We start from the raw sequence: 72,089 nt of genomic DNA, 5'->3' as shown, positions 1-72,089 counted from the left end.
ACTATTGGCTTTTGGACCAGAACTGACACCATCAACTCTTCCGGTTCTCAGGCCTTCAGATTCCGACTAGAACTACACCATTGGCTTTCCTGGGTCTCCAGTTTGCCAAATGCAGATCTTGAAACTTCACATTCAAAATCATATGAACCATCTCCTTATAATCTCTCTCTCTCTCTCTCTCTCTCTCCATACACACACGCATATGCTCACATCCAGTTGGCTCTGTTTCTCTGGAGACCCCTAACTAATACACTTGCTTTCAAGTCATTTAAAGAAAACATGGATTTTTTTAAATGTTTGGATCCTGCTATTACAGTCAGTAAGAGTGTAGGGTAGTTCGTGCAGCTTCAGTCTACCTACCATTATGCACGGTTTCAACTAATTAGTTGTCAAGTCACTCTGACAGTGAAGAACAAAAGAAGTTTAGATATTTGATCACTGACCTTAAAAAGTGTTATATCCAATGATATAAAATAGTAAATGTATTCAATAAAAGTAATATCTACTCTACTGGTATTGCATTTTACATTTCACATTTACCATCACCTTTGATTTTATCCTCACAGCAATTCTGAAAGACAGAGCAAATATCCTAAACTCAACACACAGATTCATAATCTAATCCCCACAGATTGTAACTGGCTTCTAACATTTTGACTTTTTCATTACAACCACGATATCACTCTGAATCATTCTGTGCCACAATCCAGCAAGACGGTACCTCTAACCAGTTATTTCTCTAACCACAAAAGCTATTGATGATCGTCAATCCAAAAGGTGTTACCCAATGGCTATTTTCTAGCTGACTTGGCACAATAGACTAGAGTAGAATGTAAATAATTTGAGGCTGAAAGTTGGGATTTTTGTTTCAAACAAATGACTTTCTCCTTTTGGATGGACATTGAATGTACCCCACCACTGTACAAATAGGGGATTGGATCTCAACAGTCTGCATGAAACACTTGTTATATTTCCCCAACTAAAATGAAATTTTCCCATTCCAAAGCTGGTGGAATGGGAAAGGCGGGAGGTGTGCATTTCAGTCATGCCACAAAGTAGCTTCATGCCCTCAAGTCATATCACTAAATGTCATTTCATATCAGTAAGATATGTCAAGAGGCACATCTTAGTAATCTTTGCCCTCCAAAGCTCTTCCACAGAGCAGGTGCTCTGTAAACATTGTTACATAAGTTAATGAATGCATAAATAATTATCTGGTTATCATTTGTTGTGTACCTACTAGATGTCTGGACCTGTACTAAACATTCATTACTTCTAATTCTTCAAACCATCCTTTTGAGCAGAGAATATTTTTCATTATACAGAAGAGGAAACTGAGGGTCACATCAGTTAAGTAATGTGTTCAACGTCTCACAGCTGAAAGTGATGGTGCTAAGACCAATCCTTCAACCTTTCAGTTCTAAAGCCCACACTGTCTCAGCACCACCCTGAAAGTTGCCCACTATTGATTTAAAAAAATGCAAAGTTCACAGCCCATAGGAAGTAGATTAGGAGCCTCATGCTACATAATCTGCAGAAATAACCAAATAAGCTGAAGGGTTAGGACTAGAGGTATCCTATCATCTCAGTACCCTGAATAGCTGTTCCCTTCACTTCATCTACCTAAGGATGGTGTAAGAGCTGCACATACAGCTGGAATACCAAGAAGAAGATTACATATCCTCCCAGGATACAGAGATATCACACACGTTCCAAGCAGCAGGAGCAGGATAGGGCTGTTTTCTTTCCCATTTGTGTGCCCTAGGTCTTCACTTGTTCTGAACGCTCCCAGCAATGATGCCTATGGCTTTGGGTAGTTGCTCTTAGAATCCTGCTTTATAATATAAAAAAGAAAGCCTTTGTAAGCTAATATTCAGTTTTTATGATTTTATTTGCAACCTGTAAATAAATCTAGCTTTATTTTGGGATATACATATATATGTGTGTGTGTGTGTGTGTGTGTGTGTGTGTGTGTGTATCCTCAATGTTCATTTACTAAGGAATCTTTCAGTTTCTAATCCTTCCCTTCCAAATCACATTTGGCTACTAAGGTTATGGTAATCAGCAAATGTCAGTATATTTCACTGTTTTTGAAATCACATTCATATCTTGAGAAAAAAAATTGGCCAAAAGAAGACCTATCTCCCCTGGAGAAGAGAATTTGCAATGTAGCTTTTTAAGGTTATCTTAGATGACTAAGAGAAGCTGTTAACCAACACATATAGTAAGTTGGCCATTGACCAAACACTTATCACCAGTATTTTTAGAACAATATTTTGTATATTTTCTAATCAACTCTTACAAAATGAGTACACTCTAAGACAGCATATCCTAACATATGTTCCATGGAGTATTAAGATGTGTTACGTATAAAAAGGATTTTGTGGTCAAATCAGTGTGAGAGATTCTGTGCAAACGCGGTTGTTTAGAAAGGTAGACTCCTCAGAGCTTCTAACATGCTAATGGGCACTGTCACTCTCCATAAATGGAATACAGTACATAGGTTTTGCCCAAAATAGTTCAATCATAGAACAAATTTGTTTATAATTGAGGGAGTGAAGAGCTAGAGTTTGTAAGATACCTTTAGGAAAGGTGCTTCCAGGTTTCTTGATTTTTAATGAATTTTTTTTCAGCCCACAACATCACTGGTGTTCTGTTGGTGCTCTGGTAAAGCACCAGAATAAATTTGATAAATATTATTGACTGAACACATTCACCTCATAATCCCGCAAGTTGCAAAATTGACACTGAATTTCGGTTGGCAAGTGGCAATGTGAATTATCTTGGTATTTTTTTAAGTTTGGTATAAGCTTGCAACATGCTTTTGGCTGGGGGTCCACTCATTATTCAAGCTTTCTGCGGGTCATTCAGGAACATGGCACTGGGGACCATCTTAGAGCCAGCCTGCCACACTGACCCTCTAGAACACAAGCAACAGATGATGTAAAATATCAATGTATTTGTAATTTTACATTTACAAATTTACAAATTCAAATGTAAAATTACAAATACATTGATATTTTACATTGAGAGGGGATTGCAGGACGAGAGCGAGGAAGTAAATGTTTACTAATCTACAAACTTTTGTAACTCAGGTGGTTTTCTGTTCTTTGCTTTTAATAAAATGAAAGGAGGAGTTCATAGAACTGACTACTACTAGATCCTTAAAAATAATTTTGGTTGATAGATCATAATATAACTTTTAGTTTGTAATTCAAGTTTTCAAAGAATCAGGTAACAATGATCTTTTGAAAACTCTTTTTTAAAAATATATTTATATGAATGAAGCTTATCAGTGCTTTTCTATATAAAAACAAAAGATAAAGCCAGGCTCAGTGACTCTCATCTGTAATCCCTGTGGTCTGGGAGGCCAAGGAGGGAGGATCACATAAGGCCAAGAATTTGAGGCCAGCCTGGGCAACACAGCAAGACTCTGTCTCTTAAAAAAAAATTTAAAAATTAAAAAATTAGCCAGACATAGTGACATGCGCCTGTAGTCCTAGCTACTCAGGAGGCTGAAGGGGAGGATTCCTTGAGTCCAGGAGTTAGGGGTTGCAGTGAGCCTATGTGACAAAATAAAATGCTATCTCAAAAAAAAAAAAAGAAAAGAAATTAAACTCATTCTTAATCCTGTCTTGTTCTTAGTGTAACTAGCATTTATTGACAAAAATGTGTAGTAATAGGAAAAAGCCATTTTCATCTTTTTAAAAAATATATGAATGAGGCTTATCAGTCCTGATTTTTAAAATTTTAGAACTTATGTTTAATAATTAGGTTTTAAATATAGTATATTTATGTTGTTTTATCAAGTGAAAGTACTAATAATTATAATGATGACTCAGCCACAAGAAATTTTGAAATTTTATTTTGTATAATATGTGTTCTGCACAGAAGTGTTGTAGAATGCTGAATAAAAGACTGTAAAGCAGTAAGTTTATTGCATTAGAAAAAAAATGTGAAAGGAGTGAAATGAAAACATTAGTCCAAAGGAAAAGGGAACTGATATAAAATTTCTAACTGTTAAAGAATAGCTTATCTATGTATTTTTCATGAATTATAAAGTTGTTATGGTATTTAGATTTCATTTAACGCAATAGAAGAGTGATACAAATGTTTTACTTTAAAATGTCAGTATTTACAATATGTTGTATCATAGTCTTTGCAACTATTTAAGCTTATTTAAAATGTCAGAGTAAATATACTTTAGGTTTATGAGCAAAAAGGATGAAGAAATTGCTCCATGAGGAAGGAAATGGCATGAACTGAGTTGTAGAGATGACCAACAGCATGATGTATTTGGATAATCACAGGTAGTTTTAGTATCACTGGGATATAAGGGAACATTGGGTAGCACTGACAGTAGAGTTTGGAGAAATAAGGTGTACAGCCATGAAGGGCCTTGTGTGCTAAATCTAAAAGATTTGAACTTTATCAAAATGGGTTGGGGACTAAATGAAGGATTTCAATCTGAGGAGAGGTGTGATTGCATCTGCAATTTGGAAAAAGCACTTGGATAACCTTTTATAGCAAGAATTGAGGAGGAAGTACAGCAGCTAGGAATACCAATTAAAAGTCCACTGCAGAAATTCAGGTACAGTTATGAGGCTCTAGTGCAGAGACAGGTGAGGGAGAAGATGAAACTGATGAGGAAGTGGAACTCAAGAGACTTTAGCAATTGAATAGGTGTATGAATTGAGAGGAGACTGCAGATTTCTGGCTTGCAAATGCAAGAGGAACAAGGTTGAAGAAAAAGGGATGACATCTGTTTAGAAAGGAGGTTGACTGGCGATATCTGTGGAATGGCTGGATTTACGATTCTCTGAAGCCCAGGAAATGGGCTTCTCTGACCAGGAGATATAAATGTGAGAGCTGGAGTCTGATTGTTCATCTGTATTATTTTGTATGATTATACATAGGAGAAACTTGCATGTACTTTTTATTTTTTTGCAAGATTGCTCAGGTTTTAGCATTAATGTTATAATCTCCAGATATAATATTTGAGAGACTTCTTTATCTTTTAAACCCTAGAACAGTTTACACAGCATTGAAATTTACTGCTCCTTAAAAGTTTGGTAGAATTATACAGTCAAACTATCATGCCTAACTGAGTTCTTAAAGAAGTAGCTCTTTGGTGACTTCATTTATTCTATTAAAACAATGTGTTTATGTTCTTAATTCTTCTGGAGTCAGCTTTGGTAAATTATATTTTTCTAAAAATATTTTCATTTTACTCAGATTTTCAAAGATTTTCTTCAGATTTGAGAAAAGTGGTCTGTTATGATTTTAATTTTTTTGCTTTTGTCATTATTTTTCTCATATCAGTTTTTATTTCATTAATCTGTGTTTCTTCTTTTTTATTATATCAACTAGTAGTTTTCTTTTACCTAAGTACAAAAGAAAGAAAGAAACAGAGAAAGAAAGAACAAAAGAAAGAAAGGAGAGAGAGAGGGAGAAAGGAAGGAGGGAAGGAAGGAAAGAAGGAAGGAAGGAAGGAAGGAAGGAGGAAGGAAGGAAGGAAGGAAGGAAGGAAGGAAGGAAGGAAGGAAGGAAGGAAGGAAGGAAGGAAGGAAGGAAGGAAGGAAGTTGCTGAGTGAGCACCAATCACTAAACAGACTTTTCTGACTAGTAGGTTGGATGCTGAGACAGTGGATCTTGACTAAGGGAGCCAACATGTGCCCTCCTCTCACAGCTGTAGCAAACTTTCTCCTTCCTCAGTAGAAACAGCCTCTCTCAGAGGCTGCTCCAGAGAACAGTGTGGTACTTTGCAAGATGGAATCAAAGATCTGGGTTTGAAAAAAATAAGATATAAACTTTCAGATTTATTAAGCTTTCTCTTTTCTACTTCATTATTTTCATGTTCATTTTCATATTCCTTTTTCTTTTCTTCTACATTTCTTTGGATTATTTTGCTGTTTTTTTTTTAACATTTTCAGTGGGGTGCTTATTTCATGTACTTTCACTGTTTATTTTTTCATTGATATGAGAACCAGTATGGTTTGAATGATTTCTCCTCTCCAGATCTCATATTAAAATGTGATCCGTGGAAGGATCTCGTATTAAAAAGTGATCCCTGAAGGCCACAGGGGTGAACCCCTCATAAATGGCTTGGTGTCTTCCTGCGGTAATGAGTGATTTCTCACTCTATGAGTTAGCACTAGATCTGGCTTGAAAGAGCCTGGCATCTCTCTCTTGCTCCCTCTCTCACCATATGACACCTGGCTCCCCTTTGCCTTCTGCCATGATTGGAAGATTCCTGAGGTCTTCCCAGAAGCAGATGCCAGCCCTATGCTTCCTGTACAGCCTGCACAACCATGAGCCAAATAAACCTCTTTTCTTTATAAATTATCCAGTCTCAGGTATTCCTTTACAGCAACACAAACAGACTAACACAAGAACTTAAGGCTTTTAACTTTCATCTCAGCACAGCTTAGCTATATTCCTTATGATTTGTAGTGTTTTCATTTTCTATGTTTCATCAGAATATTATAATTTTGGTTTGTATTTCCTCTGTAACAAAAAAGGAAATTTGCTTGAGAGAGAAGTGATGGTGGTAGTGATGCTTCTAATACCCAAGGGAAAAGATCCTTTTGAGTTTCATTGTTATTATTAATTTCTTCTTTGTATCCATCTTTTTTTTCATTGCAGAATTTATTAAGGTTTTATTTGAGGGCTAATATATAGTCATTTTCTCAAATCTACCTTTGTCACTTATATTCACAGGAATAATAGATTCATACACGTCCATCACATCTATCTTACTACTTTTGTTATTAAGACTTCTACATCTTTGCTTTTTTGCCTACGACTACTATATTTCGATCTTTCTTTTCTTTCATATCCTGTAATTTCTGTTTAATGAATGTTGGTTATTTGTGCCCAGATATTCATTACCTGTGTATCAATTGCATACTAGCATTATATAAAGAGCATTAGTCTCATTTCATAGTTTTTGGCATTAACTAATATTCTCGTTTGATATTAAGGTTGTGAACTTCCTTGCCTTTCGTGTGTGTGTGAAGGGAGTGATATTTCAGATACACTTTGCCCATTCTTTTATTTTTAGTCTTTCTGAATCACTCTGCTCTAGATGTTTCTCTTGTGTACAGTTTGCTTTGTGATCCAATTTGAAAATCTTTTTCATTTAATAGGTTAATTGAACCCATTTACACTTAGTAATATAACAAATGTAATTGGCCTTGTTCTGTTTTTATTAAATGTGTAAATTCTCTCCTTTTTAAGTTTTGTAGCTGTTTACTTTTTGCATATTTTCTTCTTTAGAAGCCTTGTGGGAAGGGTAAGGTTAAAGTGGGTCTATCATCCCTCCCTCTTTGGGGTTGCCTGAGGTAGTTTTGAACCTGGCCAGAACTCTTAGAAATATTGACTGGTCAAATTTACCAATTAAAAGATAAATGAGGGTGTTGCAGGGTTGCTTTGTACTGAGATATTGCTTTCTATTTTTTGTTTGTTTTTGACAGCTCACATTTTGTCTCCTGCCTTGGGTCCTTTCATTTCTACTTGGTAACCTTCCTTCATAGAGGCAACTGATTTCTTAAGGGTTTCTTTTATTTTAACTCATGGCAAAGTATTGGGATACAAAGATTTCCTGGTATTCTTCATCTGATAGGTTTTGTTGACTTTTTAAATTACACCTTTCCACTGATGCTTGGTCAGCTACCTTTCATTTTTCTCAGCATTGAATTAGTTGGGTTTTCCCAACTGTCTGTGTGCAGGTGATGGATGTCTTTGTTATTTTTTTTTTTTTGTATGTTCATTTTGGTGTTTTCTGAGGTTTGTCATTGCTTACTGCTCACCGTGCATTTTCATTGCCATCTCTCTCCCACCCCCTCATAGTTTCAACTCAATCTCCATTGTCTTACCAGACCCTTCAGCTCCTGAAGGCACCTTAAGACCTGCTGGCCCTGCAGGGGGACACCAGAGTGTTTCTTTTTCTACAGAAAGTATATTTCTGAAATCCACTGCCAACAGTTCATCTTTCTATTCACTTCCCCCAAGCAGCTCCTGAGCTTATTTTAATTGTTTCTGGCAGCCCTAATTTTTGGAAACTTAGATCTTATCTGTCTCCAGTTTTGCTAAAATGGTGTTTAATTTTAGCGTTTAAAAACTCATTTGTTGCTTTTTTATGACATACAAAAGAAGGAGAAGGTTACTGATTCACACAAACATGTTTGCATTGGAATTCTAGGTACATTTCTTTTCTAGAAGTCCTTGAGTAGAAACCCAATTATGAGACTCTCATAAAAGAGCTGGACTTATCTTTGGGAATGGAGCAAAAATTATACATATCTGACCATTTCCCTTCACCTGAAAATGAGTAGGCATTGTTCTAAATATAAACCAGGAGTTGTTCTTTAAACTAGGCTAAATGACTGTCTGGAGGAAAAGTGTCCAGCAAACCTACACTTCTACCCAGACTGTCACCTGAGCCAAGGCACACATTTTTATTATCTTTGAGCTATTACATAATTTGAGTGTATTTGTTACTTCAGTCTAGCATAGCCAAAATAATGCATGCCATTGACACAAAGAACAATAAACCTATATTTTATATAGTTGGATTTCTGCAAGTCTTTTAACAGGTAGGAAATAGTATAGATAGACATTGACCCAGCAAATAGCAATTTGGGCCCTGTCTGGCTTTAGAAATGAGTTAGCCCTGGCTTTCAACATTGGAGTAGGTCTCAGCGGGAACAAGGAGTCCATTTATTTTCCAAAGGATTAAGCCCTGAACATTTGGGTGGTATTGCCGATGGGATCAGGAAACTTCCAGGTCAGGAAGTGTCTGGCTGAATGATAACATCAGCTCAAAAAATACAAAACTGTAGCTGGAAATTGAGAAACCCACATTGCCTGTGAGTCATTGAGTTGAAACAAGGAAGAAGAGCTGTGGCCAACGTCTGGAGTCAGACAAGGTGGCAAAATCAAGAACCCCAGGGGATGGCAGGTCAATACACAAGTCAAGAAAGCTAGTGACTCAGGCTGCTGGTTCAAATCCCTGCCACATTTCGTACTAATTTTGAAATCTCAAGCCACTTATTAAAGGCTTGGGCTGATTTGTTTCTTCTATAAAATTTGAATAATAAAGCTATATATCTCAAACTGTTGTAAAAATTAAACATCTAAAGGGCTTCAGTGTCTGGCACATAGTCAACATTCAGTAAATGGTGACCGCATTTTATTAAGCTGAATGAGAAGGATGATGTAGTAAACCTGGGGGGAATCATGATCCAGCACAAGCCGAAACCTGACCAGAAAAGGTTGAGAACCAGAGTTTTGCTCAATACAGAGATTCCATCTGAAGCTGTGGCCTATGACATTTGGTCTTGTTCTGCCTGGATTTGAAGGGTCTAAGTGTGGAGTAGCTGCATTATGCCACTTTCCCTACAAGTCTTTGTAACTCACCAAGCGGCCAGCACTGGCCAGACAGCATGTGGAAGCATACTGGCCACTCATATGGGGGACAGGGCGACAACAGCAGGAACAACTCATCCATTAGGGAGGGCACCTTAAGACCTGCCAGCGCTGCAGGGGGACACCAGGCAGTTTCAATTCATTGAGATTTGCTAGGAAATGAGGGATGAGAAGTAGAGTTTGCATAGGTGTCAGAATCTCAAGTGCTCTGAACATCAGCTGTGTCACTTTTAGGTCGGTCTCTAAACCTTATTTTTTTGTCATCTGTAAGCTACTATTGCATTATGGCTAAATAAGATAACACGGTATCTTATAAAATACCTAACAGGGCATAGCAAAGTAAATCTTTAACACATGTCAATGGAAGTGGGAAAATGGTATTTAAGGATCTGTGGTGACGGGTCAGTGACTGGATGAAAACAATTCAGTTTTTTCTAAAACAACAGTTGGAAGCATTGTTGGTTGTGCCTGAACACTTAACAATGTCCATTGCATGGTGAGTTTGTTCTGGTGCAGTCAAGTACTTTAGGAGCCTGTGAACAAGTATACACTCCATTCAGTTGGGCCACTCTTGGAGCCGTTGTGCTTTAGGGACTGCTCCCCTGACTTCTTGTCTCCCATTCCCTCAGCATTATCCCCTTGTCCCCAGAGACACCTTATGTCCCCGGGAATCTTACGCGTGCCATAAGGTTCAGATAGTGATAGCAAGAGCCAGGAAGAAGCAGAGCAGCATCAAAAAGCTACGTGGTAGAAATCCTTGACATCTAAGTAAGGAAGCAAAGCCAGGGAGACAGAAGAGTGAGTAGCAGGAATGAGTGAATTGTATATGGAACATGATTTTGACTGTGAACTCACCTGCCTATGACTATAGAAATTGACTTCAAGTCCCCAGTCTGTGAAGAGAGGAATTTGTACTCCCGAAAATACCCCTAAGTTGTTTTCAGGCATTCACAATGAGGCCAACAAACCAGCCCACCCCAGTAATTATCACTGAAGTCCCCCTTTTCTTCTCCTCAAGCTGACATTCACTGTTGCAAAGGCAAGACAAGTCTCTTGTCTCATTCAGGCCCCTGTCACTCCTGCTTACTGAAGATCTAAAGATAGAAACTTCTGAATATTTTACATACATCCAAGATTTTTTACATATGTCCAGGCAATAGGTTTTCAATGGTGTCCACAGCAGAATGTCCCACAAGTTACCTGCAGTTATTTAAAGAGCCTGTAAAAGATGGATGCTCCTATGTTGATAGCCTCCCTCTTCACCCTTTCTCCAAGGGTCTCACCTTTTCTTCATACATGTTAGGAGCAAGGAGAGCAGTTTGTTTGGAGAAGGAGGCTGTCTTGATTGCTGCAAACCCATTTTAGCTCGTAAGCCCCAGAGTGTGTTGTCCCAGTGACATGGGAGAGAAGAGGAAGTGACTAAGCTAGGTGACACTGACCATGGCAGGGTTCTGATCTCTCACACGCCCATTCAGGATTTATGCATGTATACAACACCAAAGCCCTGCTTCCTGCATTCTTCACTTGATCCCACCCAGTTCCCACCTCCATCACGCTGTCCTCTGGACCATCCCACAGTGCTGCTCACTTCTTGCTAACACCAGGCTCCCCTGCCACCTCCTTTGGGGAAAGTGATTTGACCTCCTAGTTGCACATGTTCAGTGCTTTGCTATCCTGTGTTGATGATAGACCTGTTGTTAGTTGATTTCCTTCACATTTTGTGTAAACCATAGTATGTATGTAAAATACGGACTTTGCCAATAAACATGTTATTACAGGCACCAATTGGTGTTAAATTGGCCATTTTTTTCACTTATTTTATTATATATTTACTTCTTATAGACATCAACTGGTTGTTTTAGTGCAAGTATGTTTTTCCCTAGGTATTCATGGTCAAACTTACCCCTCAGTGTTTTACTTTGTTTCTTCACATATTTTCTATAGTTTATTTTTAAATCTCTTTAGGAGAAGAAGCTCAGTTACAATCTACATTTTTGTGGAGTATTGCCCCTTTGCTTTATATTTCTCCTGTTACTTTTTTAACTGGCTTTGATATTTATCCTTCACCAACATAATGTTTTTCTCTTTGATATTGACCACTTGATGTTTTGTGTTTATCACTGTCCACTTACTTAACATTTTCTGACATCTGTAAGATTTTCTTCCCTTAGAGTGAGTCACAGTGAGCCATAGAGAGCCCTACTGTGGGTAGAGAAGCTTATTCTGCTTTGCCACCTGAGGCACACAGACACGTGATAATAAAAATAGCATAGAATGAGGCTGCAGAGCCCTGCACAGAGGAAAGCCCTGTTGGATAAGTGGCCATAACCAACATGACATAACTTGCAATAGTGCCCACACACTACTAGTTGATAAAACTCAGCATGGTTTTCATGGGAAGAGGCAGGCCTACTCTGTGCAGCTGCTGCTGAAAAACTAAGGAAAAAGTTCAGTTTACAAACAACCCTTAAGGTCATCCCTAGCATCACTAGAAACCCTGATTCTCTCCAAAAGGCTTGCATTATTTTCTAGCAAATGAACCACATTTCACGGAGATCTTTGACACTGTGATAATGTCCTGCGACACTCCCTTCTGACTGTTTTGTCTCCTTATAGAAAAAAACAACACCCTGCATTTTCAAACTGTTGGTTATAAACTCTTAAATGTTGACCTCACATAATTGGGGTTCATCAATACACAGCTTTTCAGTAAACAATGTCAGAAATTCAGGTGTGTTTTTCAGGCAATTTTATTTCATCTTCTTTTTTGCATCCTATGGACTTATGACTCTCTGATGCCCTGATGAAACCTTGCTTTCTCTCAACATCTAGAATTCACAGACTAATTCTGATTTTTTTTTCCCTAGCTCAAAGTATGGAATCAACTATTCTTCCAACGGGCAGTGGTTTCTCTTTTCAGATAATTGTTTTAGAAGCCACAGGCACTAGGTCTACAAATAAGCTTGTTCCACATTCCAACTAGAATTTGTCAGGATGACAGCAAAAATATCCGAGAGCATAAATCACTGTAGGGACAGAACAGATAAAGTCTCCTTTTAAAAAATGTCCGTGGGTTCTTATTGACATTTCTAATTTACCTCTATTTTAATATGTTCTTTTGCCTTACTCTAATAAAAAGTTTAGAAATCCATTTTTCAACTTTTGAGAAACTAATTTTTCTTGTTTTCATTAATGTTAACAATCACAGAAAGACGTATATTGTCATACCAAATCACAAGTCTAAATTTCAATGCCACCACCCCAAAATTCAGGCAGCTCATATCTTCTCTTCTTTCTTGACCATCCTGAAACCGGCTCTACAGTGTGCAGATCCCATCAATTCTTTGGTCAGCATCACGTTAGCACCAATGTCTGAAAGGAAGGAAGCCCCAGCCTCCATCTAGGTGAACACCAAAGAAACTAAGAGCTCAGAACTCTCAGTATGATACATAGATACCCTGTTTGCTTAATAAAAGATAATAACAGGCCAGGTGCGGTGGCTCATGCCTGTAATCCCAGCACTTTGGGAGGCCCAGGTGGGTGGATCACCTGAGGTCAGGAGTTCAAGACCAGCCTGACCAACATGGTGAAACCCCATCTCCACTAAAAATACAAAAAATTGTCTGGGCACAGTGGTGGGCGCCTGTAATCCCGGCTACTCGGGAGGCTGAGGCAGGAGAGTCACTTGATCCCGGAAGGTGAAGGTTACAGTGAGCCAAGGTTGCAGTGAGCTGAGATCGCACGCCATTGCACTCCAGCCTGGGCAACAAGAGTGAAACTTCGTCTCAAAAAAAAAAAAAAAAAAAAAGGAAAAGAAAAAAAAGAAAAAGATAATAAAAGGTGAATCTAGACAAATACTACTTTTCAATGTTTCAAAAATATTATCTGTCAGTTTTCTCCATTTGAGCTCCCCAATTTGAATTTAGTTTGTATTCCCTTTATATTTTTTCTGTTACTAGTGCCTTTGTATATTTATGGAGCGCAAATTTTAGTAGTAAACTGTAGCTTCACAGAGGGCCATGGATATATACAGTGGTGCACTGGCGCCAGCCTGTGCCAGTTGACGAGAGTCAATTGTGTGCTTCTCTTCCCAATTCTGCATCAAATTTATCCATTAAAAGATAAATGGTAAACTCCAGAGAATCATGTTCATAGCTTGAAATCTGCACTGTGGCCCGGGCGTGGTGGCTCATGCCTGTAATCTCCAGCACTTTGGGAGGCTGAGGTGGGTGGATCACCTGAGGTCCAGAGTTCGAGACCAGCCTGGCCAACATGGTGAAACCCTATCTCTACTAAAAATACACAATTAGCCAGGCATGGTGGTGGGCGCCTGCAATCCCAGCTACTTGGGAGGCTGAGGCAGGAGAATTGCTTGAACCCGGGAGGTAGAGATTACAGTAAGCTAAGGTCGCACCATTGCACTCCAGTCTGGGTAACAAGAGTGAAACTCCATCTCAAAAAAAAAAAAAAAAAAGAAAAGAAAAAGAAAAGAAAAGAAATCTGCATTGTGGAAATATTTACACCATGGAAATTAGCATTCTCTATAAATTAGGCCTTTTTACCCAGAGACCCAGTTGTTGGGTATTTACGAGGATAACTCTTTTTTCCCAAAATTTTTCCCAAAACCAATCAAAACATCAGAACATAAAAATCAGTTAACATCCAGAATTATCAGTCATATGCCATATATTATGGTTGAGAATTCCCACTCAAGAAGTTTACACAGAGTAGCTTTTGGAGCTTTATGTAACTTTTGCAATATTTACTGGTAGAGCTCCTCAGAACCAATCCTTAAAAGACAAAAAATATAACTGGATTATAGCACCTTTTAGTTATAATATCCAAGGCACATTACATTTAGCTATCCACCCATTTCAAGTAATTGTCAGATAGTTTTGATTCATCCCCAGAAGGTTTTATTTCCACAACAGACAAACAGAGAATTCAGTATTTCCTTGTTATTAACATTTCTGAGCTAATATCTAACTTTTCGCATGAATTAATATGCACTATACTCTCACCTCCACAATCATTCCACAGCAAATGTGTGTCTTCTGGATGATGTGGAAGAGAGAGCCCAGCAAGCGCTATGGGCCTGGCTTTGCCAAAATCTAAAACAAGCCAAAGGGATATTAAATTTCTTATTTGGTGTGGGTTGGGCTGGGCCAGTAATTTGTTCTCACTTACAGTGGTCTGTCATATGTTTCACCACCACCACCACCCTGCACCTCACCATGTTATTCTCAGGAATGTAATGGCCTCAGATACCCCATCATTGGAAACGCTTCATAGTAGAGGTTACCATTTTGTTGTTTATTTAGCACCTGAATTTAGGCAAGAGAAACATTTCTACCTGAAGATTCCATGCAGTCAAATTTCCCTGCCTTTTTATTGGAATTTCCACAGAGACCCATGGTCTCCCCAAGTGAGAAAGCCAGGGCACTCAGCCCTCACTCTCCAGCTGCCTTGGGACAGTACTTGCCTGATTCCTCTTTCTGGGGGCATGGCACTCTGAGCTGTATCTCATCTGGATCTATCACTCTTCCTCCCTATTCTGTGGCATTCTCTCTCATCCTAGCCCCATACCCTGAACAAGACTTCGTCTGACATTGCCCCCATATTTTTACTTGCCTCTTAAACTTGGCTAGGAATGGTTGTGCCCACTCAAGGACACAGAACCATGGCCTTGTTGGATCTTTGGGCATCTGACTGTGCTTGGCCACACCAGCTCCTAGCACAAGACTGTTCCTGATGCTCTTTCTTTCCTCTAATCTGACTTTCCCTCTACCCTAGTACTGTCCATTTTACATCCCTCCACATTCTGCAACATTCTATTTTCTTCTTCATTTTGCTACCTATTACTAAAGGAAGGTTTGGGTAGAAGGATGTATTTCAACTCTTCCCATTTTTCCCCATGTCAGAAATCATCAGAAGCCACAAGAACAAGCCCAGATCCAAAATTGAACCCAAACAAGTATTTTTGTTTTCTAAGACATATAACCTTGAAAATACCCCCAGGCTTTTCAACTATCTTTCACCCATCTCTTCAAACAAATATGTCCACCTAATATTGTTAACCATTTGTATATGGCTTTTAATTTCTGTTACGTCTTCAAATCAGGAACTATTTTAAAATTTTTTTTCCAAAAGGATAGTTTTATTTTTGGAATACCCTTTTACTTTTTTGTCATTTTTATTTTATTGCATTATAAGGAAAGTGTGAGACCTTATGGCTTCTGCTTAATGGGCAATATGCAATATAATATTGTGTGTTGTTAAAATTTATGCATAGTACATTATATTACATTTGCCATCTGCTATTTGCTTTTTATGTTCCTCATTTTGTCTTCTAAATTTATCTATCTAAGGTGCATATATCTGATTTGTTTTAACTTCTACTTAAGATTTTTATTTATGAATATACCACAGGTGATTCACTCATTCTATTGGTGGACATTTTGGTAATTTCTTTTTATCTCTCTCCTCTTTTCAATGCCAAACAATGATTCATTGAACAGATTTACGTGTACCTATTTCTTCTATGAATTCAAGTTTTCTCTAGGATGGGTGCCTAAAATCATAATTGCTTGATCACAAGTTATACAATTTTCTGCTTTGCTAGTATCCCCAGATTGCAAGCCAAAGGTGTCATAATAGTTTATAAATTCTCATCAGTAGCTTACGAGAATTTTCCCCACATCTTTGCCAATACTTGATTTTTTTTTTTATTTTTGCCACTTTGATGGTTGTGCAACATCTTTTTTTTTTTTTTTTCCGCATGTCCCTGGAGAAAGACATGTATCTTCAGATTGAAGAAACTTGAGTCCTGAACAGAATAAATAAAAATAAATCCGTACTTAGTGACTTTATAGTGAAACTTCAGAACACCAAAGACAAAGAGGAAAACCTGAAAAGCGACAACGAGAAAACACAATTTACTTACCATGGAAGGATAAGCAGACTGACAGCAGATCTCTCCGTGGCAATTACAGAGGTCAGAAGACAATGGGATGACATCTTCAAAGTGCTAATGGACAGGAAAACCTGTCAAACTACAATTCTATATGCAGCTGTTCAACCCACAGTTATTCTCCCAGTGGTTGTATCTATGCATCCCCGATTGGCCTCCCTCCTTTCTTCACAAATAGATACTGCTCCTTGACCAAGAGGGTGAGACGTTTCTGAAGGGTGGCAATCCCAGCCCCTCCCCCACTTTATGATATTCCCTCAGAAAACATATTTTCATCTAGGTATGCTAAACCTTTAGATTATAATTTTTTCTTAGCCATCAGGACTCGGCAGGGATAAATTAAAACTTTTATTTCCCTTGGTTTGTACAATTGCACTGTGGGGAAGGCAAGTCAGTCATTAATTAAGAAACTGAGGCACAGATGGGTTAAATGACTTTCCCAAGCTCATACAGCTAGTGAGAAATAAAACCATGTATCAGCCCAGTTTTTGGTACATAACTCCATGTCCTTTCCAAGATTGCAGTGTTCTTGCCCATTTTCCTGACACTTCCTTTGAGCCAGTGTTCTCAAAATGCCAACAACTGGAAGGTGTATTAATTTACTAAATTTGCTCTTATGGGAAGGTATTGAAATTTGGCAAAATCGTCAAGATTTAGGCCATAGGTTAAGAAGAAATATCAAGAAACTGAGTGTATGTTTACAAATCAGATGATTTCTTTTAAAAATCAAGATATATATCAGATTAAACTGAGAGGCGAATATACTCCAGTGAAATCTTACTTTATAAATATTAACTGTAGATAAGCCTATATAGAAATACCCATGGAAATACTGCTCAGGGCAGAGGAAAAATGATTTGTAACGTCCAAGGATTTTTGATTAGTTGATTATTGTTTTGTGAAAGCCAATTTTTTGTTAGCTTAAGTAGGACCAAGCACCTTGATCATGAGAGTTACTCTGTGGAATGGTGGCAAGGGTTCTTGTGGAAGATCTGACGTTGTGTCATCTACTTCTAGATATTCTGAATAATGAAGGCAAAGGACTGCAGTGCATCCAAAATTCACTGGTCACAGAGGAAGGACTCTGCCCATTTCTTTTGCTCTAAATGGATGGCATTAGTTTGCTCTTGGTCCTAGGCTAGCACAGGGTCTCTGGCTGCAGCCCTTCAAGTGCTTTATTCCCCACTAGGAAGAAAGTCATATATTTGTCTAAATCACAGATATAATTATTGAATAACTGGTTGAGCTGGAGGGCAAAACCAACCTGAAAGTTTTAGGAAAGAGGTCAGCAACTTACTGCAAATCTTACAGTATAGGGACCCTTTTGTGTAAAAGTTGACACTATGTGCATCTTAAGAAAGAGAATGAGATATTTACTTTGATAATAATTACGTTTCTCGCTATTATAATTATCTTTTCAAAATGAATTACAAAAATAGGACATTTCTAGGCAAAGTCTGTGTATTGTAGCAGAGTAGAAAGTAAACTAAGTCCATACTCTGCCAAATCAATAGCATGGTGGCTTAAAAAAGTAGATCAGAGGGGGATTGAAGGCCATGCTTTCAAAACTGTTTCCATACATTCCAGAAAACAATGGTTGTCCATATCAAATAATTGGGGGGATAAATGAGGGACAACATCAAGGTATAAAGCCATGGTTCTTGCTCTTATGAGTTTTACATTCTAGTGGTGGAGACAAGTAATAATCAAGTACACATATGAATATAAGAGCAAATGCAAATAGTGAATAGTGCTATGAACATGTGAATAAGCAACTTTTTTTGTTTTGCTGTATGAGCGCTACCTACATGCAAGCTTTATACTAACTGCTTAATGTGTTTTTTTAAAAAAAAAGTTGTCTTCACTTGTAAAATGAAGCTTAGAGACCTTCAGTCCCTTGTCCAAGGTCACACAAGTAATAACCTTCAAACAGGAATTCCACTACAGGGATATTTGTTTCCAGGTTCCTCTCTCTGAACTACCTTACATACATATAGAGAAGCAATATCTGCTGTGGTCAACTCCAATTTCTGGTGAGAATGTGAGAGCTAACCTGGTTCCATACCTTTAGTCCAGACCCACTCTCCTCCCATACCCACTCACCACCAGAAGACCATCAACCAATTAAAATGAGCACTTGTCAACACAGGTTATGTGCAATGTACCTGTGATTCTTGGCATCAAGCCCCATGTGGGTGGCAAAGATGGTAGCATAAGAGGAGAAGATGGTATTATACACTTAGGTGTGCTCACCTGTCCTCTGAGGTAGCTGCATAGTTTTGGCATCAAAAGTTATGGTTTGGACCCTCTGTTTTTTAGTTGGAATTTTCATTTTTGAGTCTTTACATACTCAGTAAAACCATAAATGACTTCGTCTTTAATACCGTTTCATTATTTACTCAGTCAGCAAATATTGACTCTGTTGGCCAGCAATACTTGTGATGAATGGACTTGCCCATGAACTTAGGAGCAGACACTTTCATTTTTATCTTTTAAATATATTACAAATATAAAAGTGTTTAATGCTGCAGGGTTCCATGAAAGGTGGACTCCGAAAGAAAAAGCATTAAGAGCGAAGAGCAAAAGTTGGTTAGTCCCTTAAAAAATTTTAAACAGGGGGCTCAGATTTTAAGACAAAATAAATCTTATACTCACATATACACACAAGCCTGATTTTTCCCCAGTATAAATAATGTCCTGGCACAACCAAGCTGGCTGTTGCATTCCCTGTATGAGACAGTCACTATATAACATTGTTCTAAATTAGTTATCTCCTAATGGTGGCTTAAATGTTTAAAACATACAGCTGCCTGGCCAGGCATTGTGGCTCACACCTGTAATCCCAGCACTTTGGGAGGCTGAGGTGGGAGGATTAACTTGAGGCCAGGAGTTCAAGGTGAGGCTGGCTAACATGGTGAATCCCTGTCTCTACTAAAAATACAAAAAATTAGCTGGGTGTGATGGCGCATGCCCATAATCCCAGCTACTTGGGAGCTGAGGTACGAGAATTGCTTGAGCCTGGGAGGCAGAGGTTGCAGTGAGCCGAGATTGTGCCACTGCACTCCAGCCTGAGCAACAGAGCAAGACTCTGTCTAAATAATAATAATAATAATATAGAGCTGCCTTAAGAAGCAGCTTTATAAAGCCATGTTGGGTAAGATATGTACCCTAAAGTTTTTTCATTTTCACAGATACTTGAGTTTTACAAGTCAGAAGGGAGAAGAAATTAGAGTGAATTGCCAGTCAAACCTCTTGGATGGGCAAGGACCAGCCTGAGGTTTACTGTATCAGGAGCCATGACTTCCTGTCAGTGTGATTTTCAGCAAGGAGACATAGGGAATTGAAGGGAGGAAAACTACCTCTCCTGAAACACAACAAGCAGCAGAAAGAAGAAAGCTACAAAAAGTAAAAAGGGAAGACCAATCTCTTTTCCTTTCTTCCTCTCTCCTCTCTTTCTCTTCTCTCTCTCTCTCTCTCTCTCTCACACACACACACACACACACATACACACACTTTCATGAACACATTTGGTACTTTGGTACCAGATGCTCCCTCCTCCTTCTCTGGACTGCAGAAATTCTCTTAGTAGGACCCCAAGAGCTCACCAAAAAGAAACTTAGACCAGAAGAGGAAAAGTGTCACATGAGAAGCTGTGTTCAAACATTGACTGAGGACTTTTGAAGACTTAAAACAAGTAATGAAGACTTAAAACAAGACTTAGAAGCAAGTAATAGTAAGTTAAAATTGTAGGTGAACACAAGTTAAGGAAAGCAGATTCAGCAGTGATAGGACTAATCCAGCGTAATCTAATGTAACTGTGTCACCAGGCCATGTGGGAATTAGAGAGACTTGGAGACAGAATGCACCTGGCTGTGGGTCAGCACCATTATCAGGGCTCATTGCTGGTGGCTTGATGGTGGGAAACTGCATAAATCAGAGCAGGACTGGTTTGGGAAAAATCAGAGTCAGCAGCCAGGGGCAAGAACTGGAAAGAGAAAGCAGTGAAGTATAAAGTCCAGAGCAATAAAAATATAGAAAGGTTGTTAAGTAGCTCCGCTACAAATCTATCAACCAAGATCTTCTATAAATTTAAGCTGGAAAAAAAAAAAAAAACAGATATTGTGATCAGAGATGTAGGCATTGAGGTGAAGAAAGAAATGGAAGATAGGAGTTAGAAGAAAAGAGGTGACAGTACAGATTGTTTGGAGGGGCATGGGGAGGCTTCAGTAAATAGAAGGCTGTGTTCTCTTTCTGCCCCTAACTGCTCCTGCCCCACCCCCTACCTACTGAGGCAGTGAGCAAATCAGATAAGATCTCAAGTCTCCGAAAGAAGCTGTGGTTTAGGAAAATAATGCAGTTGCAGTTATGAATAAATATACTAGACAGCTGAAAGCAGTTGATCTTTGAGCCAGAGGAGAAAACGCACAAAAAAGGAAATGAACTAGATGATCTGAAAATTAAGAGTTAACTGGCAGATTACCATGGTAAGAAGATGAAAAGTTAGGGTCATCAGACAATGCAAAAATCCACATTAACAAGAATTGGAAAAAAAAAAAAAGATACCATTTATATTCTAAGCCAAATAATGAAGTGTCAGCAAGGCATCAGCTGGAAGAAAAAAAATTTAAACTTGGAAAATGATTTTTTAACTGCTGCCAGCCAAAGCTCTAGTTGAAAATACATGCAAAATCTTGCAGCTGGCAGTAGAGATCCTTAATGATCTCCCTGAGCAGAAAACTAAGGCTTTGCTAAAGGATCTGACTCAGAAAGCTCATAAGCCCTAAGAGAAAGAACAGAAGCTGTCAGCTACAGGAGAAAGGATGTTCACAAAGAATTCAAGAAATGCAGAGTGAATTATAATAAAAACAGATTATATAAAAATCTGTTGAATCTCCATGAGAACAAAAACAGGCAGGATACCAGGCTTTTTCTTCTTCCTGCATCGAGATTTCTTTCTGGAAAGAATAGAGTTGCTGCCTTCTTAAGACAAAAATTACAGGTAGCAAACCCAAAGGTTGATGTGCTTAGGAGATTAGAGAAATAAAATCAAATCCAGGAAGATCCATGAAATAACTTCCATCAATAAGAGGTCCTAGAAGCCAGCCTAGGGCTTCTAGCCTGGGGCATCCCATAGCATGCCTTTGTGAGCGCTGAGGTGCTCTAATCCCCACTATGCCATCCACCTGTTCTTGTTAGGAAAAAGGTCTGCCTAGCAGTGAATTGTTTGTGAATGGACTTCTACCTTGGAAGAGAAGGATATATAAGGTGTAAAGAAAAACTTTACCCTCTGATCTGCATGTAAACATGATTCAATTAATAAATACTCAGAATGTCTATTGAGTCCCACTTCCTCTGAATGACAGACTATCCAACTCTCCTTGATGGTGGATGCAATAGGATTATCTCCATTGCATCATTAATCAAGTAGAACTGCCTGGAGGTAGCATGGGCCACCACCTGGGCCAGGGAATTATTTTCATTGTATTTCAGAGACAGAGACACTCTAATATTGACCCTGGTATGGTTTCATTAATAGAGAATGACCCAAGAGCTCTTTCTTTCTGCATGAAGGGTAGATTTGGTTAATGTTAATGTAAATAACTTCCCACCTTTATCAGAAATACACACCATTAACTCACTGCAGAAAGGACTTCCACCACCATCAGTTACCGTCTCAAACAGGGACCCAGACGTTCTTCCTCACCCTGTCTTCCTAGTGATTTTAAACCTCCTAACTAAAAGACCAACATCCCTGCTGAAGGAACTTTAGAAACTTACACCCTCTTGCTCCAAAAGAAAACTTTCTTTCTAGACCCCAGTAACTTGGCATTATTTACCTTTCCCTCTACAAAATCCTTGCATCTTTTAGGTTCTAGAGAGGGGCCCACCAGTCTCTCCAGACACCAGTACTGGGTCCCACAGATCCCCAGCCTCAGGTAATGAATTGACTCTTAAGAGAGTGCATATGCTTCACAACCCAATATGAATGCTGGAAATTAGACTTAATACTTTTTTAGAACTTAGTTTTATTAAGAGATCTTTTTGAGCCAAATGATCAAAATCTCATAGATAACTGATTTGCTATGACATCAGGCCACTACTTAAGCTGTAGCTTCCTGTTTTCTCTACTCTCCTCAAACCTATTTTACATTTACCAATGTCGTTTATATGTCAATGTAGCTTATGCAACAGAAATGGATTTTAGTGCCATGTAAAATATGATACTTTTACATAAATTTGTTTAAAACTGAAAATATAGGAATAATTATCAGGACTGTTTCCTAATATGTGTTCTTTTGCTTATCTGCACTTTGGTTAACCCAGTCAGTTGATCAAAGTCAAAGCACTGAACTTGATGATAGGTAAATTGTTGCCTAAGAGGAAATGAGTAGTCACTGAAATACCAGTCAATTAAACCCAAACCTGTCAAAGAGTACACTCTTTAATTCAGTAAACCATTTAGAAAAATCACTAACATGAGGATTCAACCAATATTTGTTGCATTCGTGAAAATGTAGTCAGACTCTTTTGTTCCAGTAAAATCCTTCATCTATATCAAGTTAGGAGTCAGCATAGACACTAAACACTACTTTTGTTGATGTGAAGGTGTGGCCTGGAGTCCTACTGGCTCCACCTTCCTCTTATCTCATATAGTGGGATCTCCAAGTACGCTAGGGTACTCTAAACCAATCTCTGTTTAGAAAATTCTAGGTTGCCGCATCATGGTAGTAAGGTAAAGGTCATGGTTTCAGTGGCCATGGGGGCCATGAAAATCTCTCTCATTTCCCACTTACAAACACAAAGCATCCTGTGATGTAAGGTGAATGCGTAGTTGATGTTCAATAAGAAGTTATTTTATCACTCGCCTTACCCAACTGTTCCTGCAAGTGTATACCTCCACTACAATAGAAAGAGTGAGTATGCAAATTCTCTCCAAGTAACAACTGCACACCCTACTCTTGGGTCAACAGTATCATCTTTTTCCACTAAGGACACTTCATCTTACTCAGGTAGAGATACTAAATACCTGGTAATGGTGTTATTAACTGGACAGAGACGTATGTGATGGAGGCAGGCAGGAAGCCCTCCCAGGGCCCTTCCAGCCCTGAGTTTCCACATTCTCTGGTGTAAGAACAGCAGCCTAGATGGACAGGGAACAAATTACTGTCTCAGAGTACAAGTCCATCTCCCTGTAATCTGGTGGAATTTTTGCAGCTTCCCTTCGTCAAAGTTTCCCCGTGAATCTTTATTCGCTGGGAAGATTAGACTCTGCATTTTTTTTTCTCCAACTCTTATTTCTTCCACCTGAAACCATATGAGCCTCAAGTTTAGATCTGGAATTTAGATCTAAATATGAAGTTGTAGGCAAAAATGTAGTGGCAAGACGTTATCTTGAATTTTAAATAAATAAATAAAAATATAAATTCATCTAGAGAAAGAATTATATAGATCATTTCAAAGATGTGAGTTGAAATGATTTCTTTATAACTCTCTCTCCCATCTTCATGCCTCTGACCCCAACACCATCACCCACATTGTGAACAGGCCATCTTTGCAGAGGAAACCAAAACCACAGGCAGAAACCGCCTCAAGGTCCTGCTACTAAGTCTGCAGATCCACCATAATCTACACTCTCCTTTTCTCCTTCCCTCTTTTCCAGTGCTCCATGCCTGATCCTCTCACCTGAGCCTGATTTGGCCCCCTCAACTCCTCAGCTGCTGGCTCCATCAGTGATCCACTCCTCCTCCTTCACACACCCACTCTGCCGCCACCCTCCCAGCAGCACTTTCACATGCTCAGGTGCCTCCTCAGTAAGTGCAACACTCCAGCCCCTGCCCTATTCCTCTGCCTTCCTTCATGGTCAAGCCTAGTGGAGAGGGTTGCATCTACAATTGCAAATTCCTGTTCCTCGCCTCCCATTTACTTCACACAGAGAGTGCCTTACACTGTCACCAACAGTTCCTTGTTGCTAAATACAATAGACACCTTTGAGTTCTTAAAAATATCTGAACTTTTGAAAAAATATTCCTATAAAAAACAACAAACAAACATTCATTCTGTCAACAAGTGTTTATTGAGTTCTTACTAGTGCCAGGAACAAGTGGGGAGGGGGGAACTGGAGCAAGTAAACAGATGTTGGCAATCATGGAGTTTACATTAGGAGGGGAAAAGAGCCAAGCATTAAACAAGTAAATAAATGAACAGAATAGTTCCAGAGGGTGATAAGTGCTACGAAGACAACAAAACTTAGAGTAATCAAATAGAGTAACTATGGAAACAGCACCGAGTTTTCAAGGGAAGCACCTCTGAGATGATATTTGAGCAGAAGGCACCTGGCCAAGATCTTGGACCAGAGTATCACATGTGGAGTGAACAGCAAGAACAGAGTTCCAAGGTAGGCACAAGCACTGAGAATATATCACAACATACCATTTATATGCACAAAAAGGAAGAACAGAAAGAAGGCAAGGAAGTGTAGTCTTGTTGGGTAGGGAAAGAGCTTCTGAATCAAAAGCAGAGTGAACCAAGCCTGGAAGAACAATGAGCCTTGTGGGCTACGGCATGGCCTCTTCTCCCTTCCACTGGCCTCCTAGGTAGAAAAGCACTGGAGAGATTGGGGAGGAGAGTGCAGAAGGATTCACTGCCTGCATCTTTTAACTCTCCAATCCCGACTTTGGGAGCCAATAAACAATGTAGCTAAGTTTGGGCCCAAAACAAGCCAGGAAGACTCCCAGAGTAATCCCAGCTGGAATTTAAATAGAGATGGATTCACTCCAACCCCTCTTCTCCCACCACCCCAACTCTGGGTTGAATAAGGAAAGCAGTTCAAAAGGGCTCCTGCAAGGCCACTGCTGAGAATACAGTGCAGCCCTAAGTCAAGGCCAGGCCACTGAAGGCGGCGTGTTGGCATATAATCATCTCATGATCAGCTTCAGTGGTCAGGTTCCTCAGGGACTTGGAGAAGTCCCCAGAATTTGTGTGTGAGAGAGAAAGTGAGAGCCCAAAGACATTCTCTGAAAGCTAAGTTTCCCAACACACACACACACACACACACACACACACACACACACCCCAGTCCACAGGAGCACAAGGTGATCTAAGGATCCTCCACTTGACCCAGGGGAAAACTCCCTCCCTGCAGCATGTGTTTGTGTGTAGGGGATGTGGTAGATCTGGGTGGAGTGAGGATCGGGGTTAGTTCCTAGGACCCTGACCAAGAGTGCACACTAAAGATCAAAGTCCTCTGCAAGAGTTTTGGGCTACAGATAGTGGGAGAAAAACAGAGAGAAGAGATGGGAAGTCAATACCCAACCCTGTCCCATTATAATTGGGTTCAAACCCCCTCACATCAGGAAATGGCCTCCTGCACAGGGAGAGAAATCTTGGACTGCTTAACCTCCTATAACTCACCCCTTTCCACACTTAACTCTCTTCTCCCCCAGGGCAAAGTTCCTCTCCTATTTTTCCTGATCTCACTCCACCATCAAATGAAAATGTGGAGAGGCCAGCCAGGGAAAGCACTAGGGGGACCAGGCCTCAGATTTTCCCAGGAATTAGCGGGTTAGATGTGGAAATAGGAACTCTGAGCATCCCTTCTGGTGGTGAAGTGCCATAAGGCCATGAGCCTGTGTCCCGAGGTAGGGTAGGGTCGGGGGAAACAGCCATGTATTTAGGATCACTTGGGAGAGGGGCTGGAGGTAGGGCATTGTGGTTGAAGCCAGATAACATTCCCAAGGTCACACAATTTGAAAACAGTCAATTCTAGAGTTCGGATCATTCAGATGGGCTGAGCAAGACTCAAAGGCAGTGCCTTAGAGGACTTGCTCTCACCCCAGCTGGGCCAGAAGGAGATGTTCAAAAAGCCTCATGTAAGGTTGGAGACAGGGGCCTGAGGAGTGGGAGAGGGCTGCTTTTCATGCTTTTTCTCTCTGCTTCAACACAATTCGCTGGCTACAACTGACACATGGATTTAGACAACTCCTACACTCTCTAGGGATTTCTTTGCATCTCTGGATCATATGGCAGTCTAATATCTTACTCAGAAAATAACTTGGATCTTCCCCAGAGCCAATTATGACTCTGACTGTGGGCTGGCACAGGGAACTAATTAAGGAAACCAAATGGCACAGAGAAAGAGAGAAACCCAGATAGAGATTAATTACAAAGGAGAAAGTCAAAAAGTAAAAGTTGAGCTCAGCAACAGGATGCCAGGGATAGAAGGGAATATTTGGAGGACAACATGTGGGTTGGCATTTGAGTGACCCTGACCCTGAGCCATGAAAGACCCTGGAGACCTGTGCATATCCTGGAGAAGAAAGGACTGCAGGTGAAACAAAAAGAACTGTGCATTGAGCTCTGGAGCCTGCGGGTGCTGCTGGAACCCCCTGACTGGAGTACAACACACAGAGATAGCCCTGCTCACCTCCAGGCAGGCTGCCCTGAGGCCCCCAGGCCATGGGGACCATGAGCATCAGCAGTTGCTGCATCAGCAGGTGTTTGTCCCTGCATAATATTTGAAGCCAGATAACTTCATCCAAGGGTAAATGAGTTGTGAAGCAATGAGTCCAGGAGCCAAGGCCGTTCATTCACTTTAAACTCTTCCTTGATCACTTCTTTTTTGGGGTTGGCCTGATCTTCCTTTTCAATCTGGTTTACAAAGAGAAAAAGAAAAACACATGACACAGGTAGGTGATGTATACTCTTTCTCTCTCTCTCTGTGTTCAGTTAATATAATTGTGGATTTTGAGACTACCTTTGAGGGATTCTGCAAAATCCCTCTCTTTAATTTCTTAATTCTGGTAGTCTCTGGTCAAAAATTATATGATAATATTTTTTTCTTGGCCTGAGTCTAGGAAAGATATTCTTTAAAAGTTCTATTTTAAGTATGACAATTGTTACTTTTCTGGTTAATCATTGTAGATAATTTTGAAACATAGAAAAACACAAAGGAAATTAAAGTACACCCACTCCTGGAAAAAAAGTTTTACTACTTATAGACATGAAGATGTGAATGTACATACATATACACATAGAGTATATGCACTTACAAAATTGTGAACATACTGACATGTTTCCACTTTGATGGGGGAACAAATCTTGTTCAAGAAGGAGATAAACAACATCCAATAAAGACATTAGACATTATAAATGTGTGGCCCAGACAAGCATTGCCTGCAAGCTTACCCAACTGAAATGTTGTGTGATATCAGCTTTAATTTATTTAGACAGCAGAACTCTATGTGACTGCCTTTGAAATGAAGCTATGTCGAATAGTTTCAGCGCATCATCAAAGTTCTTAGTTTAAAAAACAAATACACAAAAACCAAAATGCATGCATTAGGAAGTTCACATAATTTTATTCTAGGGACAAAACTTATGAGGATCACAGCTTTTGTGTAATTTGGAAGGTTTTTAATATTAGAAATAAAATTTATATTCGGATATTAGCAATAGCATTTTGAAAATCCCAAATGATATATCAAGCTAGCAAAGCTGATACCTTTCAAACTGGATTGAGGATACCAGAAAAAAATAAACGCAGAAATATGTTATTAAAACTTGTAGAGTGAATTGTAGCCTGGAAGGTTGGAACACATCCCTTGAAATTTGAGGAAGGAATCTCTACACTTTCTGGATTGCCTGTATGACCTCCAGACATGTGGTCGCATGAGTGTTTTCGAACTCCCCACAGATACTGCTGAATATAAAACCCAGGTGCTGAGACCAGCACGGAAGCCCACAGATCCCAGGCATCACCCTCAGCAAGTATCTCTGCAATCAGCCACTGTGGCATCCTAGGTAATATGAGCATCTAATTATCTAATTGGCACTTTATTAGCAATAGCAGCCACATTGATGGTAATGGGGATGACCAGTTTATACAGCAACAGCCCCTGAACTCCAAATCAACCAGGAAAGGCAACTGAGTTGGAGATAATATGCTAGTAGTTAGGGTTAAATGACACAATGTATCCATTAAATAATTGTTCCAATAATATCCACTTACCTAATACTAAATATGATGAACTAATGAAGTAGATAATATCCTCATTTTACAGATGGGGAAAATGTGACTTAGAATAAGTAATTCAGACACAGGAAATCCACAGGCATCAGAGCTCAGACTCAAACTTTTTCAATTTTTTTTTTCCATTTTAATTTCCAGTTGTTGGAATGATGCCAGAGCCCTTCTCACTGTGCCAGACTGACTACAAGTGTATTCATAGGGCTCATTCAGTCAATAACATCAGCCAGGCCCTGAGTGAGGCCCTGGGGGAATGAGTGTAAGATTCTCTGATCCTGACTTATGCACACTCCATCCAGCAAGGAAGATGGACAAGTAAGTGAACTGATCAGCAAAGATGTCCAAATTATAGCGGTGGAAGTATCAAGGGAGCTTCCAGAAAGGGAGACCATCTGCTCAGCAAGAGGTGTGAAGGCTCTTAAGTCACAGGGCTATGCCAGTACCCCTTACCACTGACAATAATGATGACTCTTTAGACTCTGCTTCCACAAAATACCCCCACATTATTCACCCTGACAAACCCAAAACAGGAAAGTAACAGGTTACTAGTACACAAAAGTCATGTCCTATATAAAATGCTCTAGTCATCATGTTGTAGCACAGCTTTGAAAGGTTGAAATTATAAAGACTGCCCACATAGCTGAATAGAGGAAACAGATAATTCACAGCCATGTAGGGTTTGAGAAGAAAGTGTCATCAGTCTTTGGCCCACACATGGACAACTACCACATGACTGTTCTTCAAGATGTTAACTCCCTCCAAGACTGAGATTGTCCCCAAATGTGAACTGAAATTGAATCCACCTTGTAAATCCAATCCCTAGAGCTTTGGTAACCATCTCTCATAACCATTAAGATGATATCAGGCAATTTTGAACAATTACCACCATAGTAATTCTAATAGTATTTAGGACCTCTGTGATTCTTTACATCCAAAGAATGCTCATGCCAATTCTCTGTTTTGATAATACAGTACATCAGTCAAGAGGCCATGAGGAAAGTTGAGCCATATTTTGAAATGAGGATATAAAGAAAGCACAGGAATAAACTAACAACCCAGCTCAAGCACCTTGTGTTATTAGGCTTGGGCCTTCAGACTGTAATCCCTTGTAATAAGCCAGAGAGCCAATTTGGCAAGAATTTAATCTTGTTAAAAAAAAAAAAGGCATACAAATTGAAAAGAAAAATATCAAACCGTCTCTATTCAAAGACAGCATAATTTGCAATATAGAAAACCCTAGAGTCTACCACAAAAAATCTAGAATAGGTAAGTTTAGCAAAATCACAGGATACATGATCAATATACAAAATTCAGTTACATTTTTATATACTAGCAATGAACAATTAGAAATCAAAATTGAAAAAGAATGCTATTTGTGATATCACCAAAAAGCATAAAATCTCAGGTATAAACCAAACAAAATATGCGCAAGATATGTACATATTGTACTAGAAACTACAAAACAAAAAAAGACCTAAATAAATAGAGAGCTATACCATGTTCATGAATTCTCAGACTCAGTATTGTTACAGTTCTCCCCAATTTGATCTATAAGCTCAACACAATTCCTTTCAAAATTCTACCATAATATATTGTAGAACCTGACACACTGAAAATTTATATGAAAAAGTAAAAAAACTAGAATAATTTTTTACCAGAACAATTGTTTTAAATGAAGAATAATGTTGGAGAATTCACACTAACTGATTTCAATACTTACTACTAAGCTACAGTAATCAAGTATGATTTTGGTGAAAGATGTATAAATTAATAGAAAAAAGTAGAAAGTCTAGAAATAAACCTATAAATATATGATCAACCGATTTTTGGCCAAATTGCAAAGGTAATTCAGTGGAGAAACTTTTCAACAAATGATACTGAACTGAAATAATTACAAAAAAAAAACTGAGCCATATGCAAACCATATACAAAAAAAATTGAACCTCAATTCATACTTCATACCATTACAAAAAAAATTAACTTAAAATGGATAATACTGTAAAAGTAAAACCTAGAATTTAAAATTTCTACAAAAAATATAGGAGAAGATCTTTGTGACCTTGGATTAGAAAAAGATTTCTTAAATATAACACAAAAAGTGTGACCCTGCTGGGGACCCCTGGGGAACAGTGTAGACATGTACATCAGTATCTCATCTGTATCTCATCAGAGAGGCGAAGAAACTGGGGTATCAAAAATTAAAAATTATTATTTTATAATTTATAAAAATTATAAACATTTATAAAATTTATAAAATTTATAAAAATTACTATTAAGACCAGCATGATAGTAAAATTCGATAAATCTGACTTTGTCAAAACTTTGGCTCTTCACAAAACACTATTAAGAAAATAAAAAGGCAAGTCACAGACTTGGAGAAAATGCTTTCAAAAAATATTGTTTATAAATGTCTTGTATCTAAAATATTTTTAAACCCCTCATCTTGTATCTAGAATATTTTTAAACCCCTCAAAATACAATAATAAAACAATTCAATTTTTATATGTAGAAGATTTAAGCAGAGATTTCACCAAATAAGTGTCTTTGGTGGATTATCTTTGTACTCATTAAAAGATGCTCAACTTCACTAGCCATTAGGAAAATGCAAAATTAAAACTACAATGAATACCATTACATACCAATCAGAATGAATAAAATTTTTAAAGCTGATAGTACCAAGTGTTAACAATAAGCCCTGGTTACTGGCAGGAATGCAAAATGTTACAACTTCTTTGGAAAATAATTTAGCTGTTTCTTATAAGTTTAAACAAATATCTACCATATTACCCAGCATTACCAGTCCCAGTTATTTACCCAATAGAAAGGAAAACTTACGTTCACATAATGTTCACAGCTTTATTCATAATCACCAAAACTGGAAACAAACGTCTTTCAACTGGTGAGTAGCAAACCGTGGTATGTGAATCCATATATATGTGTGTGTATATATATACACACACACACACATACATACACACACACACATGCACGTATGTATATACATATATGCACATACATATAAACATACACATAGAGAGAGACTATATGGATGCATATGTATACTATATACATATATACTGTATGTGGATGCATATATATATATATAGTTGTGTTCATCCAAGGTTGGGTTTTTCCCAGGGGTGTAAGACAGATATTCAGAAGGCAAGGGATTCTAGGATATTTGTGAAAGAGATTAAAATGCTGGGGCCGGGCACGGTGGCTCACACCTGTAATCCCAGCACTTTGAAAGGCCAAAGTGGGCAGATCATGAGATCAGGAGCTCAAGACCAGCCTGACCAACATGGTGAAATCCCTCTCTACTAAAAATACAAAAATTAGCCAGGTGTGGTGGCGCACGCCTGTAATCCCAGCTACTTAGGAGGCTGAGGCAGGAGAATCACTTGAACCCAGAAGGCGGAGGTTGCAGTGAGCCGGTATCACGTCATTGTACTCCAGCCTTGGAGACAGAGCGAGATTCTGTCTCAAAAAAAAAAAAAAAAGTTGGGCCATAGTTGCATATGGATGCATATATGTATATATATATACACACACACACACACACACACATATATACTCTATATATACTACTCCACTATAAAAAGAAAGAACTATTGACTCACGCAACAACATGGTTCAAAAGCACTATGTTAAGTAAAAGAAGCCACACTCAAAAGGCTATAATAATATATAATTCCACTTACATAGAATCCTACAAAAGACAAAACTATAGGAACAGAAGATAGGTCAGTGGTTACTACAGGTTGGGGAGTTGACTGCAAAGGTGAAATATAAGGAAATTTTGAAGGATAATGAAAATATTCTATATCTTACTTGTGGCAGTAGTCATAGGACTCTGTGCATAGAAATGTATGCCAAAAGAGTTTAATTTTACCACATGTAAATTATACATCAGTAAGCCTGATACATGTGGAGTATTGTGTGAGCATATAAACTACACGTGCATACATGACACTTTTGAAGTATATGCTTCCTTTTTTGTCTGAATGCATGCAATTGAACTGTAACTGCCCAAAAGGAAACTGCTTAGTGATAGGATAAACACAATTCTGCTTATGCCCAGCTACTATTGTCCTGCTGAGTGCTTTTCTCCAGTGATGCTTAGCTGCCCAAAATCAAGCATGGTGAAGCCAGTTAGTTGGGTTCATCAAAGGCTGGGGTTTTCCCAGGGGTGTAAGACAAATATTCAGAAGGCAGGGGATTCTAGGGTATTTGTGAAATATATTAAAATGTTGGGATATCATTTCTAATTTGGAAAGTGAAGAGTCTGATAGATGGAGATAAAAATGGAGGAGTCAGAGCACTGGAGGCACATGGTAAAGTTTAAGAACAGTTGTTGTGAGGGCATTTGGCAAACAAGTTGGAAGAGAAGCAGAGTGTGGATGTGGAGTTGTGTGATTCCACTGATGATTTCAGAGGTGGCAATCTGTTTCCTTCATTGGAGAAAGAGCTCCTTAAGAACAAATGATTTATATACAGCTCTGTTGAGCTGAGCTCAGCCAGCCCTAACCACTGCCTAGAAGCCTGGTCTCTAACATTCCAGGTGTACCCTAACCTTCTCAAACTTCTAGCTCACTCATTCTCTGGCATGACCCACCTCTGTCTTAATGCCTATTAATGGGTCTCTCTCTACTTTGCACAATCTAACAGCTTTTCTTGTTCCCATCAAAGGCCAATCCCTCCATACGTGCTGTGGAGGAGCCTTATTTTATCAACTATCTCCATTCCCACTACTTTGTTTCTAGCTTGATCTCAATCCTGCACTCCTTCCCATCAGAAAGTCAAATTGGCAGGCATTTATATGCAAGGGAAAATTGGAAGTTACAATGTGCTTAGGTTTCCAACTTGGGGGGTTAGTTGGACAGCTGTGTTATTTGCTGAGATAGCAAACAAAAAGAAGAACAAGCTTTGTAGGAAAGAAATCAAGCGTAGACAGATTAGATTTTCCAACATCAAATTGATCTGCTGAGTGAATAGGCTCATATATTAATGTCAAGGATGAATTAAGGTTTAGAAGTTATCAGCATGAGAGTCATAATTAAAACCACAAGAGAAGGCAAAATCATATAAGCAGAGAGCTCAGTTTGGAACCCTAGGGCACCTCAAGGTTAAGCAATTGGCAGAAGAGTAAGCACTCACGAGAAGATGGGGAAGGAAAGTTCCTGCAGAGAAAAGGAGGAAGAGAGTCACAGAAACCAAGAGAACAGAGAGTTTAAAGACTGAATGAGAGAACAGCCCAACAAATCCAACAGAAAGCACCATTGATATACAGACTGGGTTCAGCATTCATTAGGAAAAGCAGCATGAAGGCCACAGGTAACCATTAGAGCAAACACTACTGGTGCCTTGGCCATAACCCCTTGCCCTTACCACTCTTGTGCTCAGCCCCACTTCCAGGTGCCAGCACTTGCCTTTCTTTTCCTGAGGGTTTGTATCTTGCTGCTGCAGCCCACTTTGCCATCTCCTTAACAAGCTAGATGTGTCAAAGAATGAATGCCCCCACCCTTGAAGCAGCATTGGCTAACTAACGACTGACAAGAACTGGTGTATAAATATCCCAGTTCCTCCAGCCCTCTGGTGAGATAACTGACACACATGTCTACACTGTTCCCCAGGGGTCCTCGGCAGGACTAAGTTCCAGGAACCCGTGGTGAGAATTGGTTAGATAATGTTTTTTCTTTAAATTGTCTCTTTCCCTCCCTTGTCTTGCTTCCCACATTTCTCCAGTGTCCCCTTCACCTCCCAAATAAACTTCTTGCCCTTGCATTGTTACTTCTGGAGGAATCTGCACAAGAGGAATTCCAGGGGCCGGGGGTGCTAAGGGAAGAAATTAGAACACAATGAATTGAAGAGCAAATGGGATTTGAGGAAGTAAAGATGATGAGTTTACACTATTCTTTTTAAAATTTGTCTAAGGTAGAGAGAAAAGAGGATAGGGCCAGACATGAACACGTAGTCAATATGAGAGAGCAAAACATGTCAAAATGCTAATGAGAAAGAGACAAGATACAAAGGCTGAAGTGGTTAGGAGGGTTGCTAAGTTGTACAGCAAGACCCCAAAGGAGATAAGAGGTTGGAAGATCACAGGGAGGGGTGGGGGACTGGCCTCATCAGCGAATAAATGCTTCATCCTCTGAGGCTGAGGGGAAGGATTTAAAGACAGATGTATATTCCGATGAATGTGCAGGGGCTGGTGGAGCCAAGACAGTCTGGGGAGTAGCTGGGGTTCATCCATTTTTGGTGGCACCAACCCACCAGGCTATAAAGCTTTTCCCAAACTGTGCTCAGCAGCTCTATGCACACATGACCATCCTCAGCAGCTGGAAAACCAATGCAGGCAGGTGGTGAGCTTAATCTAGAATCAGGTATTTATAAAATGAGTGTTGAAGGAGAATGAGAGACAATTGGGTTAAGGCTATCAGAGAAAGCATAGTTAACCATGTGGTCTGGACCAGGTAAGGACCTGTGACCAGACAGAGGCTGTCACACTCCAAAACAACACGCAGCTCCCAGGACTGGAAGCCTCTCTGGCTAATCTAGGCCTCTGCAAAAGCATCTGCTCTGCATAAGCATTGTACTGTAGGGACCACCAGGATGTATAAAGGCCTGCTCCCAGATAGGAAAGACGGTGTGCCACAGGTAGGGTAAAATTCAAGAGTTAAGTCACCCAAACTAATAAAAGCAGTAATGCAACCTGAGACACAGGCAGAACAAGAGCCTGAACAGAAAGCAAAGAGCTCAGACCTTTTCTCTAGCTCTGCTCTTTCCTGGAAAATCACAGTCTGCCAGGCTGCTTGTGTGCAGGGCTCAATTTAATAATATAAAACATGTTGTGCAGAAAAAAATGAGTCAAAGGCACACACAGCACTTCTGAATATATGTGACTGATTGACTCCAAATTAACCACCCACAGCCACGGTGGTTTTCAAAGAACCACAGATCCCCAGCTCCCAAAAGCAGAATACTAAAACCAAAAGAGGCCCAGGACGTACCTGTTAAACCCAAAGGCAAGGACAACCTTGTGAATTCCTAAAATCTCAGAATTGAGAGGACAGAATAAACTAAGAGGGAGACGCCACTGTTACCTCCTAAATATTAAGAATGCCACCATGTTTAATCAGGATGCTACAACCATACAATCGGTTTCTAATATTACATCATTCTCTGGTTTTTGAGAAGACCTATCCAAAGGAGTTATTAAGAACCCAATTAGGCCTTTGCCAAAATTATTTAACCTCTACAAGCAATACTTCAGAAATAGCACTGTTTCAGAAAGCAAGTTGGCTTCAGAAAATCTTTTTTATCCTTTCTTCATGTGCAAGTTAGTAGCTCTGCTTAAGAGCAAATATTTCCTATCAACCTGCCTCCCACTCCTTCGATTCAAAATAGTCAATCAGTATCAATAAAAGGAATAGACAATATGACGAAGAAGTGGCTCCAATATATTACCTGAAGACCTTTGGGAATCTAAGAAGGAAAAATGAATATCTCAAGTAGGACTCCGATAGTGCATAAGTGAAGTCATGGGACATTATGAATGAAGCCTTTCAGATCCTCTGTTCCCAGGTAAGGGACAATGGCTAAGAAGGTAATAACAGCCTGTGGAGGCACCTTCTCTGATACCCACTGAGATTAGTTAACTGAGGGAGTCAAAGCACGCCAGCACTAGGATACCTCCTGAATTTAGGTGAATACACTGAGCAAGGTTAGGTCCAGACAAATCTGTGAGTATGGTGAAGTTTGCTTTCATTGTCTTCTAACTCCTTTCCGTGTCCTGATTGAACTCCAGCCACCCAAAGCCACCACCATAGGTGACATGCCTTTTATACAACTAATTTCCTCTGTTTTATACATTTTCTAACTACTTCCATATATCAATACTTACCTCTCCTAGGACCCTTCTACTCATGCTCCTTAAGAGGGTCTCAGTTAATGACTAGGTAACCTGTCATACAACTTGCTGTTAAAGTTTTAGTGAGTAGTTACTTCCTTCACAAATTACACTTGCCTAATCTTGTGCCTTTTTAATGCTTTCACTTTTGGTACCATAAATTTGTCACTTTCCACATTTCTTTACCTCACATCACAAATAATCTGGATTATTCATTTATGGGTTGTTTAGGTCAGCATTGATCATTGTGTAGTCTGTGTACTGTCTACATAACTGTACCTTGAGGGGAGGGGGTGGTGAATTCTTACTAAAAAGGCAGATGCCCAGGCCTTAGTGGTGACCCAAAAACCATATTATCTAGGGGCATCTTTAACATTCTCCCCCATTGACTTTTCTTCCTCCTAAATCAGTAAACATTATGTGATACCTACACACAGTAGATGCTACAGAAGTGCTGGGTATCAGAATACAATTAACACCAACTTATAAACAGGTTCACTTCCAAATAATAAAAGCTCTAAAAAGTTGGCATGCTGATATACCTTCAGAACAGTAAATAAATAAATAAATAAAAATAAATTTTAAAATTGGTCAGGCATGTGTGTGTTGGGGCAAGAATTTAGGGGAAATCTCTGTACCTTCCCCTTAATTTTGCTGTGAACCTAAAACTGCTAAAAAAAAAAAAAAAAAAAAAAAAAAAAAAAGAAAAGGAAAAAAAAGAAACAAAACAAAAAGAAAAGAAAGAAAGAAAGAAAAAAAAAACCTAGCCTACTAAGATAGGGTAGGTGAACATGTTCATCCCTGGCCCTCTTTTTGTCTCTATATGACTCACCTTGCTTTTGCCGTCTACTCATCCTATCCAAATGTCCCTTGTAAAGCCCCAAACTCCTGTGGCAGAGCTAGTAACTCCCTGCTTATGGTTTTCATGGTCCCACGTACATGCATATTACGAAAACATTATGGCACTGATCCCTACACGATGACACCTATTCTCTTATATGGTCCTGGTGAATCTCAAATAACACAGCTTCCTCGCTGCCATATTCCCTTCCCCTAGCACATCAAATGGAACTTTACAGGTATACAATAGGATTTGTTGAGTAAGTGAATGAGTGAATGAATGAACGGTATTGCCACTGAGATTGACATGAGATGAAGTGTGTTGGGAGGATGGATGGGTCCAATGGATTACCCTCTCCTTTTACATATAAGGATTAGAGTCACCATTCCTTATCTCCCTGAGGCACAGGCATTCAGGAACTCATTTATTCAATCTGTTACCATGGTCTATAATCTCAATTGATAGATTAACAACTTCCAGTCCTATTAAACAAAGGAAGCAATGGCCACAGCCACCCAAAGTATGCACCAATAGCATCTAGGAGGAAACCAGAAGCCACACTAGGTATTTCAACCAGAGGGGATTTAATGGAGGGAGCTGATTACACAGGTTGGGTAATAAGGCTGAAAAGGGCTGTGGAGACAGCCCGGTGTTAGTAAACACAGGAAGCAGCTACTAACCTTAGGGCTGGGGAACAAAAGGGAAGAGATGGTGTTACCAGAACCTAGAAGCTTTGACGGGGGACCCCCCACGACTGGCGCCTGGCCCTCTGAGGGGGCTGCTGCGCTGCTGTTGCTTGGACTTCTGAGGGGGACGCTGCTTGGCTGGCGGTGGTCGGACCTCTGGGCGGGGGCGTGGCTGACGCTCAGACCTCGGAGGGGACCGTGGCTGACGCTCAGACCTCGGAGGGGACCGTGGCTGACGCTCAGACCTCGGAGGGGACCGTGGCTTGGCTGGCGCTCTGACCACCGCGGGGGGCGCAGCTGGCTGTTTCTTGGGCTTCTGAGGGGACGTGGCACGGCGGCTGGTTCTGAGAGGGCCAAAAGAAGCTGGAGGCGGGAGCCAGGGCTCTCCTCGGCTGCTTAAGCGACGCTGGCAGGAGCTGGAAACAGGTAGGAAGGCCCTGCTCCCCCACCCACCTTCCAGTCTCCCTGGAGTGCCTTCCGGTGTCGGAGCCTAACCCGGAGCCGACTGGGGGGAAGAGTGGGGTGCGGAGCGGGAGGGGCGTGCCCGGAGCCGAGACCACGCGCTGTGCCCAGCCGTGCCGCGGGGCTGGGCGACCGCTCACCTGGTCTTTTGGCAGGCGCAGCAGATCCAGTCCTCCTCTTTCTTCTGGTAGAAGCAGCCGCTCTTACAGATGCTGTATTTCCGATCCACTATCTCCTTCTTGGAATTGAGGAAGGTGAACGGCGGGCAGCAGTGTATGCTGAAGTGCTCGGAGTACCTCTGGTTTTTGGAGAGTCTGGGACCCTCCTTGGTCGTTTTCTGACTCATCTCACTGGAAATCGCCGATGCAAGGAGACGGAAAGAGACATAAAAGCACATCAGGCAAGGGAGCCCTCTACTCAGGAAGCCCCCTGCTACTCCCATAGTCCAAGGTAACATTCAGGGTGGTCCTACAGAGCAAAACCCTGGAAGGGCAACTTTCCCCCAACTCCGTGGAAAGGAACTCTACTAAGAGTTCATTAATTTTCATTTGTGTATTTTTTAAAATCCTGTTTTCAAGGAGAGAAACATGGGCTCTTGTTTTTCTTATGTTTTAGAGACCCGTGTAACGTGTAACATAGGAAAACATTTAAAACCAAACATATTCTTGACTAAATAATATTCTAGAGTTGGGAAAAGACTTTTCTCTAAAAAGCAAAAAAAAAAAAAAAGGTTTATTGTTATTTATTAAAACAATCATCATTCATGCAATAAAATAGTACACAACAAGGAAAAAGAACAAACTGCTGACCTGCTGACATACATCAACACATTTTGATCTCACAGACTTAATGTTGAACAAAAGAAGTCAGACATAAGAAAACAAGCTGTATGACTGATTTTATATGAGGTTGAAGAACGGGCAAAACTAATCGATGGTGCTAGAAATCGAGCATAGTTATATTTGGAGAAGGTGGGTTCTGACTCAGAAGGGGCAACAGGGGAACTTGCTGGGGACTGAAAACATTCCTTTTAGGAATGTGACAAATGCAGAAATAGTCCTACCTAACACTACAAAGCACCGAAGTCCACAGGGGACTTACGTGACTATCATACAACAAGAATCAACATAGTTAATGGGCATAAACTGGATACTGAGAATGTCTCTGCTCTCAACAAACTCAGAGTCAGGTTGGAGACGCAGATGTGCAGTATGTAATTACAAAACAGTGTTATGGTGACCAATACAATTGTGTACAAAGGTAAAGGAAATCATGTGGATTCCTTGAAGACAGAACCTATTATCTGGGTTTTTAAGGATAAGTACAGAAAAATAACTAAATAATATTGAGGGGATAGTTTAATTTTTTCGTCTGTTGGTGTGGTTGTCTTCTGCTATAAATAGAAATGACAGCTGAGAAGCAGGTAGAATGCAGTTACAAATACATTGTTTTTGCATCTCTGTGATCATCCAAATTGTGTGTCACATCTGTTATGGATGTTAAAAATATTCTTTCCCAATATCTCACTTGATTTTATCACGCAAAAATAATTAGTTTTATGTAATTAAGTATCTTAGATCTTATCAAAGGTTTTATATTTTTCCCAGAAAGTTTTCCCCACTCCATCAGCTTTTAACATACTCATATGCCCCATTTTAAATGAAAATCCTCTCTGGATCCTGCTCCCATGTCTTTTTGCTTCCCTATTACCCTCCTCTTTTGTATAGGCAAAGTTCTTGAACAGTTATTAATACTTTTCCCCTCCATCTTTGCATCTCCCCCTCACTCACTCATCAGTGTAACCACTGTGGCTCCTGGTCCTTTCCTCCCAAGGAAAAATGACTCTACATAGCTCCCCAGAGACCTCCATGGTGCTAAACCAGTTGTCTTCATATTTGGTCCCCATCTAAACTCTTTCCTTTCCTGTGACACCACATTCTCTTAGATCTCCTCCTCTATCTCTAGTCTCTCCTTGTCCATTTCCCTTATAGGCTCATCTGCTTTTGCCAAACCTTTCTTTTTTTAACCCTAAACTTTTAATGTTGGAGTTATTTAAGGTATAATAAATACTAAATGATAAATGAAGATAACTTCGCCCATTTAATTTAACATTTATTATACACTTTGGTTTTATCTGGCACAGCGCTCAGTTCACATACTGGACACAAAGCTAAATCATGCTTTGTCCAGTCCTCAAGAAACTTATCCACCAGTGGGAGATACAGGCAAGTTTAAGTGATTAGAATGCACATAATGTGCTAATGGCCAGAAAAACCTCATTTACTGAGACCAAATAAGTACAAGTCACTGAGATAAGGAAGTGGGTAGATCAGATAAACATCCTGTTCACAATGAGCTCACATTGTAGGTAGAGGAATGTCCACAGACATCAGTAAGTGTGATACAAGGCCAGCATGCTCTGGAACATGAGAATGTGCTGACGCAATGGCAGGAAAAGTCCACAGAAGAGAGGGCAATATGTTGGGCTAGAGAACAAGGTGAAACTTCATGGGCAGAGGCATTTCATCTGGCCAAAATGAGGGCTTGGGAATAACTGATACCTAAGCAAATACACAGTGAATTGCATTACCCCCCAAGAGCCCTCATCCTATCTACACTGCAGAATTGGAAGACGTAATAGAGCTAGGACACAGGCAGTGAGGCAGGTGAAATGTCTAACCTGTGTGACCGGGAACACAGTCATGCCATCAGCTAATCAGAGGTCTAAGTAGATGAGAAGGAGGGAGATCATCTCATTGGTCTGAGATACCATGAGTTTAAAGAGCCAAGGACATCCACAAAGAAATGGGCATTCTAAACTCAGGACCTAAAGCTCTCATCTTGAGAGCCTTTCACCTCATGGAAGGGGGCAAAACTTGGTCATGGATGAGATACCTGTGAACTCAGCGAGGAATCGGTCAAGGGAAGGCTTCCAGGAGGAGGAGTGGACCTGCCTTCAAGCTGTGGGAAGAAGGAGTAATGGATATTCAGAAAGGTAGGATGAGTAGCAGTCTCCTAGGAGAGAAATTACTGAATTTTCAAAAGGAGATGATCAGATATATTCAAAGGAGCCCTTTATCCAGACAGGTATGTATAGACCAATGAGAAGCTGCAGCTGACTTATAGGGTCAGATTCATTGCAAAGACCCTAAACGTCTGCCAAGCCCTTCCCCAAGTCCTACATAGGTCGCTAAGTTCATCTAGAGTTTCTCCTTCCATGAGAAATAATGAAATGAAACACTTTAGGACTAACCTTCAGGAGTAATTTCTTCAGGTTCCCAGCACATACAGACTGTTACTCAACTCTTCAAAGGCAACTCAGACATTCCCAATTCCTCCGGCCTTCTAGGGTCACCTTTTCCAAACGGCTCAGGCACCCATCACAAATAACAGAAAATCTAGCTCTTACCCCAACTGTTTAAGAAATATGGGATAAGGAGATTTGAAGTCCACTGTGACTCTGAATTCCTTCCCTAAATGAATTCTCAAATCCCACTCAGTGCTCCAGCTGATGTAACGCCTGGGTCACTGTATGCCCATTTGCACTCCCGCCCCGTCATTTCTTCCCCCGAGCACTTCAAGGGAAAATTGTTTCTTACTCCGTGACAACTTCCCTCACTCCCTGTCTCCCCTGACCATGTCCGGCAGGGGACAGCATCACCTCCAGTTATCCATCAATGCATGGTCCTGAAGGAAAAAGTAATTCCCTTCCCTGGAAGAACCTCACCATTCCCAGCACAACCACCTGAAAATGCATCCAACTTTCAAAATAATATTTTCTCCCTCCTTTAGTAAAATGTTTATATTTTGTAAAAGACTGGTGGGCGGATCACGAGGTCAGCAGATTGAGACCATCCTGGCCAACATGGTGAAACCCGGTCTCTACTAAAAATACAAAAATTAGCTAAGTGTGGTGGCACGTGCCTGTAATCCCAGCTACTTGGGCGGCTGAGACAGGAGAATCGCTTGAACCTGGGAGGCGGAAATTGCAGTGAGCCGAGGTCACGCCACTGCACTCCAGCCTGGGCGATAGAGCAAGACTCCATCTCCAAAACAACAACAACAACAACAACAACAATGAAAACTGGCCTCCTGTTTTCCCCGGTGGCAGAAATACAGCACTTAGTTGGGGTACCTGGTTAAGTGGTTCTATATACTGCCTCCTCAACTGTCGGCTCCACGCCACCCTCCAATTTAAAAACGTTAAGCCCCACATGCTAAATGAGAGTCATCGTTTCCTAACACACCAGGATTGCTAGTAAATTCCTTGGAAATACAGGCTGTTAAATTAAGTTTAGCCTAAAGCCACATCCTTACATATTTTAAGTTCCGCCTAACGGTTTATTTGTACATAGTAAACTGTAACCTAACTGGATGTGTACATTGTAACTGCGTCTTATACCAATCACAGAGTTTTGGTCAATCACAGACAGCCAACTGTGTTCAAATAAGGCAAATTCCAGCTGTAACCAGTCCAGCTGTTTCTGTACCTCACTTTCGGTTTCTATTTGTCACTTTCCTTTTTCTGTCCATCGATGTTTTCTGACTGTGTGGCGGCCCTGGAGTCCCTCTGAACCTAATCTGGTTCTGGGGACAGTCTGATCTGTGAATTGTTCTTTGCTGAATTAAACTCTGTTAAATTGAATTTGTTTTATTAAAGTTTTTCCTTTAATAAAGCAAATAACTAACAGTGAAGAAGTAACAATTTACTGAGCACCATTGTGTATGGTTGTTTTGCATACTTTATCTCGTTTTATAATGTGGCGTTATTAACGAACTAAAGATGGAAAGTCTAAGGAACACAACTAAATCCATAAGCCAGTAAGAGGCAGCAAGGGATTTGAATCCACATCTGTGTGACTCCAACATCCCGAGGACTTTAGCCAGGTCCAACACTGCTTTGTGCTTCCTATAGACTCAACCCTCCTCCCAAGGAATAGGATTCCAGGTGCTGGGCCCAGACTAGACTTCGGGGGACTAGAGATGGACCCAGGGGTAGGATAAGGCTCAAAGATCCATGGGTCTATGTCCTAGGGTAAGAAAGACTGAAAATTGGGGAAACAAATCACTCCAGAAGAGAAAGATAGAGAATGGAGTTTGGAGGCTTCACAATAGAAACCAGGACTTCTCGGCCAGAGCCAGAAGGGTCCCTGTCCAGGACTAGCAGTAAGCTTGGGATGGGCCCTGAGGGAAGTGTGACCCACAGGCACTTCTGCAGCTCCTCCCCTCCAGTCCATTAGTGGATTAAAAAATCTATATTCACTGCTGAAAGTTAGAAAACTCAGATGGATGAAAATAATATGCCCAGTGCGGTGGTTCATGTCTGTAATCCCAGTGCTTTGGGAGGCCAAGGCAGACAGATTACTTGAGGTCAGGAGTTCAAGACCTGCCTGGTCAACATGGTGAAACCCTGTCTCTACTAAAAATATAAAAATTAGCCAGGGCAGATGCGGTGGCTGACGCCTATAATCCCAACACTTCAGGAGACTAAGGCGGGCGAATCACCCGAGGTCGGGAGTTCGAGACCAGCATGACCAACATGGAGAAACCCCGTCTCTACTAAAAATACAAAATGAGCTGGGCATGGTGGTGCATGCTTGTAATCCCAGCTACTTAAGAGGCTGAGGCAGCAGAATTGCTTGAACCCAGGAGGCGGAGGTTGTGGTGAGCCAAGATTGTACCATTGCACTCCAGCCCGAGCAACAAGAGTGAAATTCCATCTCAAAAAAAGAAAAAAAAAATGTAACCGGGCATGGTGGCAGGTGCCTGTAATCCCAGCTACTCAGGAGGCTGAACTCAGGAGGCAGAGTTTGCAGTGAGCCGATATCATGCCATTGCACTCCAGCCTCGGCAACACAGTGAGACTTTGTCTCAAAAAAAAGAAAAAGAAAATAATACAAATTCATAAATTCTTACCCCATGGTTAGTCACTTGTAAAATATGTTAACTTTTTTTCTTTGAGAATATTTACATGTAAATATACAGTTAATAAAAAGTAGGACCACACCTTACATATTGTTCAAATTTATATTATTGAAAAAATTATTCACTTTTCAAGTTTATGTTATCTGTAGTGTTCTCTTACAGTTTTTTTAATTTGTAATAAATCTGTAATTATAATCTTCTCTATAGTTTATATTCTATATATCTTCTCTCTTTTTTTTGAGTACTTTTGTCAGAAGTTATCTACTTCATTTTATTTTCAAAAGTAAGGAAGTGGTTTTCATCTTTGTTCTTTTTTCCCCCAATTTACTCATTTCTGTATGCACTTCTTTTTTTTTTTTTTTTTTTTTTTTTTTTTTGAGACAAGGTCTCACTCTGTGGCCCATTCTAGAGTGCAGTGGTGCAATCACAGCTCACTGCAGCCTCAACCACCTGGGCTCAAGTAATTCTCCTGCCTCAGCCTCTTGAGTAGCTGGGACTACAGGTGCCTGGCACTACACCCAGCTAATATTTTTCTTTTTGCTGTAGAGACGGGATCTCCCTGAGCTCAAGTGATCCTCCCACCTCAGACTCCCAAAGTGCTGGGATTACAGGCGTGAACCACTGCACCTGGCCTATAATTTCTTTTCTTCCATTTTCTTTATATTCGTGTTATTGTATTTTTTCCTTATTGAGTCAAATGCTTCATATGTGTACATTTATGGCTATAACCTTTTCCATTGTACAACTTTAGCTGCATACCACAAATATTAAAATTATTTTTAATCTTCATTTTAATTATGGATGAGTTCTTCAATTCATCGGTTATTACAAAATCTATTGTAAAATTTCCAAATGTATGGACCTATTTTTGTTACATTGGCTCCTAATTCTAAGGCAGTTAGAGAAAGCAGTCGCTATGACAATGACTCCAACAGTTGTTCATATTTGCTTCATGATCTTGTTCTACGTGTGCTTGCAAAGACTGTGCATTTCTGGAAACAATCTGGGATTGTCTAGTGAGGATAAAAATGTGCACAAACTGTAGTCTAGCAGTTTACTCCTGGGTGCAGCAGCCATCTTGGACCACAGCTCAACCTCACAGGTGAAGCCACTTTCTGTGAGGTGGTGGAGCAAAAATACCAGAGGAGCCTGAATCCTGGAGGACTGTGGAGTTTGCTGTTTCTGGCCTGGACTCTTGAACTCTGAAGACCTTTTACATGAGAAACAAACAAACTTCCACCTTGTGTAAACCACTATTATTTCTGTTACACGTAACCAAATACATTCCTAATTGGTTACACTCAGTTTCCTGTAATAATAAACTTAACTCAGAGGGGCTTTGAAAATATGAAATGAAATAAAGTAAATAAAAAATTGAACCTAGCACTGTAACTAATGTAAATAACTTACTTAATAAATTATATTTTCCTTTCGCTAATGAGGATTCATTTAAATGACCTATCTAATCCTGCTGAATTTTTTAGACACACTCTATTTATCTCACTGTGTATCTCTGATGATACTTAAGCATTAATCACATATTTATTTACTTTAGTGGTTAAAAACAAATTATAAACACTGCATGACGTTTTCACAAAAGATACCGCCTAATTGCAAGCAAAGGTAATTATGAACTCTGGCAGGATGAAGAAAAAAAACAAACTTGAAACTGTAAAATATAATCTTCTCCAGGTTTCTATATAACTTAAAACTAAAGAGGAGAGAAAAGTGAAGCAAGTATTCAAAGAAGGAGAAGAAAGTGAAGGGGAAGGACCCAAAGAAAGGAGAACAAAAATCTCTGCACCATTTATTGAGCACCTAGTATGTTCCATATGCTTTATATCTAACATTGCTTTGGGGAAAACAACCCTCCAAGTAGTTCCTCCTATCCCCATTTTACAGATGAGAAAATTGAGGAAGAATTTAAGTGAAATCCCCAACATAATACAATAATAATTTTAAAATAGCAAACTCATAATGGTTAATATGACTAGTAGACTGCCTAATATCCACCCTCCCCTTACTCAGTAATGAACCTTGATTTTGTTTGGCAGTATATATGCCTTGTTTAATCTATACAATTCCCCCATATGACTACATTCTAGTCAATGAAAAGTAGGCAAAAAGTCTATGGGAAGATGACCTTTCTGCAATAATAAGGCTTTTTATTCAAGAAAGAACCCTCCTCTGGTAAGTGCATCCAGCCCAACCCAATCATTCCTAGCCCCCAAGAGACAGGACTATTTCAAGCCTTTGGAACTTGTCCCATAGGGTTCCTTCCCCTGTCTTTTACCACTTAACAGTTGCACAACAAATGCCTCCATTGCCTTGAGGTTCAGCTCAAAGTGAAGACACTCCCTGAGAGCCTTTCCAGATCCATCCCTTCCCCCAAAGAGTAATGATCATACCTCCTTCCTTTGTGTTCTGTGAATAATTCTAGGAAAGCATCTAGAAACTCTAGTGCTACCCTTACTGTTTCACTGTCTCCTTAAATTTTTTGTCCTTAATCCTGTTCAATGCCTGATTCAGAAGATGTTTGACTAAAAATGAGAGAATGAACAAAGGGTGTCTTTCACAACAGCTGCAGAGCCCTTAGCCACTTATTTCCTGTCCCCAGATGCTCTCTAGCAGTCCCATGTTCCACTGGGGACTCTGCTCTGGTTCAGGCAAAAATGTCTATTCAACAGAGGAAGGGACCTTTCTAACTAACCTTGAAAGTTATAAAACTGGGCTCTTTATGGGAAAAAGAAAGATTTTGTGAACACACTATATCTTTTTCTAATTCATGCAAATTAATTAGCTAACTTTAATCATTACATACACATTTCATTACACGTCCTAACGGTGGCATTAAGCTCTATGTAACCACCAGTGTCATAGTATCTATAAACACAGCTTTGCCATTCCCTAAAAAGGCTGCAGGAAGAAATTAAAACAGTATAAAGTGGATTTTTTGCCCTTCTTCCCATCCTTCCTCCTTTCTTTTTATCATCTTTTCTGAAAAAAGCAATTGGGATGTGGCATAATCATGTCATGAAAGCCGCAGGTGACCCTTAGTTCTGGGCAGTCCTCTGGAAAGGAAAGAAAATGCAAGTGGTAAGCTGAAATGCTGCAGCCCACATGCCCCTTCATATCTGCATGGCATCATAGGAAGTCAGACATGTAAATGGGTACAGAGTTTGCAGAATGAAAGGTAGATGCAGGTCAATATTTCGAAAGCAGAATAGTCTTCAATTATTTCACTAAGCTCCCTCACAACCATGAGCAAGGGTCTGTTCTTCTCTTGGTATAAAGAACTCAACATGGGAAGAACAGGAGACATAAAGAACTCAACATGGGAAGAACAGGAGACAAGCTTTGACCTTGACTATGCACCCAGGACCTGAACCCTATGCGAGAATAACACACTGGCTTCAGATATCAAAACCTCCAAGGGAAAATAATGATCAGTCTCCAGATCTATTATATGAATTAAGGAATGGGATGTTTAATATATACTTAAGAAAGAAATTTCAGGTTAATAAAGAAAGCAAGAAATTTCAAATTTATTCAAATCGAGATCGATTTTACCAAAAAAAGCACAACTTTTTTTTATTTATCTGTAATTGTGGGATTGATGTGATATTACAAGCCCAACCCATGATGAATGTTGGCTGAGAAAGAAAGTGGAAGGGAGAGAGCAACCAAAACTCTAAGTTTATAGTGCCTTGGTCACTTCTAGCTGAAACCATCCCTTCCTACTTCGTAGTCAAAGTTCAGTTCCCTAACATGACTATTTCTCACCTCCCTCTCTTCCTTCTCAGGGTAGATAAGAGTATGAGAAAGCTGAGTATCTTCATGGCAATGAGGGAAGGGGTGACTGGTCTGGGTGGTGTCCTCTGCTGGGCCTTGCCATGGGGTGCCTCATCTGGTCTACCCACCTTTTAACATGAATGACACACATTGCATACTCACCACTTGACCCAACCAAAGACACTGGTCATCAGGCTCCTGACTCAGTAGCCTCCTATTCTGGTCCAGCTGTCCTCTCAGCTCCTTCACATCTATTCTAGGAAATGTTTGTTTCCCATACATTATGAGTGGGGAACAGAGAGCGTTATTCTGAGTCACTGGCTTAGACAGCCTCCCAACAAAAGCTGTGCCGTCACTCATAGTCACGCTGGATGAGGCTGAGGGCAGCCTTTTCTAGAGGCTTGCAGTGCCCCCACTACACTATTCCTGTTGCAGTGTGTCACTGCCCCTCATACACACACAAAACAAATTTAAACATATCTGGATGATTCTACCACACCATACCACATCCCCCACCACGGTTTTGAGGTTTCATCTAAAAAAAAGAAAACAAATGTCTGCCTCCTTAGCTTTCTCTCTCTCGCTTGCTTTCTCTCTCGTTTCCCACTCTTCTGTGGGCTAGAAAAACTCTTCTCTCTGCTTTCTCCTTCTCTCTGGCAAAGACTCAACCTCTAGCCTACTCTCTTTTCACCTTCAGGCACCAAATCTGAGGCTCAGCTTTCTTTGCAGAAAGGACATGCATTTTACACCACCGAGGAAACTCAGTGGTCTGAGTTGTCTGGTATGATTCGTGGTATGTGAGCTGCCAGACAATTCGAAAGTAACGATTACAAAAACCAAAAATGTATTGTTTTGCTATTTCCTAAATCATACCCATTGAGAAGCATAAGTTGTAAATAATAGCTTATAATAGTACTACTGATGGAGAGCTCACTGTGAATCAGGCACTCTTCCAAGTTCATGACATTTATTCATAGATTTAACCCTGGCAATAATCCTACGAGATAGATTACATTTATCCTTATTTTACAGATGAAGAAACTGAGGCCCAGAGAAGATAAGTAAATAAGATAAGCACAACTTATGATTGACCAATGAGATTAATTGTCTGTTATAATCCGTACCACTCTGTTCACACAGGGGAGATGGGGCCTCAGTGACATCATCAATTTGTCATTCACAGTCCAGAGGATGACATCACTGCGATATACCTAACACTAGAGAAAGGGTGAGGATAGTCATAATAAATTACCTACCCCAAGCCTCTTTCTTTGTTCCCACTTTAAAGAACAGAATGGAAAAGTGTTTCCTTCAATGACCTAAGAGTGTGCTCCACAGGACAAAGAATTCCCCCCATAAATTCACAAAGTAGAAAACACTTGAGCAAATAAGGTCTTGTTCTTCCTAAGCCTTCCTTTTCCTTTTTCTCAGTTCCTTCCAGTACATGGCTGTAATTTCTCAAAACCCACACCATCACCCCATGTGCCTTCAAATGATTAGAAAACACTGTAAGGAAGAAGCCAGGCACAGTGGTTCACACCTGTAATCCCAGCACTTTGGAAGGCTGAGGCGGGCAGATCACCCGAGGTCAGGTGTTCAAGAACAGCCTGGCCAACGTGGTGAAACCCCATATTTACTAAAAGTACAAAAATTAGCCAAACATGGTGGTGCATGCCTGTAATCCCAGCTACTTGGGAGGTCGAGGCATCAGAATCGCTTGAGCCCAGGAGGTGAAGGTTGCAGTGAGCCAAGATCACGTCACTGCACTTCAGCCTGGGTGACAGAGTGAGACTCTGTCTCAAAAAAAAAATGAAAAAATTGTAAGGAAGAGATGGAAGTAACTGGGAATTACAATTTTCATAACTGGTTTTAAGAACAAGATGAACTGTCTAACATTTAAAATATTGAATTTTTTCAAAGCATGAAGAATTAACTTTGAGTCTTAAAATATTTATCAATCTTCAATGAGTTTCTGTTAAACCTTGCCTCCATTTCACAATTTAATATTTACTCTTTGAATATCAATGCCCTTGAGAGCAATAAAATCTTTTAACCTTTCATTCTGTGAAGAGAAACAAAATAAAATATATTTTCAGTAAGAATAATAATATGCACGAAAAATTGTAAGTGGAATTTTACTAACTGATGAGGACGGGGGGGATAGTAGGAAAATCCCAAACTTTATTTCTGCGTATTCCCCAGAAACAGGAGTGGTAACAAAATTACCAAAACAGAAAAAGTGAAGCATTCACTATTCTTTATCTTTCCTAAAGTCAGCCTAGCTTATTAAAGAACAGAAGATGAGAGGGGAGATCTTGCACATTTGCAAAGTATGCAAATACAATGTAAGCAGTAAGGATTTGATTGTTATTTAATTATTAATATTCTTATAATTAGCTAATTACAGAAATATTTTATAGTCATTTGAAGACCAACTGAATATTAGACATCCATTTTTAAAGGTGCGTATGAAGAGGTTGTATTGACAAAAGAAAATACTTCTATAATATCAACTGAAAGCAGCAGGAAACTAGGTCATTAACTATATGGCAGAAACTCGGAGTGGCCAGCCATCCCAGCTGAAGCCAGTTAACCGTCAATGTGGTAGTCAGCTCGAAGGAACTTACAGCTCCCTCTGTTATCCTCAGTCACCTCCAGAGGTAGCACTCTCACCAGGGGCTGGGACAGGAGCCAGGGAGGGAAGCATACACCCAGATCCTGCCTTGAATAGGTGAGATATATTAGTACCCTGGAGAGCAATTCTTGGTGCTAATTTTAAGGCTGACAAGGACCCCCTGAACAGTAGGTAGGAGCTACTGAGACAATTTATGTATGATCACAATAGACCCCACTGACAGGAAAGGCAGATGATATCAGTCTATATGTGCAAAGAATATATACATAAGATAACTGAAGGTAAAGGCAGCCAAATACAATACTAACAGTCATCCATTTGAAGATTTATTGAGTACCTTTAAGTGCACATAGTGAACAAGACCAAGAAGGTCCCTATGCTCACAGAGCTTAGGGTACAGAGAAGAAGACATTAACAGATCATCTCTTATCCCATTAGTAGTATATCCAATGTATGACTGAAATGTGATTAGGGCTCTAAAAGGAAGGAACTGGGTGCTAGGAGACAATATAGAAATGAAACAAATTTAGATTAGAGGGCTAAGGAAGTATTTCTGAAGAAATGAAATTTAATTTGAGATCCAAAAGATAAGTGGGAGCCATCCATACATGAGGGAGAAAACAGTTACAGAGACAGACCTTGAGACTTGATGTCCCCAAGAAACCAGAAAACAGAGTGGCTGAAACAGAGTGAGGGAGGGGAACATTGAAGCTAGGGGCAAGGCATGATCAAGACCAGACAGGCCCTTGAAAGTGAGCTAAGGAATGGGAAGGATAGGAAGGTGTTGAAAGGTCTTGACTGAAGGAGATATATCTTCATATTTAGGTTCCATGAAGATCACTCAAGCTCCTTGCAATATAGATTAGAAGTAAGCAGGAGAGGAAACAGGAAAACCAGTGAGACATGACAGAGACTTTGACAAGGGCAGTGGCAGTGGAGGTTGATTTTAGAGGCAAAATTAATAGAACATAAGGACAAACTGGATGTGTGACTTGTTGTAAAGAATAAGGCAAGGATGATTGTCACACTTATGACTTAAGCAAATGCCCAATGAAGCAATTTACTGAGGTGGGGGAGACTGCGGGGGAAAAGATAAGGGTATAGTTTTAAACATTTATGTATTCAACAAATATTAATTGAGTACCTACTGTGTTCCACATGGGTTAAGCCTGAGATGCTTCTAAAGGTCTAAGTGCTGATGGTGCCACCTAACAGACTAGTCTGGGATAGGTCAGAGTACAGCATAAGCAAGAAAAGAAATCTAACAGTGAACAGGACAAGCAGACAGACTGAATGTCAGCAAGGAAGCACAGACATTCAGGATGTCTCCAAGAGAAATTAGGTAGACAGTCAATCATTTTTCTAAGGTGGGGGAATGGTTTAGGGATGGGGAAGAAAGAATCAAGAGTTCAATCTTAGACATGTTCATTGTGAGATACTTCTGAAACCTCCAAGTGTCTGTAGAAGGGAATGATTGGTCATGCGGATTGAGAAATCTCAAGAGAGAAGGGCAGAAATGAATTGAACTGTGTTTCACATAAAAATGAGATTTACAGCCAAAGGAACATAGGAGAACACCCAGGGAGAGAGGGAGTATGGAAAAAAATAACTGAAAAATATTTTATTTACAATAGCAACAAGAATCCTGAAGTACCTAGAAATAAATCAAAGACTAAAATGTATGGATTGTTTTGACAAAAAATTTCAAAACTTCAGTGAAAGTATAAAAGAATGCATGAATAAATAGAAGGAAAAATTGTCCATAGATAGAAAAAGATCTTTATCATAAAGATGTAAACATTTCCGAAGTGAGTTCATAACTTCATGCATTTCTTACTAAAATCACCAAAGGTCTTTTGTGGTATGTGATGAGCTGATTTGATGGAAGGGCAAAGGAAAATCAAAGGACTAAGAAAATTCTGGGGCCGGGCGCTGTGGCTCATGCCTGTAATCCCAGTACTTCGGGAGGCCAAGGCAGGCAGATCATGAGGTCAGGAGATCAAGACCATCCTGGCCAACACAGTGAAACCCTGTCTCTACTAAAAATACAAAAAATTAGCTGGACGTGGTGGCGGGCACCTGTAGTCCCAGCTACTTGGGAGGCTAAGGCAGGAGAATGGCATGAACCCGGGAGGCCAGGCTTGCAGTGAGCAGAGATCACACCACTGCACTCCAGCCTGGGTGACAGAGCAAGACTGTCTCAAAAAAAAAAAGAAAAAGAAAAAGAAAATTCTGAAAAGAATGACAGGACTTTTCATACCAGATATCCAAACACATTACTAAGCAATAGTAATTAAAATAGTGTGCCATTGCCCAGAAACAGACAAGTGGAACAGTTCTATTCAAAAATAGAACTCAGAAACACATCCGTATTAACAAGAGAACTTGATATATGATAGGAATATTATTATAAATTGGTAGGGGGCAGATGGATTCTTCAACAAATAATGTTGATAAAATTAACTTGCAAGGAGAAGTGATTACATCAAAATTAAAAACTACTGGCTGGGCATGGTAGCTCATGCTTGTAATCCCAGTATTTTGGGAGGCTGAGGCAGAATCATTTGAGGCCAGGCTGGAGTTTGAGACAAGCCTGGGCAACATAGCAAGACTATCCCTACATTTTTTTTTTAATTAGCTTGGCATGATATCACATGCCTGTAGTCCCAGCTACTCAGAAGGCTGAGGTGAAAGGATCTCTTGAGCCTGGGAGATGGTGGTAGCAGTGAGCTATGATCACAACACGGCACTCTAGCTTGGGCAGCAAAGCCAGACCCTGTCTCTAAAAACAGAAGTTAAAAAACAAATAAAAGCTACTGTACATCAAAAGACACAATAAACATAGTCAAAAGTTAAGGAACACTGGGAGAACACAACACACATAATATACAAATAATTCCTACCCAGAATATTTAAAGAACTCTTACAAATCATTAAGAAAAAGCAACCCAAAAGAAAATTGGGCAAATCATATGAAAAGGCAATTTACACAGGAGGAAGTCACGGATGACCCATAAGCATATAAAAATACATTCAAACTCATCAATTATCAAAAAGACAGAGATTATAACAATTGATACCATTCTACAAGAATCAAGAAGATGGGTAAAAGTTAAAGAGCCTGACATCAAGTGAAGAGAGTCCGTAGACAAACAGGAACCCACACACACAGTTGGGGAAAAGCCCCTTAGGAGGAAGTGGCTGGAAGTATAGTATGTACTTTCATACTATACCCTACACATACACTACACATATGTATAGTAGCATGGATCACAACAGAGGGAGTATTTTTATTTATTTTATTTTATTTAATAGAGTCAGGAAATGGATGGACTACCCTAAAAAAAGACAAGAAGAAATTAGAACAAATACCTTAGAAAAAAAATTACAATAGCAAACACGTGGAATGAGATACAAACCAGGCACTGTTCAAGGGCTTTACGTATTTAACTTATTTCATCCTCATAACCTCATAATAGCCCCGTTTTGCAAATGAGAGATTCAGAGAAGTCAGATAACTCAACCAAGATCACAGAGCTAGTAAATGGAGTCCCAGGACCCCAACAAAGGTAAACTAGAATGTGTGCCTAACCCTGACACTATGCTCCTTCTAACACAGCAAACTTGAACAGGAGTAAAGCAAATCATACAGACTATTTTACAGACTAAAAGGATTATTTTATACAGCTGAGGTTACAAGTTGAAAGACCAGCGCTGGTATAGAAGAAAATATTCCAACATATAAACGTATAAAGTTTTAGTAACCAGGATGTTTACATTAAAAACAAACTGTAAATTTAAAAGAAAAGTAGACAAATGGAGAAATAATAGAAAATGAGGTATCTTTTATAGCTAGTAATCATATTACAAATATTCTTAACTATGTAGTACTCAGAGAAAGGCAAAGGACAGTAAGGAAGCATCGTTTGTGTCCATCCTGATTGGTCCTCAAAAACAGGGGAAATGACGTCAGGTAGGGGGGTAGGGGGAAGCAGCCAATCAGAGGCACTGGCGAGGGAGGTGGGTCCATTCAACCACCACTGACTGGATTGGCACTTGGTGAGAGGAACGCCCACAGGCCGGTGAGCCCTGGGCTGTCAGAAAGAACCCACGACTTCCTGCAAGTGAGGAGTGCACACGGGTGCTTCCACAAGGGCTATTTTGGAATAATAACTGGGGGTCCAAAGATTCCACTTCTGGTCCAGGTTTTCACATATGCCTTTCAAAAACTTTCATAGCCTTCCAAAAACTGCTCAGCTTCAACTCCTTAGCTGTGATAAAAATTATCCATGTTTCCTGAAGAGTAATTTCATTCCCCATTCACCCTTAGAGACCTTTAGTAGTCTCTAAAACTTTGCTAATCCTCTCAGACCAGAGGCTGAGCCTTTTTCTCTGAGTGTAGATTCACACACTAAAAAACAATGGCTTCTGTGTTCGTCAGTCCACAGCAGCAAAAACACAAAAATGTAGGACCCAAAGGTTAGCTGTAACTACCACATGCTGTCTCTAAAGATGTCATTATCTGTCTGTCCTTGTTTATCCATTTGTCTCCGTGACAACGATTATGTTTACAAATTAGTACAATAAATGTTGAACAGTAGATTGTTGGTGACAAACCAGTGCCCGGTAATGGAAAATTTCATACACATATTTATTTGGAATCTGGGTGCTTTTCCACAGAAAGCAGCAAGATGTCAAAATCTAATACTGATGTGGGGACCTGCTAAGACTATGAAAAAATGAAAACATAAGAGACTCCTAATTATTTTGAAGGCCCATGTGGGGACACAAAACAAAGCCATGTTAAATGCCCTTATTGTTTTGCTTTGTTTTAGGCAACAAGGACCAACTAATGTGGTCCAAGAACCACACTGCCCACCTGCAACTATCTCATAAAGTTGTGCAAAAGTCCCTTCTGATGAACAAACTCTACCTGCTTCCAGCTATTCTAAGGGAAAGGAAAGGGTGTGACCTAAGGTTGTTATCTTTAGCACACAGATAATTTATTTAGCAACATTTCAGGAGTAAAACCTTCACTTATTATAGTGGGGCCAGATAAACAATCAAGAAGTGCAGTAGTTTTCTGAATGTTACGTAAATAACATGATACCCTTCAGTTTCTTGTATCTAAAATTATACAATACATGGTTTTAGCTTATGAACACTCAAATTTAGCCTGAAATTGTATGTGGATGAATATTCCACAGGCTGAGGGGACAGGCGGGCCCAGCTGGTCTCTCCGTTTATCTGCTGGCCAGCCCTGACTCTAGACTCACTTTTCCCTTATCTATCCACCACGTTGCCACAGAGATGACGTGAAATTGATTATATCTGTCCCTACTCAAAAACTTTAAGGGTTCCCTCAGTTACAGAACCAAGTACTTGTTTCTCAATTAATATGGCACATAGACCCCTCATGGCTTGGTCTCTGTCCTTCACCTCCCACACCATTTCTTGCTGGTACAGGCCAGAAGCATTATCCTGTGATTAGAAGATGGACCTTTCCCTGGAATGCCTTTTCCCCATCATGCTTGTGTGGTAAATGCCTATTCATCCTTAACAACCCAGCTGAGGTCTACCTCATCAGGATTTGATCCCCCAAAAAGATCTGTCCCTCTCTGGGCCATCTTTATAACTTGTACATACTTCTATTTGTGGATTACGTTATAACAATGTGGCTATATGTCTGTGACCTCAGCATGAGCTCTTTGAGGACAGAGTTTCTGTCTGAATCCTCAGCGTTCTGTTTCACCATCCGCTCAATGAATGAACGTTGAAACTGATTCGATTGAAAGTGTCTTAAAAATCCCCAGGTGCTTCTGTCCCCTGGGATGTTATGTAGGACTTGGGCTGCTTTTGTCAGGTTCCCAGCAAGGGTAGTTTAAAAATTAAGGTTTTGGCATAAAATTGTCTCTCCATAGAAAGCATCCTAATTTCAAAGTGCACTCGGTTTTACAATTATTTGCCTTTCTTAATCCAGTGTTTGTGGTGTAAGAAATAAAGAAATAAGGATGGTTTGTTTCTCCTATGAAAATGAGAGGATTTTGAATGTATACATATGTAGGTAAATCCTCTTATAATTCTTTCCTGAATGATGGGGAAGACAACCAATCTCCCAAATTGTATTGCTTTATAGAAAAACCTAAATGATCTATGGTCACAGCAGGGGACTTAAGAAGAGAACTCAGATTATCTGATGGGTTAAATTATTGCTCCACCTACAACTAGTGAATGGTGATAGCTACTAAGCTGCCTTGGGTTTTCCAGGGGTTCCATTCTTTGAGAGACAAAGAAGAGGCCAAGCTGGAGACACAAGCTGAAATAAGCACTAGGTTGCTGACCACCCTATTCCCAAATTTTGTGTTCAAGACCATCATCTGAATCACGCAACAGCAATTACACTGGTAGACTTCCTTGGCTGAATGAAATGCCACTTATCTCTGTTCCATTTTGCAATCTCTATGCCTCCATCTTTATACTTACCATGTTATATTAAAATCATTCATTCCTTCAAAAAAGCAGTCACTGAGCACATATGATAAGCCAAACATAATGTTAGCCCCTGACAGTATGACAATGAACAAAGACCCTGACCTCAGGAGTGCACATTCTAGCAAGGAGGACACACGTTAAACAAGTACCATCTTCAGAAGTAGTTGTTTAATTAGATTTGTGACTAGTGCCTTGAAGGAAAAATACAGTTGGCAATGAGTCTATATAGATGAGGATCTTAACTAGGATAAGAGGTCAGGGAAGGCTTCTTGGAGGGTAGGAGCTGAAGAGTGAGTCAATGTTATTGCAGCAGAGGGAGGAGTAAGCCTAGAGTGTTTGGGACAGAAGGCTCTGAGTTGGGGTTGAGGAGGTACATTTGAGGACTTAGAACAAGACCAGTGTATGTAAGAAGGAGAGTGGAGCAGGATGGGCTGGAGAGGAAATCAGAGGCTGAGTTGTGAATTGACATGCTTTGTAGGTCAAAAAATACTAGAAGGGAGGGAAATCTTTAATATACTGAAGGATATTAAAGTAGAAATATGTCATAATCAGAGGTGCATTTTTGTAAGCTTACTTCCATAGCTTTGAGGAAAATAGTTTTTGTGGGCAAAGCCCATTCCAGGAGGCCATGTGACTAATGATGGTGGTGACAAAATATTCCAAGAGTAGAATTAACAAGACTTGGTAATTCGTTGCACATAAGAAGCGGTAATGAGAAGGAGTCAACGGTATATCCAAGGTCTGTCGTTTGAGCAATTAGATAGGTGTTGGAAGTATCTACTGTAGAAAAAGAAGGTTTGGGGAAAAAACAGAAGCATGAGTTCACTTTTAATGCATTCAAGTAGAGGTGTTTGAAGGCTTCTAGATGAAGATGTCATGTGAATAGTTCAGAGGAGAAGTTGGCTAGAGATAGAATTTGAAAGTTGTTGGAGTATAGGTAGCAATTGAAGCCATGATAGTGGATGGGATTGCCTTGGTGGCTGAATGAGAGAGGTAGAAGAGAAACTAGGAGCATGTGACATCATGGGAATCAAAGGGAAAAAGTATTTCAATAGAAGAAATGGTCAACTTTGTAGAATGACTCTGAAAGGTGGCGTGATATGAGGACAACATGAGTACATTTGATTAAGTGGTATGAAAATTATTGGTGACTTTAGCAAGAGTTGATTCCATGGAGTTGTTGAAACAGACAGAAGTTGAATTTGAGGATTTATGGAGGGAATAGTGACTAAAGATAGAAAGAGAAACTATGGGCAACCCAGCCCAGAAATTTGAGAACAGTGGGAGAGACTGGTAGTAGCCAGAGAAGCATGTGGTTTGCAAAGGGTCCTTTGTGGGGACAGAGGGAGATGTTTCGCTGGTTTGTTGAGTTGCTTGTAGTAATAAGATAAATTGGAGCATGCATAAGTGCTAATGGGAAGTAGAGAGGAAGAAATAGAAATAATATCAGAAAGAAAGGAAATAATTAATATTCTTGAGAAAAACCTGAGGAGCTAGAGTGCAGACCACATGCAAAATCGTTGGCCTTTGTTAGAAGTGAGAAGACTTTTGACCGTATGAAGTCTCCATCTAATAGTTTCCATTTTTCCAGTGAAATGGAAAAATGCTGAGAAAAACAGAGTTGGAGGCTTAAGAGGAATAGAATGGGTTTAAGAGAGATTTTGTAGAAATTAAACTGGCCAGTTTTGAGAGTCTAGTTGAGGTCACTGACCATTAATTTGCAGAAATACAAATCTGCTTCACTCTGTTATTCTTTAGTTTTTCTTAGCAGCCTGGGTGTAGACATAGAGGAGATGGATAGGTTCATCCCGGGTGGAATTCGCCAGACAATTTGCAAGAGAAAAATTGAAGTAATGGATCTTAGAATCTATCAGTAATGTGAAGAAAATAGAAGGTAGAAAAAGGTGATAGATGAAAGAATAGGTAAATGAATGGGAGGTGAAAGGGCAAGTCAACTAGAAGCACCTAGTGAAAGAAGACTTGTAATGGGATATGTATAACAAATGAAAAGAAAGGAAGATGGTGAATGAGATGCTAGATGTTTGCACTGTTTGGTTGATGGAGTAGTTTCAGGTATTGACAATGGTCACACAATGACAATAGATGGATGAGCAGAGTGGATAGGTGAATAGTTCATTCAAGTAAATAGTAAAGTCACCTAAGTGGAGAGGGAGTGGGCAGCCCAGTGAAAAACCATCAGCAAAGGAGGAGGTGCGACTTGGAGGCCCAGTGAAGTCTGGCAGGAATGCAGCACAAGCTTCAAAATGCAGAGATTTAACTAGAGGGTGAAGGCATGGTAGCCTAAAAGTGGCAATGGGGAGGACACTGACCACACTCTCAAACCTGGAGCTACCTGGAGTGTAAAGTGGCCGCCATTTGAAAGGCTAACACATAAAGCCTTGTTCTCAGAGAACAGGCTAGATTCAGTTAACACAAAAAGATGGAAGGACTCTCCTGCAGAGAGTTTGGGAATATAAAGGGAGGAAGTCTGTTTATCAGAGAATGGCTGTTTCACTGTGCATGATATGTGAGTTTGTCAAGTACAGACACACGGTGGCTTGGGCCATAGACCCTCTGGGGTAGATAAATTTTTTTATATATATTTCTGCTCCCAGAACCTAGAATAGGGTGAGCCACCTGGACATACTAAAGAAGTATTTAACTCTTACTGAAAATTTGATTGCTCATTCTTTTGCTGATTCTGCATTCTACTGTGACATTCTGAATACTAGTCATCATTACACAAAAATTTAGATGCAGATCCAAAAGGCTATAAGCGATTCATTTGTACCTGTATTTTCATCCGTACACATCTGCTGATTGGATCTCTGTTATGAGCTTGTCTTGGTATCATTTGCTTCTTTTTTTTTTTTCCTGAAAGTGAAGCAGTAGAATATGCTCTGGTTAATACAGTGTTTTGGTTACTCAGGTTGCAGTTAATTCAAGTGTGTTATACATGGAGCTTCACTCTCACAATCCTAGGGAGCATTATGACGTTTGATCTACATGCCATCTGACAGCTGAGGGATAGAGGAAAGATATAGTCACAAAATCACATGTAAACTTTTAATAACCACCTTTACATTATACAGAAAAAAAATGCTATATGTCCAGTTAATTCACTGTCATTATATAGAAAATCTGTAGTTCTTTTTTCATTTCTCCTAGTAAATTTGAGCTTTACAAGCCTAATTTTTGCTTATAAACTTGATAAATGAAATTCCAGAGTCTGGGTCTAAACACACAAATCTTCACAACCAAATCAATCATCCCAAGAAAGGAGCTGAGGGAGTATCCTCCTCCTTTTCTATGACTCTCAAGGAAGAGAGGTGTTCTTTGTGCTGTAAATTGCAGGAAAAAATCCAATTTGATAAAGCATTAAATTGAGAAGTTCCAGAGGATATTAATATTGTTTTCCTATGAAATATGGACGTTTACATGACTATTCATAACCTTTGGTCCCATTCCTTATTAATATATATCAGATCTTGGAAGGGCTATTTGAAAGAAAAAAAAAAGGTCTTATAAGATTATAAAGATTCTAGACACAAAAATAGCCTCCAAAAGAACCCTGTAATTCTGATTGGTTCTCTTAGTTGATCATTTTTATCCTAGTAATAAGGATGTAATTGAAAACTTTGTGTAACGAACTATAGAAATCCTTGTAAGAGTTTGAAGTGAAATCAGATAAGGATCACTAGCATGTTTCTTTTCTCCCCTCTGCTTGACAGAATAATTGAAATCCTATGAGTCTATAAGCTTCTTATTTAGAAAAATGATCAGGGCCGTGCACGGTGGCTCATGCCTGTAATCCCAGCACTTTGGGAGGCCGAGGCAGGTGGATCATGAGGTCAGGAGTTTGAGACCAGTTGGCTAAGATGGTGAAACCCCGTCTCTACTAAAAATACAAAAATTAGTCAGGCGCAGTGGCAGGCGCCTGTAATCCCAGCTACTTGGGAGGCTGAGGCAGGAGAATCGCTTGAACCCGGGAGGCGTAGGTTGCAGTGAGCCGAGATTATACCACTGCACTTTAGCCTGGGTGACATAGCAAGACTCCATCTCGAAAGAGACAGAGAGAGAGAGAGAGAGAGAGAGAGAGAGAGAGAGAGAGAGAAAGAAAGAAAGAAAGAAAGAAAGAAAGAAAGAAAGAAAGAAAGAAGGAAGGAAGGAAGGAAGGAAGGAAGGAAGGAAGGAAGGAAGGAAGGAAGGAAGGAAGGAAGGAAGGAAGGAAGGAAGGAAGGAAACAGAGAGAGAGAGAGGGAGGGAGGGAAAGAAAGAAAGAGAAAAATGATCAGTTGTGATATAGTAGCAAGTATTGAATTTAAACTCCTGCTGAAACAATAAAGCTGAAAAAAATACACAGAAGAATTATTCTCAGGCACTGGATGGCAATCATTGCAGGGCTATGATCCTTGAGAGAAAGGAAGCAAAACTCACATTCATCCTGGTTTTTTCTGTGAATATTTTTCAATCTGCTGTACAGGAAAAAACATTCCAAGGAGAGATGGGAAGAAACAGGGGTAGGAGTTAGGGGGTGCTAAGGCCACGGGAATCTGGAAGGGTGGAGGGGAGAATAATAGACAATAGGGAACCAGTGGGAAAATATCCAGTCATATGTTGCTTAATGACAGGGATAAATCCTGAGAACTGAATCATTAGACAATTTTGTCATTGCACAAACATCATAGATGGTTTAGCCTGCTACACACCTAGACTATATGGTATAGCCTATTGCTCCCAGGCTACACACCTGTACAGCATGTAACTATACTGAATACTGTAGGCAACTGTAATGCAACAGTAATTTAATGATTTGCATATTGAAACATATCTAAAATAGAAAATGTACAGTAAAATGCAGTATAAAAGATTTAAAATGGTACAGCTATATAGGGCACTTACCATGAATGGAGCTTGCAAGCCCAGAAGTTGCTCTGGTTGAATCAGTAAATGAGTGGTGAGTATATGTGAAGGCCTAGGACATTACAGTATACACTATAGACTTTATAAATGCTATACACTTAGGCTACACTAGAATTATTGTTTTAATTTTTTCTTCTTCAAAAATAAATGTTAGCTTACTGTAACTTTTTACTTTATAAACTTGAATTTTCTTAACTTTTTGACTCTTTTGTAATAACACTTAGCTTAAAACACATCATGTAGCTATCATGTAGCTATAGAAAATTATTTTCTCTTTATATTCTTATTCTATAAGCTTTTTTCTATTTTTAAAATTTTTAATTTATTTTTTACTTTTTAAACTTCTTTCTTAAAAACTAAGATGCAAACACACACATTAGCCTAGGCCTACACAGGGCCAAGACTGTCAATATCACTGTCTTCTACCTCCACCTGACATCCCACTGGAAGTTCTTCAGGGACAATAACACACATGGAGCTGTCATCTCCTATGACAACAATGTCTTCTTCTGGAACACCTCCTGAAGAACCTGCCTGAGGCTGTTTTACAGCTACCTTTTTTTAATACAAGTAGAAGGAGCACATTCTAAAATAACAATATAAAGTATATTATAATAAATACACAAACAAGTAACATAGTCATTTATCATCATTACCAAGTATTATGTACTGTACATAATTGTATGTGCTATACTTTTATACAATTGGCAGCACAGTAGATTTGTTTACACCAGCATTACCACAAACAGATGAGTAATGTGTTATGATGTTATGACAGCCATGGCATCACTAGATGATATGAATTTTTCAGCTGTATTATAATCTTATGGGACCACCACTGTCATTGACCAAAACACTTTATGCAGTGCATGACTGTATATAATTTCTCTCAGATCCTTGGCCAAATCCAAAGTTGCACAATTACAGGGTGAAACTGTGGGAAGCCCCTTAAAAATTCTTGCTAAGAGGCTGATAACCAAGCAGAAATACCTGAATTCACATATTAATGAGGAGACATTGTGAGACCTTGGTGAACATCCCAATCTTTTGAGACCCCAGAAAGCTCTCACCTTATAATAGGGACAACTCATAGAAGTAAACGCAAAAATAAAATAGGTCTGACCTAGCAAGGCCTAAAACCAAGACTTGACAGGATCAGAGTGGCTCTCTGGTAATTTAACATAATCCAGAACCTCTACAATCTATTATCCACAATGTCCAGCATACAATAAGAATTACCAGACATTTAAAGAAACAGGAAAAGGACACCAAATTTTTTTTTAACGGTCAATGGAAGCAGACCCAGAGATTATCATTATTGATATGTTAAAGAAAGTAGAGAAAAGATAAACATAATGTATGACAAAATGAGGCTTTTCCATAAAAAATAAGAATTTTTTTTTAAAAATCAAACAAAATAAATCAATCACCATGTAGGGAAGCAGAAGGAATCCAAGATGGAATGCAGGCTGTAACTAATGAAACTGACTACAATAAATAAATCAAATGAAATGAATCACATAACCACACTGAAGGGAAGGGGGAAAAAAAGGATATGGCTGAAGTAACTTTGACAAATAGTTTAGATAATCCTACAATAGTAGAATTAAGCAAATAAATACATTATAGATAATGAGAATTCAGTTTCTTACTATCCAAAGAATGAGGTTATAAAAAAGGAAAGGAAGAAGGCTAGAATGAAACTTGTGCTGCTAGATTGGAGTCAGAAATACAGAAATAAATATAGGTGTGTGCATATGTAAGTTAGTATACACACACAGATTTCCTAGCTCTGTCTGCTGAGAAGCTTTAGAAGAAGTAACACCCCAATAGCAAGGAATATACCAGATATGGTTTGGCTCTGTATCCCCACCAAATCTCATGTTAAAATGCAATCCCCTGAGTTGGAAGTGGACCCTGGTGGGAGGCAATTGGATCATGGTTTCTCATGAATGGTTTAGCAGCGTCCCCCTTGGTACTGTCCTCATGATAGTGAGTTCTCATGATATCTGGTTGCTTAAAAGTGTGCAGCACCTCCTCCCTCTCTCTCTTTCTCTCTCTCTCCTGCTCTCACCATCTGAGATGTCTCACTTACCCTTTGCCTTCTGTGATGATAGGAAGCTTCCTGAGGCCTCCCCAGAAACAGAAGCTGCTATGCTTCCTGTACAGCCTGCAGAACCATGAGCCAACTAAGCTTCTTTTTTTATACAAATTACCTAGTGTCAGATATTTCTTTATAGCAATGCAAGAATGAACTGATAAAACAAGTAATACCCAAATCTTGTTTTTTAACTACCATCAGTATACTAGGCTAGACTGGTAAAGTGTCCAATAAAAGGAACCATAGCTTATTGAAGAGGTGATTGATTTGAGACTGAGAGAAAATACAAGTTTATCCTGGAACAAATTGTGATGTCAGAAAATGCTCAGAGAGGTTGGCAACATGTGAAAAAGGCACAGGAGCTAACCTAAAAGAGCTCCTACCAAAGTTATTTGAGCAAGAAGGTAAATAAGAATAGTATTGGATTATAAACCAAGGAATAAAATAAATATTGTTGGGCCTATACTGATATAAATAAATAACTGAATAAATAAATAAATGGACTAGAAGAGATAATCTTCCTTAAAGAATCATTCCAGCCGGGCGCGGTGGCTCACGCCTGTAATCCCAGCACTTTGGGAGGCCGAGGCGGGCGGATCACAAGGTCAGGAGATCGAGACCACGGTGAAACCCCGTCTCTACTAAAAATACAAAAAATTAGCCGGGCGCGGTTGTGGGCGCCTGTAGTCCCAGCTACTCGGGAGGCTGAGGCAGGAGAATGGCGTTAACCCGGGAGGCGGAGCTTGCAGTGAGCCGAGATCGCGCCACTGCACTCCAGCCTGGGCGACAGAGCGAGACTCCGTCTCAAAAAAAAAAAAAAAAAAAAAAAAAAAAGAATCATTCCAATTAATGTAGAAGCAATGAGGGAAATAGAAAATCACTATTAGAATACCACAATAATAATTTCTGCAAGCATCATTGACTAATGGATGCTAAAATTAGTAGGTGAAAGTGTAAGCAGAAACACAGTATTTGTATCATCTCCAAATATCCCCCCAAGAAATATTAACTAATTGAAAAGAAAAGAACAATCACTTTAAAGTGGAGAAATCTGGGAAGTATCATCTCAGTCAAATGATCAAGGTTAACATCACCAGTAATAAGACATATCATCCTCATTTATTCTCTGATATGAGAAGCACATATCATCTCTGTGTAATTCTTTTCAATAATATATAACTTCAACCTAATCATGAAAAGACATCAGAAAAATTCAAATTGAAGGACACTATACATAACTTATCAATGTTTTTTAAAAGTCTCAAGGTCATGAAAGACAAGGAAAAACTGAGGAATTGTCACAGGTTAGAGAAAATTAAAGAGACCTGATAACTAAATGCAATGCAGTATCCTGGATTAGTGCCTGACAGAAAAAGAACATTAGTGGGAAAACTTGTGAAATATGATTAGACTCTATAGTTAATTAATAATGTATCAATGTTAATGTATTAGCTTTATTAGTTGTGCTACACAGTTACATAAGATGTTAACATTAAAGAAAGCAATGTAAAGGGCATACTGCATGTATTCACAACGTGGGTAATATCCCCTCCAAGAGATGAAAACTGGATCTTGAGGGGGGCAAAAAAAACTTACTTGTTTTATTTAATTTTTTTTCAATCTCAGACCTACGTGAGAATTCTCTTTTTATGTGCAAAGCACAAATATGTACAATACATAAACAGACATACTGTACATCTGTAGTATTAAAATTTAATGGAAGGGGAGAAGCAATTAGGGAAAAATGGCTTTTTAGGGGGATGATGTGTATAATTCAGGCGTTCCATGTATAGTCATCTGCCATATAACAACATTTCAGTCAATCAGGGATTATTTAAACAATGGCGGCCCCATGAGATTATAATATTGTATTTTTATTGTATCTTTTCTATGTTTAGACATACAAATATTTACCATTGTGTTAAGTAGCCTGTACCATCTAGGTTTGTGTAAGTACACTCTATAATGTTCACACAATGACTAAATCGTCCAACGTCTCATTTCTCAGAACGTATCCTCGTTGTTAACCAACACATCACTGTAATTTGAGTGTGTGTTTCATTTAAGTTAATGCCATCCATGTGTTGTTATTAAATAACTTACTTAAACCATCAAGTGCCAGAGATTGGAATTTGAGTAATTTGAGTCTGTGTTTCATTTAAGTTAATGCCATTTATATGTTTTTATGACAATAACTTACATAAACCATCAAGTGTCAGTGATTGGAGTAGGAATTCTCAAATCCCTTGTTTGGAACATTCAGAAAACCAGCCAAGTGAAGAAAAATAGAGTTAAAAATAGAGCTAAAAAACATATTTAGCTCCTGTCTCTCTGTATTTCAACCATATTCAATTGTCTCAATGCATTATGGCTCCTTCTACCTTGGACTGGTATTTCCAGAAATACCCTCCCCAGCTCACTTTACTTGTGTAACAGTTGCCCAAGAATACAAGATTTCAAGTCAAATATGCCTCCCTCAGGGAAAACCTTCTTAGCCACTTAGTCTAGATTAACTCTCAAGCACCCTTATTACACAACCTTATAGCTTCCTGTGCTGCTTCTCCTTTGTTTTTATGGTGTACAGTGTGTGATGTTTTGATACATATATTCTGTGTTAAATGATCTTATTTTCTGTATTCCATCCAGATGCTCTGGCATCTGGGGCATTGCTGACCCTGGAGATGCTGCCCCTCCCAGGGCTAGCTGATTCCTAGAGATAGCAATTGCCCCCACTGTGAGATGCCATTTATATGCAAATCAACCAGTCCAGAACCCAAATTCACCAACTACCTCCTTTATTGAACTCTTACAAGTTGAACTAATATTCTTCTGCCCTTATCACTCCAGGACCAGATACCAGACAGCTCCTACACCTCAGAGCCCCATGAAATTATTCAAACTAGCCAATCTTAAGCATGCCTCTCCTGCTTACTCTGCCTAGACCATTTCTCCCAACAAAAACCATAATAAAGGCTCTCACCCATGCTTTTTCACCCTCACTCCTTCTGACTCCTGACCTAAGACCTTGGTGCTTCCCCATGTGGCCAGGTGGCCCTTCCCCACGTTTCCCCCGCTCCTGGGAGTGATGAGTAAAACACTGTCTTTTCAATGGCAACCATCTCCTGATCTGGTTGGCCTCACCATGCCTGAACAAAAACAAAATCAGAAGTACATTTTAAAACAGGAAGTTTCCTTAACCACCCAGAGCACAGTTGACACCAGGTATTTACCTAATGCTTTAAGGGTGACAGAAGCAACAGAAGCCAGAGTGGCCTGCACAGCTATTATAAGAAGTCACTCTTGCAGCACACGATGGGATCTAATCCTATGGGCCAAGTACAGCCCCATAAATTTCCACGTTGTGGGAAGCAGCTTAACCCCTATCCACAAGACTCTCTGCCCTCCCAACCCTTCCATGTTCTGGGCCCCAGTTATTTTTTTTTTCCCTTTTGAGACAGAGTCCCAGTTTTCTTTTTGAGACAGTCACCCAGGCTGGAGTGTAGTGGCACGAACATGTCTTAATACAGCCTTTACCTCCCAGGCTCAAGTGATCCTCAAGCCTCAGCCTCCAAAGTAGATGGGACTATAGGCACGCACCACCCTGCTTGGTTAATTTTTGTATTTTTTGTGGAGATGGGGTCTTCCCATGTTGCCCAGGTTGTTCTTAAACTCCTGAGTTCAAGTGGTCTGCCTGTCTCAGCCTCCCAAAGTGCTGGGATTACAGCCATGAGCCACCACGCCTGGCCAGTGGTCCCCAATTCTTTTGGCTGGGTGAGAGAAGGGGGCCCTCATTTTTTACTCCAGGATGGTCCATCTTGGGAATATCTTTGAGTTGTCTTTTAAGTAGAAAACACTTTATCAAACTACAGAGTGACTTTCATGGCCCTGATGAAATAGTCATAATAGCTAATGCTACATTTTCCCAGTAGTTGAGTTCCTCAATATTAAATAGCACTATGTACAGAACTCCAAAATTTTAACCTAATTCGATATTTAGGAGAAAAAAGTTAATCTATGTCATCCAGAGAACAGTCCTATTAAAGCCACAATATGTTCACAGTACTACAAAGATCATACAATAGGTTAACCAACTGCCCTGCATTTAAATTTTTTATGACTTCCTTGTTTTCTCTGCAAAAAAAAAAAAAAAAAAAAAAAGGATATTTTATATTTGTTAATCTAAGGAATTCATGTCAGTAATTTTCTCAAAGTAAGTCTCCTGGGAAGTCAAAGCCTCTGTCTCCAGAATGATAAAACTGCCAGCCACTTCCAAACTGAAGTTCTCTTACTTACAAAGGAAATGAGAGTTCTGTCTCTACCAGGAATCCCTCTCAGGGGAAGGGACTTGAAGTTAACCTTGGTGATTCTGAGGAAACCACCACGAGGTTCTCTATAGTAGTTATAGAAAACCCACTGGACTTGAGGACACCAGAAGCCCTCATCCACATGAGTGCAAACATATTGTGTGGAGAAATGAGCTCCGCTCTGCGCTTGCAGAGATGGTGGATCTGGTAACTGAGTCAATGCCTCTACACACCTGTTGCTTCTTGGGAGCGCTGTGGTGTGTGTATCTCAGTACATGTTAGATTCCTTCTATGTGTAATTACTAGCTCTCTGGGTGTTGCCACTGGGCCATTGTAGCAGGTAATGCAGAACTGAATGGAAACAAGTACAAGAGGGGCATGCCAGCGTGCCAGAGGAGCAGCTGGGAAAGGACTCATGCCTCATGCCAGAGGAGGAGCTGGAAAAGAACTTGGAAGGGTGATGTTCCAGACTTGGGGTTGATAGAGACTGTTTCACCGAGGTTCTAATTATTATATTATTATTCACTACCTCATCTTTCTGAACCTCAATGATCATACTAGTAGTAATATAAGCCCGAATTAATTTTTTAATAGGCAGAGCTAACTCCGCCCCTACTACTAGGAAGATCTTTTTGTTAAGTTAACAAAGAGGACGCCAGCCAGCCTGGAGTGTCTACCCAGGGAAACTCTATTGAGCCGTATCTGCTTTCAGCAAATGGTTGCACCTAGAAAGGAATTATTACATTTATTAAACTAATACTCAGAGAGCAGTAGACATGAATCCAACACACACAAGTAATGTAAATTGAATACCTCACTTTAAGCCTATAAGTTCATGTACAGGTCACTATAATTGCCATTTATAATCCAAGGGCAATACTTATACACTTTTGATGATTCCTTGGGAATTATCTGTAAAAGCTCTAGATTTTTAATTTTTGGCTATTTGGTGTACAAAGATTTTAGGTACTAATTTAAAATCTTAATAACTATTAGGTAACAAGACCTTGAATTTTTAAATTGTATACTCAGATTCAAGTATGAATTTGGATTTATGTGATCTAAAATGCAAGTATATTCCTTTGAAAACTGCATAATTGTGAGAAAAGTGCAGACCAAACCCATATTGAGGGACATTTAGCAAAATAACTGGCTTATACTCTCTAAAACTGTCTAGGTCAAAGCTTCCTCAGGTATGGTTCCAAATTAAAGGAGGCTAAGGGGACAGGACAACAAAAGGTCATGCATGGTTCTCAATTGGCTCCTTGGACAATTGATGAAATCTAGATATCGCTAGACTTAAAAATAGTATTTTCTCAATATTAATTTTCTAATTTTAATTAATTCTAATTAAAATAAATTTTAATTAAAATTAATTATATATGTGTGTATATATACGTATATTATATATAATATATGTGTCTATATATACACACATATATTTTTGTATATACACACATATATATGGATACAGAGAGAGAAAGAGAATGATAAAGGAAATGTGGTAAAACAGGAATATCTGGGTAATTTGGGTGCACCTGAAATTTTTTGTATTGTTTGCAACTTTTCTAAAAATCTGAAACAATTTTTGAAACTCACTCACCAACAAGTCTCCTGCTGTTCTAAATAGTCACAAAACAGCATATCCGCACACCTGGCAGCAGCCTGCTCTCTGCCTCCCTGATTTATTCACAAAGCATTAAAAAGTCCTTTCCCCATTTTCCTGCTAGTACTGTAGGCCAAGTTCATTACTGGCCTCCCTGACACATAATATTTTTTCCTTTCTCTGTCATCCATAGAACTGAAAACTCCCTGTTGTTTCGAAGATAATCTCTATCAGACAAAGCATTAGTGCCTTTCTGTTTAAGGTTGTTGGTCTACAGGGGGCAGAATTCCAAAAAGATTTGGGCTTTGTTGTTCCACTAACATCCCCCACACACATAAATCCAACTGTATGAGGAAAAAATTTGTTCCCAGATAAGAAGAAAAACTCATTTTTAAATCATGACAAATAATAAAAGAAGAAATAGAAGAAAAGAAAAGAAAAGAAAAGAAGCAGCCTGAACTACCATCCATCTGGCTCCAGGAACACAGGGCTTTGAATCTGAGGAAATCTAAATGAGGGCTCAGAGCCTCTCCCTGGGCTCATAAAATTTCCAAACATTAGCAGGAACATTCCAGGTGGCCCCCTGCCCACATCAGAATAAACGTGGTATCCTCTGTTCTTGTTTTCTCCATCCTTGTATGTCCTCCCCATTTTGACTATTCTTACAGGAAGTTTTCCCTGGGATATAATGAAATGGCCCATACAAAAATGTACACTTGTCACTTAAAGATGAAAGTATAAAATGAAGTAAAATAAAAACCAGTGGAATCCTCTTACCTTCAAATAGCAGTTGTTGTGTGAAACGGATTCCGCGTCTATACCAGGTCCCTAAGGGTTTGAGCCTACCTCAATGCATGCAGAATATATAGGGAGAGGTTATAGATCTGGGTTTTTCATTACACAAGGTGTTTTTGATGAGTCCTCAGCGAAGATCCACTTAAAAACAAAAGCTACAGAAAGACTACAAAAAGGCCACACAAAGTTTAAACAAAAGGCTAAAGAAAGAGCAAACAAAAGCCAAAGAAAGTTTAAACAAAGAGTGAAACAAAGACAAAACAAAGGGCAAACAAAGACAAAAACAAAGAGCAAAAGAAAATCTAAACAAAAGCTAAGCTAAACTACAACCATATCACACACACACACACGCACACACCCCACATTCACTGTACAGCCCCCCAGCATTCATGTATTCCAGCCTCCCACCTCCCACATCCCACATAATCAACATCCCATGTGAAAACTCACCCCTCAAAGTTCATTCCACACAAACTCCAGTTAAGTTCCATGCCAGGTCCAACCACACCACACACCAGCTCACCCCACCAAACCACATACCCTTCCACCAACATGCTACACCACCACATGTTGCAATCACATTGACAAATTCCAGGAGTTTTTATACTCCATGTAGATTAAATAACCATCCCCACTTCCTTCCCTAAAACACTCATGTATACCCACAGATACACCCCAAAACTAACATTCACACACGCATGCCCTTGTACACTTGATTTAGCAAGAGTCTAATGCAGCCCAGTTACAACTAACATTGAATTTGGGAGTTTCCATGACAATTACCCTATGCATTCACATTTATAAAAACATGTATAAATCATCTCTTATGTTGAATAGTTTCTGCAAATGATGAATCTCATTAAATTAACAGTATATTGGCTTCAGTCTTAGACACCAGCATTTCCTTATAATGTTCCTAAAATGTGGAGCCACACCTTTCTGTGCTCTGTTAAATCCCAGCAGTCCTGTAATTCTGCTTCTGCTATTTATTTTATATATGTAGAACTACCCACTAATAATTTGAAAGATGAAAGCTTACTTCTGAAACCAATCCAACCAACAGCAGCCTTGCCTTTTGGATTCCCAGAGCCCCCTGCATGACAGTGTAATATAAATGTCAACATTACCACCAAGTTTCTCTTTAGGCTCTTGTCTCAGTAAAGAATCAGCCAGGGAATCTTGAATAGGTAATCC

At 39.6% G+C, this 72,089-nt stretch overlaps 1 protein-coding gene across 17 annotated transcripts; it reads right to left on the bottom strand.

The window, feature by feature from the left end:
- Nucleotides 1-12,163: 12,163 nt before the first annotated feature.
- MOBP (myelin associated oligodendrocyte basic protein) lies at nt 12,164-70,938 on the bottom strand. Of its 17 annotated transcripts, none has more exons than XR_003726950.2 (8): nt 70,878-70,938; nt 59,958-60,040; nt 41,218-41,283; nt 38,463-38,672; nt 37,855-38,204; nt 26,823-27,046; nt 16,373-16,456; nt 14,323-16,255 (listed from the first exon to the last, which is right to left on the bottom strand). XR_003726950.2 is itself a non-coding variant. In XM_077990986.1 (6 exons), the coding sequence occupies exons 4-5, from the start codon at nt 38,666-38,668 to the stop codon at nt 37,889-37,891; spliced, it is 522 nt and encodes a 173-aa protein (XP_077847112.1). In that variant the 5' UTR covers nt 38,669-38,672; nt 41,218-41,283; nt 59,958-60,040; nt 70,878-70,938; the 3' UTR covers nt 24,455-27,046; nt 37,855-37,888.
- Between the last annotated feature and the right edge of the window lie 1,151 nt (nt 70,939-72,089).

This window comes from Macaca mulatta, chromosome 2 (genome assembly GCF_049350105.2).
Source record: "Macaca mulatta isolate MMU2019108-1 chromosome 2, T2T-MMU8v2.0, whole genome shotgun sequence".
NCBI lineage: Eukaryota > Metazoa > Chordata > Mammalia > Primates > Cercopithecidae > Macaca > Macaca mulatta.
The sequence above is the reverse complement of the archived record's forward strand: the minus strand, read 5'-3'. Positions and strand labels throughout refer to the sequence as shown.

Bases quoted from the DNA above. Each gene is read 5' to 3' on its own strand.
- MOBP (XM_077990987.1), bottom strand. From the start codon at position 38,668: ATGAGTCAGAAAACGACCAAGGAGGGTCCCAGACTCTCCAAAAACCAG. The intron at 38,205-38,462 runs GTGAGCGGTCGC...TGGCCCTCTCAG, and splicing joins TGCGCCTGCCAAAAGACCAG to AACCAGCCGCCGTGCCACGT.